The following is a 72,089-nucleotide window of genomic DNA, read 5'->3' as shown; positions in this document are numbered from 1 at the left end:
GTCTCCTTAACGGCGATTTTTAAAAGGTTTGTGTTTATATTTGAAACAACTGTTTGTGCTTTTCCATTGATGGTGTTTATTTATCCCAATGTGAATTTTTTTTTTTTTTGGATAACACATGAACGATGTAAGAAAAATAATATCATTGCAATTCTTTATAACATTCATTATTACATATGGATTTTTATGGCTCTGTCGTTAAGGCTTTGGTCTTGCAACTAAAAGATAAAAGTTCTATTTTCATCTCAAACAGCTCGATATCAAGTGCAGATGTGGAAGAATCCAATAAATAATAAAAAAGATTTATTTTAAATATTATAAATTTATTGTTAATATTTAGAAACTATGTACGTTCCATACTAATTAGAAGATACTTATCTTCTAATGAAAATCATGTTTTTGACAGAGGTCCTGAAGATGAATAGTATATAGTCCCGAAACCTTGACAATAAATAGTAATTTTTAAAATACTTTTTGGCTTTTTTATGACAATCAGACTCCTTGTTCCCAGCTCAAAATACTAAGCTAGATCACAAAATTATTAGACTAATAATAATCTCATCACAAAGTGAATGGACAACCATTGAGTTGTCTCACAATAATTCAAGGGTTCCAACAGTTTATAGTACGCCGAGAACAGTTCTGAATTTTGTAATAGAAAAACAAAACTAGTTGGTATTGGTATTTTGCTTGAGGTGTAAATAATCGACTTAATCAATAAAAAATTAATTAATTTATGAGTGATTCCGAGTAGTATTCCGAGTGGATTTATTACACATAAATGAAAACAAACGAACACGTTAACTAAAGAGTATTTTCTACAAGAAAATGTTCACAAATTTAGGGCAGTGATATTTTAGTATGATCTATAAGACTATGGTATAAACTTCTCCTTCGGGAAGTTAAAAAAAAACTTATCTAATTATTCACCAAAATGTCGCAACCCATATGTTTTTTATCATTTTGTAGTGGTACTTTATTGTAATTCCAAAGGGTCCATATGGGATGCTGATCGAAAGATTCAAAACCACGACCTTGATCATCACACAAAAGCGGTTGCACCAGACTGCATCCTGAATGAAAACCTATCGAGGTATTTCTCATGATCGGAAGAAATGATACCACAAAGATTTTACATCTGCCGACGGAAGGAAGTTGGTGAAGAAAAAGGATGGTGAAACAGATAATTGTATTGGTGAGATAGAGACGGATGTAGGTGGATGGTTTTAGAAGCAATAGGTTGACATGTGCAGTATGCAAGGGATGAGATTTGATTATATTCAAATTTTTGTTCTCACTGAATGTTTTTTTTGTATGTTTACCGCTATAGATTGGACAATGGGAAGGAATCTTACCGTTGTCTTTAATTATTAAAGTTGACAGACTCTATATCTATATGTCTATAGTGTTGGTTCAAACTAAAAATCGTCGACTAAAATTGTTATCCGCACATACATACATACGTACATACATACTACACACACACACACACATACATTTATTTTTTGTAAGGTATGCCAAAATATTCTGAAGACTTTGAAACGTAAAGAATACAAAAATTTCCATTTTCAGTTTTTTTGCGATTTCTATAACTAATCCTAGGGAAACTTAATTATATATTATATTTAATGTACTAAATAGTAAATGTTCCTCCTCAAAAAAACCCAAAATTATTTTTATAACTCTTAACATTAACAACCAAAAATTATTGAGTAAAAATAAAGAGTGCGCGTAAAGTTCACACGCGATTGAAGTAAAACTTTTTTGCTATTGTACGAGATGGCATTTAAGTTAAAAATAAATCATCATATAACAATTTTGAATAATGTTATTAGTAATATGGTAACACTCGTGATGCACACATTTATTTAGTGAACCATTATGCATATTTATATAATAATTAATTATAATTTATATATTTATAATAGCATTAAAAATATTTATAATATTTGTAAGCAATAAAAAAATTAAAGCTATACTTCAAATATGATATGATCGGTTTGTCATTGTAATTAGCATTTAGAACTTGAACCTTCATTAGAGAAATGAAGTAAATGCTCGTTAATAAATTCTATAATATTCGTTTTTCTTCAAAAAACATCTGCATTTATAGGTCATTAAGCTCCACCTATTTTTTACAGATTTTTTGCTAGCACCTCGTATTTTTTAACCAACAGCTGCTTTTAAAATTAGAACAAAGCTAGAATTAATTATTTTTGAAAATTTAATATTCAACATCCTTTTTAATCATGTAATACCACGTGCTAAAATACATTAGGTTTTTTTTTTAAATAAAAAATAAAACGTTAGGGCTGGAAAATCGTTATTGATTAGATTTGATTATAAAATATTATAAATTTGTTAATTCGTTATAAAATATATGAAATGCGTATAATGATAAAGCTCATATTTTTCCGTCTATTTACAAACGTGAAGACAAAACTATTCAAAAGTAATTAATCTTCAGTGTGATTTATATATCATTCAATATAATTTAGCACGCTATACTTGTACCGGACTATAAATCGCGATATTAATGTGAAAACTTAGGTTAAAAATACATAAACATGAGTTATTACTTTCGATAATAACAGCAAAATGTTAGCAGAAGCAGTGGTAGCAAAGTGAGGGTCCGAGGGTAACGGTCTTAAGAACTTTCACAATAAACATAGCCGCATAATCAGAATTACTTTCCAACTGGACAAAAGTAATAATTTTAAGAACTTGTTGACATCAAAGTTTTAAATTTAAAAAATACATGCGAGGAAAATCACAATTAACATTCCCACTAAAAAAACGTAATAATTTCGAGCACTTGATAATGAAGTTAGATTTAAAAACAAGCTGAATGATTATGGTATTTGTAAGTTTGAGAAAATCCTATCCAAATCTTGCACATTTTTTTTCGAGAACTACAAAAACCAAAAGGATTTGGGATTAAAAGACATCTAGATGTTACACTTATTTATTCAAATTTCAAGCTAAAGTTGTATTAAAGCAAACAAACTAAACAAAATACCAGTCAAGGTGTACTAAATGTAAAATTTATTTACTAAAATTGGAAGTGTACCAAATAGTTTCATCTTCAGCGAAAAAATATTTAAATATTTGGATCAACGAGTAAAAAATCTTAAAAATTTGTAATGACTATGTTCGGACGTCTTTTCGTTTTATTATATTGGCCATGAAGGTGACAAACTTCCTGGCATTAAGCTTTATACGGAATGGTTGCTACCCCTGGCAGAGGGGGTAGCGGAGTGTTTTAATTGAACTAGTAGTTGACTTCTAAAAGTAAAGTTCGCTTAACAACATGTAAATAACCAATAAAAATAAATATATCTTCTTTCATTATAACTTAGTAACAAATCAGTGATTGTAATTAGAACTGCAACAAATACATAATACACAAACAAATCAGTGTTTAATACATTCCACAGCTACAAGGGTTAAATTATAACCCAACAACCTGACTTATCGAAGGAGAGTTTTAATAAATTCTATAACTACGTACGAAAAGTACAGACAAGGATTTTTAGATTTCATTGGACATTTAGCCCCTAATCCAAATATCCCTGTACTATGATTACATTTCTGCAATTTGTACCGCTCACAATCCAACAGCAAGACTAATCTTTCATTGCCTTCAAAAGAGCATTCCGAAGAAAATGTTAGACGTCGATGGTATATTGACCTGGCTCTACTCCGGTAACAAGTGTTAGATTACAATCTGCAAGCCTAAAGACCTTTCTAAAACTATTTACAATATAGGGAACTGGAGGATAAAACTTCGGAAATGACATACTTGAAAAGATAATATGGATGAAGTAGAAAAATTTTAAGTCGTTTTTAAATTTATTTGCATTTTTGTATTTGGAACCGAACTAACCGAAACTTAACCGAAAAGTCTAAGCTTAAAAAAATTGGGATGTCGAAAAGAATGTTATTTTTCATTAAGGTGAGGAATTACTAGATTGAAAAAGTTCTTGGACAAAACTGTGAAAATGACTCACTTATAAAAATAATATTCATTAAATTTAGGTTTATTAACTTCCCGAAAGAGAAGTTAATGTTTTCAGCAAAAAATTGGATTTGCTAATTTTATGTTTTCTCGACGTTTCAAGCCATACACACACACTTTTTCAAATTTGGTCTCAGTCGATTCAGAATGGCTAGAAACGTCGAGAAAACATAAATTAGCGAATCGTTTTGTTATATGAAAACATAATCTTCTCCTTAGGGAAGTTAAAAATCAATTTTAATAATTATAATTTACATTATAATTATTATATCGAAGATAATCTAATTATAAGATCCGATTCGAGAGGTATGCGAAAAAGTTCAAAGTAAGAGTTTAAATAGTGTTTATTTCGCTTGTATTGGGATTATATCAAAATATAATTTTCTTAATAGTTTTATTTCTCAATGTGAATTTTTTATTTCCCACACAGCATTTTTTGTTTCAAGAATTCTCAAGTTTTTCGGCTTTTAACAAACAAAGATCCTATTTATTTCTAGTGCGATTGCAGACTCCAGTAGAAAAAATGCAATTTCAAAATGTTCGGACCTGTTTTTTTTTGTTCGATTTTTTTTGTCGGTCCATTCTTTCTAGAATGGCCTGAGATGCAGCTTGAGAAATATAATACTTCACAGACATTTTATTTTTTCGGTACAGGCTGGGAGAAAGAAATCCTGAATAGATGGTGGAAGAAGATATTTAGCAAGTTGAATTTTTGGTTTTGCCATAAAAATAATTTAGTTGCACTGACAAAATATGTGTTTCCCTGTTTAAACTATTTCATCATCAAAAGTACTAGATGTATTAGCAATAGGCAGTGGTCTACATATATAAAAAATCAACTTTTGTCATAAAATTTGAATCAATTCTATGTGTGTATGTGTGTGCGGATACAAATTTTCGTCGACGATTTCGGGAACACGGATCAACCGATTTGAATAATTCAAAAAACATTCGATTCGTATTGATAAGGAAACGTGCCGATTAGTTTTTTGCAAAGGCAGATCTAGCCGTTCCGAAGATACGGGGCAAAAAGTGCCAAAAACGGTAACTCAGTTTTTAAGAGACCGAAGCGTCCGATTTTAATAATTCAAAAAACATTTTACTTGTATTGACAAGATGGAGAACTGATTGAATTTTTGGAAAGGCAGTTCCAGCGGTTATGGACTCTCAATAAAAATAAATTTAAAAAATGTCATTTGGCGGTCAAAAATGTTTATTGGACTTATGCACATCAAATTACCAGATATTTTATAGAGATTTTCATAATGTGTACGCATTTTGTGTAATTTTATTTGGGTTCCGTTCCAACATTTTTAATTGCGGTACGGGAAGTTCCAGCAATATGCCTTAAGGCACGTTGCCATGCACCCCACTAGTTAATATATATTTGAATATTCATTCTCTGGTTGGCATTAAAATTCGTTTCTAGGTTCCACAAGATTTTGATAATTTTTCAGCACCAATAACTGTATAATTATTTTACAATAAAGAAAATTGAATTTCAATAAGTGATTGGAACCTCCTCAATAATAATTATATTTGGACAATCATAAATTTTTAAAATTGGAGTATGCAACTTCTTGTTGGGATTACAATTCGTTTTTGGATTCTGCAGCATCTTGGAAAATACTGTAGTACTTTTGGTTAATTATTATAAGGTAAAACTTGGAAACTTCTTATATAGTGCTTTTATTTGCAAATTTATATTTTTTAAATTTTTAAACAAGCATACTCCTATTGGAATCAATCAAAAGTCGTTTTTTTGTTCTGCATAAACTTGATAATTATTCAAAATTTATGATTTAAAACAAATTGGATTTTTAAGTACATATTTGAATCCTCCTCGCAAAATAATTTTGTTTGCACTTATTCTGAGTTGTCAATATTTCAAACATGCATCCTCTCTTCGACCATGAGACCCCAAAAATCTACCTGCTCCTTAGGGTCCTTAAACCTGCTAATGCGTGTCCTTTGTGCGAGATGTTTTCGAGGGACGAACAAACTCCGACAGTTCTTTTTTCAAAGAATCACATTGTACATTTTTCAATTTTTCGAAGTCTATGATTTTACCGATTTTCGGTGATTTTTGGTGATTTTACACATATGTTGCATAAAGAAGCAAAATATTTACAGAGTTTAATGTTAATTTTCAGGGCGTGTGTATTTGCTTAGAAATTGAAATAAGAATTGTGGACTTGGATATAATAATATGTACATGGAATTGTAATGGGAATAAAGATGTTTGTTGTAAGTTAATCCTGAGTGACAAATATACATATTTATGTCAAAATATTTGCAAGGATGAATAATTAAAACTCACCACAAATAATACTTTTTAATACAAATATATTACATTTTGGCCTAAATTTAATTTGTTGGTAAATCTCCTAAATATATAATAATACTCGTCCTGAAATGTGTCATAATTTATCTGATTACATTATTTTCAATAGCCATCAACAATTAACACTTTCCACTCGCGAATTCCAAGATTTATATGAATTTTGTTGCCGGAGCAGCGCATCCGAGTTGAAAGGTATAAAAGTCCTGTAAACTACTTGACTTTTTATGGATGGCAACCCAAACAGTTGTCCTATCTCTATTATTACAATTTCAAGAATACTGATGATTTTCTTTTACTGATCCAACAATGACGATTAAGGTATATTTTTACTTGACAACATATTGTCACTGCAGCTTGATATCAGACTGTCCAGGTTGAGTATCGAACTTGCAACTCTGATCGCTTCGAAAATATAGTAAACGATTCCCAAAATCCTGATCATCTACAGAGTGTCAATATATATTAATTATTTTCCCAGAATCAATTTCAAATGGTTTTTTTAAGTTGGCAAAGAATTGAATAATCCATCAGAAAAAACATATTTGAACAGACTAAACAAAAATACCTAAAAAATATTAGTTCAAGAGGAATAAACATAAAAACACATTAAAACTGAACGTGATAATTAAAATAAACAAAACGGTTTGCGTGTATTCTAGTGTCAGATCAGTAAATTCTTAACACGATTTTTTAAAAAATTATCACGTTCAAATAGAATGTGTTGATAATGGAAACAAATAGTTTTAATATTTTGCAGCCAAAAATAATCAACGAAAACAAAAGATTCCTTTCTAGTCTTTTACATTTTTGATCGATTTCTGACTCTGATTTCAGACAAAATAAAACACAAACAATAGATCAGAAGATCAAGGTTGTAAAAACTTTGTTTAGAAAACATGTTGCTAATTTGTATTCAGGGCAAATGATCAAGGAATTAATTAAACAACTCTATTGTAAGAATGATCAGGAAACGTGCAGTCGTAAATGTTACTGAATTAAACAGTAATATTATTAATTACTGGTTTTAATCTTAAACAATCTGAGTTTATGGTTGATTTTTATAGCCCAAGAAGCTGGAGACATATTTTTTCGTTTCCTTAGAAAGTAATAAAATACAAAAAAGTAGTAATAGAATTATAGCTGCATAATTATGTTGTCTGAAAAAAAATAGTTTTACAATTTGCCCTTGTAATATATATATTGAATAATGCATATTTATTTTTGAGAACGACAATATATTAAATTTTGCCCCTTAAAACATAATTATTATTCTGAAAGATCAAATTCCCAATTGGATCAAGTATTTATTTGTGAAATCAAGAAGATTCAAGAATAAGCTATGTTATTTCTGATTTTGAAACAAATTAAAGGCTCTAATGGAAAAATAAAAATTTTAAAAATGTACACTCTGAAAAGAACTAGAAATAATTTTTAATATTTTCAAAAATTTATTTAAATTTCTTTTACTAGTTCAAAACGTATCTTACTCTTCAAGTTTGTTCAAATTTTCTTAAAAAGCTGCAGAATTTATTATTTTTATAGGCTAAATCTGAAAATTAGGTATTTATTATCTGATATCAGATATATTGTGGCTTAAAATCCTTATTTTTGTAAACAATAATACATATAATCAAATTGGTTTAATAATAAGTAGTTTATTATAAATTAGTATAGTAAAATACTCTAAAATCACATTTAGAAAATTTTATATAAAGGCCCCATTTAAAAAAAGACTGTAAAGGATGTGAATTTTCAAATAATATTCAAAATCCTCAGTTTGTAGAAAATTTTATATAAAAGCTTTGTTTAAGAAAAGACTGTAAAAGGTGTGAATTTTTAAATATTATTCAAAATACTCGGTTTAATATTTATAATATTTAGAAAATTTCATATAAAAGCCTTTTTTAAGAAAGACTGTAATGGAAGTATATTTTTAAATATCATTCAAAATACTCAGTTTAATCTTTATAATATTTAGAAAATTTTATATAAAGGTCTTGTAAAATTGATGTAAAATATGGAGAATCTGTTATTCTCATATTCATATGTAAATTCTGATAATTATTACATTATATGCTATCAGGATTATATATGATATTTTTATATGCAAAACAGAACTGCAATGTGTAATTTAACATCTATTCATCTTTATTAATTGATTAATTAAAATAATTACTCATGTCGTACTTTGAGTAATAAATTAAAATTACATAATAAAAACAACAGATGCATTATTATAAACGTCCTTAATAAACGCATTTAAATTTTTTTACAAACATAATTTTTTAGTTACATTACATCTAAAAATGTAGGTAAGGCAATAGGTGAATTTTTTTTTTTTTCAAAAATGTTGTTTACCTCTGGGTCAAGAATATAATATTTCAGTACTCGAAGCACGAAATGCTTTGAAAATGAAATGTGTACAAAAAAAGCAAAATGTTAGGTAGGAGATATATAGAAAATGTGAATGAACGTATGTAAGTCGAAGTTAAAATGAATAAAATGAACAAGATGAGATTGTTCGACCGGTTTTGAAGGCATTCATCAGACTTGTCTATATAAAATAATAGAAGAATTAACTTTGGATTAAAAAATTCTAACTAGTAACTTCTACCACAAATCAGTTTCTGAATATATAGGGTTAAGAGTTTTTATTTTGGTACTCGAAATCTTTCAATAATGGATGTATCAAGTATTTACTATTTTACAATCCTGATTAAATGAAAAAATTTCAAATTCATAGTTCACCAAAGACTTCTTGAAAATTTGGGGCAAATGTATTATTGTTTTTGACTGTAAACCTAGAAGTATTATTCACGATTACAGTTCCAAAGTTTAAATGAAAAAAAAATTGTAAAAATAAAAACACAATAACCGAAAACAGTGATAAGTTTACAAAGCTTAGGTTTGCACTTAAAAGCTCATAATTCCTAACAACATAAATTTTTTTTTCTAAATTTGTTCAGGGCGTTTACGGTCAATACTATCACCCCGTTTCGGCTTGATGTTAAGTTCTGGGACACCCTTTATAAGTTCTTACAATTAGTCTTCAACAACTGTGTACATTTGTATATTTTCAACTTGCTAACTCAATATATTGTTTTAAATGCTTCTATTGTTGATTGTCTGGGTTAATTAAAGAGTAGTGTAATTATGCGTTTTAAACCAAACAATTTATTTTTGTACCACTGAACTACCGTCTCGATATGGACCGAAACTTATAGATAAATAAGGCTTTAATTAACAATTTGCATTCATTTTTTTTTTAATTGATGCTATTTTCAGAATCAACAAACTTGGTAAAATATAGTCTACTTCACTAAACTATTATCAATTCCTTGTATAGTGTAAGAATATTTTTAATAAAAATAATTATTATAGCAAATATTATACCGCATTCTTACCTCGAGAAAAGGCCAAGAAGCAAGAACATCAAGAATAAATAATAATAAAAGTAGATTTCGATTATTCGCCCTGAATGCTAATGCGAGCTTAGGTACGTCTATAAAATGCATAATGATTTATATATATATATATAATATATATATATATATATATTTCATATATGTAGTATTAACATTTATCGTGTTTTCTATACAAGAGCGCAGTTTTATATGTCGGGTCCGTCCCCGCCTATAATTCTAATTGTTCTCAATTAACTTAAATCAATGAGAGAAAGAAACAAGACACCTTATTGGTTATTAAATGCACAAGACGTACGTCAGACGATTGCCTCGAATTTAAATCAATTGGTTTCTAAACATTATTGGCCAATGGTTAGAATATTCTAAGAATTATTTGTCAAGGAGAATGTATAATAAACAATTTGATATAGGTGAATTTTAAATTTTTACATATGTTGCCTTTGGAGTTACCATATTCTGCGAGGAGTGAAAAAGTGTTTAAGAACAGTCAAGCAACAAATTCATATATTTTTATATTGGAAAAATTTTTGAAACTTTACGTATGTTGTCCACAAAATTGGCATGATGGTGTCAAATTTTGAGCATGAGTCAATTCCTAAATGAGAGTTTAACGATATTGTAACTAAAAAGACAGATCAAATTATTCTGTTTATGAACTGTCAAGCAACCAAAAGTTCAGCACCAAATTCATATATTATTTTTGTGTATTTTAAGTACTTTTGAATTTTTACGTATGTTGCTCTCGAAATTGGCATGGTGGTGTTAAATCTTGAGTAGGAGTCTATTACTAACATTATGGTAACTAGCAAAAAGGACAATCGACAGGTCAAATTTGTAAGGTCAAATTATCCTACTTAAGTGTAAAAAAGCCAAAAGTATGGTCACAAATTCAAATATTTTTATATTGGAAATAATTTTGAGTAGGAGTCATTTACCAAATGAGTATTTAGCATTATTGTAACCAGCAAAAAAGATAGTCGACACGTCAAATTATCCTATTTAAGAATTGCAAAGCAGCTAGAAATTTAGGCACAAATTCATATATTTTTATATTGTAAATAATTCTGAATTTTTATGAAAGTTGCTCTCGAAATTGGCATGACGATGCCAAATCTAAAATTGAGTAAAGTCAATTTCTAAATGAGAATTTAGCATTATTGTAACTAGCCTCTTTAAGGACTGTGATGTAACCAAACGTTCAGTAATAGAATTAATTGAAAAAATCATATAACAAACAATTTGATGAGAAATATACTTGAATGTTTAAATATGTTGGTCTCAAGGATGATTTCCCGATCAAATGAAAATTTAGCTTTCAGACAAATTATATAGCTCTCTAAAGGCTGTGAACTAGGCACTAGGCAAAAAGCAGAAATCTTAGTCAAAGAATTATTTGCCAAAATAACTGTGAAATCTATAGGATTTTCTCTTATTAGAATATTGTCGGATGGTGCAAGGAGTCGATCAATAACCAAATGGCCAAATAACAATTTAGCATTCAGTCAATTTACCTCTTTAAAGGCTGTAAACTAGCTAGAAACTTATCCAAAGAATTATTTACCCAAATATCTGAGAAATCTTTGAGAAAGAATCAATCGATCACCAAATAAAAATTTATCGTTAATAAAGCAGAATATCAGACCAAAGACTATTCCGAAAGTCGAGAACTATATTTATTTATTAAATTTTCATTTTAATGTAAGAATGAATAAATATATTTTATCATTCAACATGAAACCTTCAATATTCTAAATATAAAGAAAATTAAATGTGGAATTAATTTTTACATATCGTATTCTGCTCCAAGATCAAATACAATTTCGTAAACAAATTAAAAAAATGAATATACACATACTATATAATCTAAATTTGATGAAATTAAATCTGTTATAATCATACCTTGTTATGAAAAAAAAATATTTGAAGAAAATAATTCCCCAATCGATTGAACGTGATAAATACTTGTTGGTGTTATTTAGATCTTCAGATCATTTTCGTAATTTTCAGTTATTTTAAATCACAATAATATATTTTGGATATTTCATACAACTATGAGAAATAAACCAAAGTTTATATTATCATGAACCCAAGCTTACGTATCATTGACTCACACAGAATATATTCATAATATTCAAATAAAAATGTTTATGAATATTTCATTATACAATTATCAATTATCTAGAACTCATAACGCGAATTTTAATTCATCATTAATCTTATGTTTTTGCAAATGGTAAATAATTGGAATAGTATTGAGGTTATGATTTAACTAATCGCAATTTGCATTCATCCTAATTATGGAGATAAAACTTTATCTGGAATGTTCTTGAATGAAGGCGGTTCACACGACAAGGTAAATAGTAAAAGAATTTGTAATTGGTTATAGAAAAATTGAACAAATTTCGACTGGTTAGTAAAACTGATGGTTTTCTATGGTAGATTGGTTTTCCCTTCCTCCACCTCTCTACGAAGCAAATAATAGTATTTCTATTAAATAATAGTACTTATAAATTACACATACGGGTTCAAAGTTATCTTTCCATCGTGTTTGTTAGAAAAGTTTTCGTTAAGTGCGTTTGTAACGGTTAATTGAATTGACACTCAGCCATGTCAAAGTTCGTTTGAGGAAAATATAAGGGGAGATATATCAGAAAGGACACTTATCACGATTTTGGAAATTATTTCTATTCTGGTGAATTTTGATAAAAGATCAAAGAATGGATATTGTAGAAGAAATTATGAGGGTTTTTGATTTTTGATAATGAATTAACAATAAAAGTGGTCAATGAATTTGACACGTTGGTAATAAGAATTTGGGCATCATGTGGTTTTGCCAGTGGGTCAAACCGGTCATATTTACCAATAAAAATAAAGTTAGTAAAATGCACGTGATTTTTTATTTGCATTCGGTATTTCATTAACATCACAGAAACAAAATATTTTTCATGCACATTCTGCAACACATATACACATTTTTCAATTAACAAATTAACTTTTAGAACAAAATTTGAAAAACTATTTTATGCATTTAATGCATCACCTACCTACAAAAGTAGCTAATAAATATTATTTGGTCAAAAAAAATTGACAAAAGGATATTAATTTAAGTATTTTACATTACTAAAAATTATTGTTTTTACTTTCTTATTTAATCATTCCAGATTTTTGGAAAGTTCGTGAAAAATGAAAAAAAACTGTTCGATTATCCGACATATAGAGGGTGTCCCAGAACTCAACATCAATCCGAAACAAGGTGATATTATTAATCAAAAACATCACAGAAAAAGTTGAAAAAAAAAACAATTCTCAAGTAGTTTGAAAACTATGAGGATTTAAGTGCAACCTAGAAAATATGATCATTGGTAAAATTTAGTAAAAATATGATCATTTTAATATTGTGGTTGATTTTTATTATTTTTTTCATTTAAACTTTGGAATCGTAATCGTAAATAACATTTATAAGACCAGCAAAAAATGCAATCTAAAATGTTTTGGCAAATTTTATTAAAAGTTGGCGCATTTAACCAGGATTGTAAAATCACGTGAAAAATATTATTTTTAAGTTTTTATTTTTTTACTCAAATATTTTTATTATGAAAATATCAAGTATTTTACCATTTTACAGTTTTGATTAAATGCCAACTGTCAATCAATCAATGATGAAACTTGCCAATAAACTTTGGTGCATTTTTTTTTTTAAAAGAAGGCCTCCCAAATTTGTAACAGCACTGCTTGACACCATACTGTCCGAGGTGGTTAGCCAACTCGAAATCTCGAATTCTCGAATTCAAAGTCCATAGCTTTAAGCACTAGGGCACAAGAAACCCACAAGTAACAGGATTTTAGGCAACAAAAAGGCAACATTCCGTTGTTAGAGTTTTGTGAAAAATGGAACAACGTATGGAATTGTACCATATCCAGTAAAATTCCACAAACTGTATAAATGTAACTTTTCCCGAACGTATCCTAACCTGAACATAACTGAATATAACAACATAATTGAAAAAAAAAAGTATAAATTATTCTCAAATATTTGATCAATTATCTTTTAAAGGGGTAAAGTGGCGATCTATGGTAGCAGAAATTACTATATTAGGAATGGATTCTAATATTTTTGAATATTATATTCCAACTTGTATTTTTTATCAAAGACAATGATCCTTTACCATGAGTGATATTTTTAGAACCTTTACAAAAAAAATCGTTATGATTTGTTCAAAAGAATGATACATTATGAGCTTAAGAAAATAAGAATAGAAGTTCCATATAGTTCGTTTATAGTTGGTCGCGCTTTGGACACAGTTGGGTGACATAAAACAATTGACCCGACATACCAAAACACTTACAAACAAAATACACACACTCAAAACAGCTGAAGAACACATATGATGGCACATGATGGTTGTGGAGAACATCATATGAGGAATGAAAAATGTTTGAAATATTAAAATCGTTTAAAATCTTACTGATTCACTGGTATTTTACTTGATCATAATGACCGGTGTTATAAAATTTGGTGAAACTTAATAGTAATAGTAATACAAATAATTTCGAATACAAATCCAGACGTCCAATCACTGGATTGGCATTAGATTTAAGACAATTTAACTAACATTCTACTACCAAAAATTAGCTGATGTTCCATAACAGAAGAGATACGTTTTAAAAAAGCCATCAAATATACCAAAATACCAATATAAAATATACCAAACTCTTTACAATTTTACAAACAATAGTTGTAATTCAAAATATATATCATGCGGATTTTTTTGGGAAATTTATACATTGATGTGGTGGAAATTAACTCGTTAAGTGCTGTCAGGTAAAAAATGGTCTAATAGGTATATGGTATACACCAAGATCATTGATTAGCATTATATTGACATCGTACTCAAACCCGGACATTCAATCACTGGGTCGGCGTTCGATTTAGATATTCTAAATACTACCAAATTTTGCTGATATACCAAATGGAATAGATGCAGATAATAACAAAAAAAAATTGGACCAAACGTAAATAACCATAATAATTATGATTATCATCATATCATTATATTTATGTATAACATTTTTTTAATAATTATAAAAATACTTCTTTACATGAATAATTAAATAAATATATAAAATATTTTGTATCAATAGATACTTTTACATATCATCATTAGTACAATCTGTATTGATTATTTTTGTATCTTAGTAACAATTCATTCAATTATTATTAATATTTCTTCTTATAGATAAAAGTTCTATTTCTGAAAATTCCTCACTAGACTTTTCATTATCAATTAATTTCGATTAACTTTAATTATCCGATATCGAAGTGTTGGTACTGAAATTTCCGAACGTGTACATTTCTTATTGACGATTTCAAGTCTAAACAAAAGATAGAATCGCAAATTGTTATCATATATCGTTATCATGTGTAAATTAATTAATAATGCAATATAAAATATTACGCAGTCTTTGAGATATGAATAATCTTATCTTTGGCAAAAATGATACGGTAAGCCAAGATGAGAATGACCACATACCTAAATAAAAGTTGATTGGATTGGGAATGTGGTGTTTTAGAAATATTTTGATAGGATTAGTAAATGATTGAGGTTTGTTTGTTATTTTAGAGCAATTAGAATTATTACATGATTAATAGGCAATCTATTGATTGTTTTTTTTATTATATTGCAGCAATGCCTTGAAGAGATATTTAAGATATTTTAGGATGCACATTGCCATTGCCATCTAAATTTTCAAGTAAAATATACAACTACTGCTTGACATCAGACAGCCCGAGATAGGTATCGAACCTGGACTATTAGTAATTGTAATCTAATTGTAAGTCCTGAACTAAGGGAAACACCGGAAAGCCAAATCAAGTTACATAATTATAGGCAACCAAAAGTATGTTAATGTTCAAATTTTGTAAGAAAACAATATTATGTCAATATCCAGTGATGGAGAACCCAAAAATCTATATAAAACAAAACTAATCATGAACGTAGTTTTGATAACAATGATTAATTCAACGTCTTAAACATCTTTACGTATTTCATTTTTATATAAACTTTGCAACAATATTATAAATTGTTCACAAATAACTTAGTAATTATCCGTTCCTATTTATTCCTTGACAAATATTATTATGTTCCTAGATTTCCTTGACGAATTCGTATTTTATATACATAATTCAATATTTATATTTTACTAATTGTATATGAAGTCCACCTGGAGCTATTCTGTAGATTATATAAGTATAAAAATTTATAAGTATAAAATAAATAAACATTATTTTAGGCAACAGAAAGTATGATATAATTAAAATATTGACAAAAATTTAAATATGTCATCCAGGGATGCAAAACCCACAAAAAGGAGAAGACAAACAGTAGAATTAATTATGTATAAAAAACATAACTAACAAAAAGCTAACTATTTTTGACTATAAAAATTGACGATCTTGAAAGATTAAAAAATCACGTTTAAAATTCAAAAATAGATAATAATTTATATAAAATAAATAATGTCCTGAAAATGTTTTATTTATTTTAATTTATTAATAATTATTTTTAAAATGACTACATATTTCAAGAATGAAATTGAATAATAAATAATAATAGGATTGGTTTTTGAAATTATATTTGATATTGGAGGGTAGAATAATTTTTGTAAAAATTGATTCCATAAATTATCTTTTTTCTAAATTTTCATATAACGGTTATGTTATAGTGTTGATGTTAAAAGATTGTAAAACAAATATGCCAATTTATTATTCTTATGTAAAAATGAGAATTTAATAAATAAAGTAGTTTTCTGACTTGGAGATAGTTCTAAATCAAAGCTAACGCAAAATTTAATTTGATGATTGATTCCTGGTTTATTGTACTCTTAAGAAATATTATCTTTGGCAATAATTCTTTGGCTGTACTTCTGGTTAAATTGCAGTCCAAAGAACCTTATTTGTTCTGATGCTAAATTTCCATTTATAACTATAAAATTAGGTGAATTATATTAATTCATTCTTGGGCAATATTTGGCACCATCATGCCAACTTCGAGGACCAATATGTAAAAACTCAAAATAAAAAAGCATAACAAAAAAACTTTGAACTATTTGTGGAAGAATAAGGTAAGAAAAATAAAAGTTCGTTTAGTTTAAAAATTCGGACAGTTGATAATTAATACAAAATATGTAAGTTCTATATGTGTAGTTTTGATTTGCTAGATTGCATCGAAAATGAAGACCGGATTTAAATAAAGTGTAAATTTTATTATATTATATATATATATATATATATATATTTAAAATCTGAATAACATTATCCATGTGAACATACCTCTTTCCTCAATATCCTTATCACCTGCAGCAATTCCGCATAAAGCAATTGTTAAAGCAACAAAAATCAGCAATTTTAAATCCCACATGGTTGCAGATCCGTCATGAACAAAATCACCAACAAAAACACTTAATAATTATTATAAAAAATCTTATTTAGTCACAAATCAACCTGGAAACACATGATTTTAAATAAGTCCACAAGTTATAAAAAATTGTAAGTGTAAAATTCAGAAGAACCTGTTGCTTGGAATAAAAGTATTTTGATATGACACTATAAAACAAATTTTTAATCCATCCAGGTAAAGTCTATTCTAAATTAAAATCCATTATCATCGTAGTTTGTACGATTTTCACTTGCTTGTACTTTTGTACAATTATTTGCGTCAAAAAACATGATTTTTTCTTTAAAATATATTTTTAATTAATTTTATGTATTAAAAGAAAAAAAAACGTATAAAATGGAAAACTGACGAACACAACCTTCATGCACGATGCATGAATTGCTACTGACCAAATTGCACGTGTGGTCTGAAGAGAAGTGGTTATTGAGTAAAAGTTGATGGTGCAGATGGCGACTGTAAATAAATTTGTGATAACTGTTTGAAATAAATATACAATGGTAAAATAAATACAATAAAATGATTAAGTGATAAAAATTTAACTAGGTGTAACTGGCATTTTGCCTTAAGGCAAGTTGCATCAACTTCCCGGTTTGTTCAATAGTAGACTTGAACTAGTGGTGCAGGGCATCGTGCCTTACGGCAAATTGCTGTTACTTTCCGTACCAAAAAAAATATAAAAAAATGTTTTTCGAGAATTTTTGACAAAATTTGACGTTTTTGAAAAATTGATTTTTCGAAAACGCTGGACCTGCCTTCACAAAAATTTACCAGTTATTCATTACAAGTTATATTTTTTGAATTATTTAAATCTGACGCTCTGTTATCCCAAAAACTGAAATACCATTTTTAGCACTTTTTGGCTCGTATCTCCGAAACGCCTAGACCTGCCTTTGCCAAAATCTAATCAGCGCGTCTCCTTATCATTAGGAATCGACTGTTTTTTGATTTATTCAAATCGGTTTGCGTGTTAGCGAAATTGTCGACGAGAATTTGTATCCGCACACACACACATACATTTTTTCTAAAGTATGCCAAAATGTTCAGAAACCTCTGAAACGTAAAGATATATAAAAATGTTAATTTCGATTTTTTTTGCGATTACTATAACTTGAGATTGAGAATTGAAATTGAGATTTACCTATTTAGATAAAATTTTCAACAGTATCGAATTTTCGAAAATAAAGTTGTTGCTTTCACTATGAACGAATCAATACTATTTTCCATACATATCGTTTAAGGAGATATGCTAAGTCAAAATTCTAAAAAAACGTTTTTTAATTTTTAAAGCTTGGCTATTGAAGTCTTGACCTTAATTCACGACCTTGAATTTGAAGAATATGTGAGCAACAGGATTTTTTAAAATTTATTATTTTCGAAAATACAGCTATCTGACCTGATAATTCTCTTCTGTTTCCTTACTTTTGCAAAACTTTAAACGTGTTTTTCTTAAAACTGTCTTTCTTAATACGATATCCACGATTTCTCGAGTTCTACAGGGCCGACTCACTTGAAATTTTCAAAGAATCTTCTTTATCTCCCAATATTAATTTTCATTATTTTTAAAAACGAAACTCAAAAAAGAGATAAGAAAGAGGTCTTTTTTTTAAACAGTAGCCTTTTGTTCAATTATTTTTTTAATTGAATCCTAGTACATGCCATTGTAACATCATTGTTGATTAATAATCTTTAATTTTGGATTACTAGGAAGGTTGCAATGAGACACGATTATGTACCAATTTTTTGTGATCCCCCACTTCAACAACTGCTCATTTTTTAAATTATTAACATTTTTTATCACAATTTTTCTGCACTTTTGTTAATTAAATTATTAAAAAAAATTCATTGCCTTTGTTTATGGTGATTTAAAAATGACCTAAAATTCTCCTCTTTCTCTACACTGGAAAACTTCCTTATAAAATACATATTTATCTGCTGATTGTATTCGACTTTGAACATGCAGTGTATAGAAAATATCTGCTGATTGTATATAATTGGCTCCGCCGATGGTCGTGGATAAAGAGACCTTATTGAGTTTCTTATGGCATTTTTAATTCTTCCAATTTTTTTTTTTTTTTTAAAAAACGCCCAAAATGTCAAATATTGAGTTACGTACGTACTCAGACAGACATATCTACCATTCTGATCTCAAACGATTCAGAATGACTTGAAACGTCTAAAAAACAACACAAGCAGGAAGAATTTTCTGGCGGAAACAAACTTCTTTGAGAAATTAATAAAAATAATATTAAAACCGCCAGAAAAACTTAGCAATGTTTGGCAGTTCCGGCAAAAAAATATCAAATACGAAATAAAAAATTAGGATATTTTATTTTAAATAAAACACAGGCAGAATTTAATCATAAAATTCAAATAGAATTCACAATAGTCTTAATGAATGGAACACTCAATAAAAACAAATCATTTCCCGTTCCACCTTAACTAGTAAATATGCAATTTGCTGTGCAATAATTAATTGCGTTAAATTAAACATAGCAAAATGAAATGTTATATTCAACTTTATTCATAAATATACTATATGTATATAATAAATTATTTGCGTTTTAAGTATAAAATAAATTCAGGTCTTTGATTGGAAATCATTAATTTCTAACTAAAACTAAATGTTAAGTAAATGAATACAACACTGAGTGCCACAACAAAACTTAAGATCACAAATTAATGTTTTTAACACATAAGTGAATAAAAAGAATACTGCATGTATTTATAGTGAAACAAAAGAACATGATTCTGTATATAAGTACCATATACAAAATTTCTATATTACATTTCATCATTAGACAATTAAACTATATATAATTCATAAAGTAATAACAGTGGATTATTGAAAACTAATTTTAAGTTTAATAAAAACGAGTACTAAAATATATATCGATTGGCATTACTTGTAATTCCTGATCCTCCACTGCAACCGCTCGGAGAGTCGTCTTCGTTATCCGAATCCGATTTGTCTTTACCAAAAAGCAGTGAAGTATTTGTATTACTCGATTTATTAAACAAATTCTCCTCCTCGAAACGCTTATTATCACGCCTTATCAAATCCTGGAGATCCAAAGGTAAATCTTCGAAGTCAATATCGCAATCTTCTGAACAATGTTTCATGTTGAACATGTCTTTGTCCTTATTTTTCAATCCATTATAAATCATAGTTTCTCCCAATCTTATCTTCTTGGGACTGTCAACACCGTTTTGTTTAAGCTCTTGCGCCGAAATACTTTGCGTGCCAATTATTTTATAAAATAATATGTATGGAGTATTGTAAGGGTTCATTTCGTCCAAATCTTTAAACGATGCATTGCTTACCACACTATCATTAAACTTATACCAATGTTTATGTTTATCCATAGCATAAGTGTAATAATGTCCACTGTCCATGTTAACACCATCGTGAACCACTGCAGCAATATAACATATAAAAAACTTTCACAGGCTGTTTGTTTGACATAACAACCAAATGCACTTTTTCATTATGATGTATTTTGTGAGATAACTTCTTCCTTTCATGCTGAACAGCATCATACCTGAAGTGCTTCAGAGTTAAAATCAAATTTTGTGGTGCGCCCAAAATGGTGATAGACCGTTCGGCATCGCACAACGTTTTACATTGTCCACAAGAATATTTATTCGCACCTTGTAATTTTTCCTTCGACAGATAATAATCAAGTAGCCATTGCACCGAGTACGATTTTTCACCAGATGTCGTGTTGTTGTCCGGAAAAGCTAATTGTAAGTCTCTAAATGTATCATGGTTGTTGCTTCGTGAGCGGCAAGCCATGCATTCGTAACAAGTCAGCATTTCTCCGTTGAAGCAAGTTTGAGTGATTGTTTTGCAGTCTGTGTTGAATAAGGGTTTGTCCGGTTTTGAATCCATATCTGAATGAAATAGAAAATTTGAACTGTAAGTGCCAATCGCAAGTTTGTAAGGGTACTACTTATCACTCAATACTGATCATACATCAACATTAAATAGGTACCCTGCATTAAAAAAACATTGTGCACAGGGTTTTTAAAATAGAAGAGATAATATATGCACAAATTCCAAGTTTTGGAATTTAGCATTGTTCGGCAACTTAGCGGCGTACGATGATGATACAACAACTACACATTCAAATTGCAAAATCTGTTTCAAATTGTTGATTTATTGTTCTACAATGTTCTTCAAAACAATAAGACAGTCCAAAACGGTTATAATATGTATGTTTGAGATTTCCCAAGACTATGTTAATGAGAAACGGAAATTTGAACAATTTCATCAGTTGTAAAATGATTTTCCACACACTTTTTTTGCCATGCAAATAAAGAGATACTTCCAAACTAAATTACAAGCATTTGCTATGATAAAAAGTTGCGTTTTGGAATACCCTTGCAAATAAAGAAAAAAATTACGAAAATATTTTCATTTTTAACCATTTTACAACTAAAAATAATAACGTGGCCCACTTGTTTCCACCCGACTATACATTTATATCCATCTTACTAAATAAAACAGCAATGTTTCTTGAGAATGGCGAGCATGGACGAGCCTAACACATAATAGATATATACTGTGTTAAAACAGAGAGAGCTAATAAAGGGTATAACTAAAGCTAAAAGCCTTAATTATTTCATAAGCTTAAAAAAACAAAATCCACAGTGCTGAAACAAATGAATGGCGTTTTCAAAGTATTGTATGTACCTATGGAAATAATTGCCTAAAATATGAGCGATTCAGCACACGATTGTGGTTACGCTATATTGAAAGCACTATTAGAGAACCATTTATAAAAAAAAGCTTATAAGAATTGATAAAACTAATAACTTACCTATTTCAATGTTACTGCTACTGCTCTTAAGAATTATTTATCACTAGAAAATTTATCATCAGTCTCCATATACTCATTACTGTTTTTAGAAGTTCCAGGCAGTTTGCTTTTAGTAAACATCACTATTACTTTGAAAATTTACCATCATCTGCAAAACATAAAAAAAACACTTTTTTTAGAGCAGTTACTTAAGTATGTATATAAATGTTCAAAATATATAAGAATTATTCCTCAATCATATTAATTACAAACTATAAATAAATAAACTTGTCAAAATAAAACTAAGAAACAAAAATAAAATACCATTATTATTTGAAAATCTCATGGAACTCGAGTGATTTAGTTTAGAATAAGGCCAGTTGTTCAACCGAAATCTTCTTTATTTATGTTTTTTTGTGAAAATTTGCCACAAGTATTAACTTTAGTGCATCAACATGAAAAAGAAACATAATATAAATCATGAGGAAAAAAATCATAAATTTTCTAACAGTAAATAAAATGGTATTTGGGTGTGTTTTATAAACTAATAGCTTGATACATTTTTCTTCCAGAGTTAAAGTAAATTGCTTTTGCTGATTCAGATTTTTTTTTGCTTAAATAAAATATTAGATAAAATGCACTATGAATTATACAAATGAATGATGGTAATAACAAATTTAGGCTTATTCTAATTTGATTGAAATTAGAGTATATAAGAATACACTAAAATATTAATGAAAAAAAGAAATATTTACCTGTGTTAGCTACTTTCGCTTCTGTGCCAAGAGTTCTGTTCAACTGTGTTTCTTGCTCATGCAATGTATCTAATAAATATCTGTAAATAATTGAAAAATTAAAAACAAATACATCTACTTTCAAGATAATTAAGTAATGACTAACACAAGAAATTCAGAGCTGTCATGGTATTGGCCTGGCGTAAACCCAGGCGGTCTGGCTATCTGCAATATGTCTTTGGGTGAAATATAAGGACGATTTGAGTAACTTAATAAAGCAAATAAATGAGCCAATTGCTTCATTACAATCCCACGTTTACCACCACTCGATAAGATAACTTGCTTGTAAAATCTAAAAAAAAGATAGCACAATTAATAATTTTTCATATTTATTATACTTTTACAATATACATACTGTCTGGTCATAAATAATGATTGAAGAACACTATTCATGTAACAAGTATTTCCTAAGTTATTCAATCCAACTTTGCTTGAACCGGGTGTGGACATTCTTACAATACTCATAGATGCATTGCATTTTAAGACCCTTCTATAATCAGCGGAAGGGCCAACATTATGTACAAAATTCACCTAAAATCAAATTTTATATTATTGTGCCAAAACATATTCCTGAAGAAGAAGTAATACTTACAACATCCTTATGGCCTTCAATTTCATTTGGAAATACTTAAGGACGATTTGAGTAACTTAATAAAGCAAATAAATGAGCCAATTGCTTCATTACAATCCCACGTTTACCACCACTCGATAAGATAACTTGCTTGTAAAATCTAAAAAAAAGATAGCACAATTAATAATTTTTCATATTATTATACTTTTACAATATACATACTGTCTGGTCATAAATAATGATTGAAGAACACTATTCATGTAACAAGTATTTCCTAAGTTATTCAATCCAACTTTGCTTGAACCGGGTGTGGACATTCTTACAATACTCATAGATGCATTGCATTTTAAGACCCTTCTATAATCAGCGGAAGGGCCAACATTATGTACAAAATTCACCTAAAAATCAAATTTTATATTATTGTGCCAAACATATTCCTGAAGAAGAATACTTACAACATCCTTATGGCCTTCAATTTCATTTGGAAATACTTCTAATAAAGCTGTTATTATATCAATCAATCTTTGCCTGGTCAATTGGCACTAATTGAATCTTCTCGAGATAATTGATTTAACACTACCATTAATCGTGGCAAACCTAAGTTCAACATTATATTAAAACAGCAATTAAATTAAATTTCATCAAAGGATAAAAACTAAATTGTACCTTTTGAAGCAAAAGTGGCGTATGCAAAACAGTTGTGAGCATGTGCTCAACAACTGGTGCTATGGTTGATCTAAACAATGGCATGGCCAGCCCTGCCAATAAATTTTATATAACCAAAACTGCTGGCTGCAAGCATAAATCCCATCTGCCTTCTTCCTGTTACAAACATAAGATATAAGTAAAATATTACCTAATATAAAACAATCTGTAAAGTAACAAATATACCTGCAACCCCTTCATAAATGTAATGGTCCACTCGGTCAAACATGGTGTGTAATTACAATACCGGAGCCACATAAACAATCTGCGTAATATTCTTAATAATGTTTCATCATCCCCAGGATTTTCTCTCAAAAGCCAAGATACAGCTCCAGGCACAATGTTCGGTTCTAAATGTTAAATATTAGACACTGCTGCACATGGTTCGCTAGAATCTAATCAAAAAAAACGGTTTATGAGAATTATGAAGTAATCATATAAGACTAAACAATTAATATATACCTGCTTTTGATAAAACGAGATAAACTTCTTGAGACAAGCTGATACAACTTGTTCTTTTAAAGTATTTGGCAAATTGTCACAGGTTTCTTAAAGAAATCACGAACTAGATTGACATTTTCTAGAAATCTTGATAACCCAGTTTCCCTTGGGTTGTGCACATGAGCTAAGCAGTGTACTATGGTTTCAAATAAGTTGACAAGATTAGATCCAACAAGCAAATGACTTCGGTTTTGTCGGATAAGTTTTATAGTCTGTATTATTTGCTCCAGATCTACAGGCTGCACTTCAGAGCGCTCGTCCACCTCATTAACGTGCTGTTTGACTGCCATACTGTAAAGGATATATTTTATCAACAAATAAGTGATAAAAGATTTAAAAAATAATTATGATACTTGAAACTTAATAAAAGTTTTTTATAATTTTAAACAAACATTTTATATTTTAAGATCTATAGACTACGTCCTTGCCTATATTTTTTAGTATTAGTGATATGCCAAATGAAAATATCACAAAAGCACTTTTCTTGGGAAACTTTTTAAAGAATGTATGAAACAAATCTTCCCAACAAATATTCCTTGAAGATAAATTTTTAATAATCATTTGAATGTCAAACAAAAATAAAAGAAAAACATTGAGTCCGATAGAAGATTTTGACATGCCATGACAATCATAATATTGTTTAAGCTTATACAATTGTATATATAAATATATGTAAAAATACTATAGAATGCATACATAATACTACTATAATATAATTTGTTAAAGATTATCTACTTATTACGTACCTTTTGACAATGACGTCTGTGTTCCAATTTAATGAGTCGACAATATTGCGACTTTGTCTCAATTTTCAACCGCACCTGAGGCCTGACAAAATAACAATTAATCACACCATTTAAAACAAAAGCTTAATTACGATTAGAATCACATCATTTTGAACATTTTTGCACAAATATCAAAATGCCTTCGATAGAATTCCAACCCATACTTTCCTTAGCACATCCATACCAATATGAAAACAAAATTATATTGCCAACGTCCGCGCAATGATTTCGCACAAATCATGATGGAGGCGCGGCAATTGTTTGTTATTCAAATTTCAATGTTTGGGAAATGTTTTGTAAATAAAATAAATAGAATGCATACAAAATATTTACTATGATTTCATTGTCATAATATATTGCGTCGATAATTATTTCAAAAAGATAACAAAAATGCATGGACATATTAGTTCTGATAAACAAAACCTATTACTAGTGGAAAATGCTGGAACTTCCCGTACCGTAATAAAAATCTTGGTGCAGAACCCAAAAAAATTACACAAAATGTGTATACATTATTAAAATCTCTATAAAACATCTGATAATTTGATGTATATATGACCAATAAACATTTTTGAACCGACATTTTTTAACTTATTTTTATTGAGAGTCCATATCCGCTGGATCTGCCTTCCTTCCAAATTGAATCAAAGCTTCATCTTGACAATACAAGTAAAATTGTTTTTTGAATTATTAATATCGGGCGCTCTGTTCTCTTAAAAACTGAGTTACCGATTTTGGCACTTTTTGCCCCGTATCTTCGGAACGGCTAGACCTGCCTTGGCCAAAAATTAATTAGCACGTCTCCTTATCAAAACGAATCGAATGTTTTTTTAATTATTCAAATTGGTTGATCGGTGTTCCTGAAATCTCGTCGTCGAAAATTTGTATCCGCACAAACACACACGCACACACACATACACATGCACATACACACACACATACATTCATTTTTCCTAAGGTATGCCAAAATGTTCAAAAACCTTTGAAATGTAAAGGTATATAAAAATATTCATTTTCCTAAATTTTAAATTTTTTAAAATAAAAAAAAAAATTCCTGAAAGCAATAGCTTCGTCAATACAAGCAAAAAGTTTTTTGAATCAATCGGATGCTTAGTTTTCTCAAAAACTGCTATATTTTGCTCGGTATCTCGCAAAACGGCTGAACCTGCCTTTGCCAAAAACTAATCACCAATTCTACCCGTCATTACGAATTGAATGCTTTTTGGATCATTCAAATCGGATGATCCGTTCTCTCAAAAACTCGATTTTTATTTTCTGCACTCTTTGCTCCGTATCTCCGTAACGGCAGGACCTGCGTTTGCCAAAAACTATATCAGCACATCTCCCTATCAATATAAATCGAATGTTTTTGAACCATTCAAATCGATTGATCCATGCGCCCGAGAACGTAGAACAAAAAATGTATCCATACATACATTCATACACACACGCATCAATTTTTTCTGAAGTATGCCAAAATGTTCAGAAACCTTCAAAACGTGGAGAAATGCTCTGTTCTCTCAAAAACTGAAAGACTATTTTGCCCAGTATTTCTGCAACGGCTAGACCCATATTTGCGCAAAATGAATCAGCACGTCTCCCTATCAATAGGAATCAATTTTTTTTAATGATTCTACTCGATTGATCTGTGCTCTCGAAAACGTCGGCATAAGATTATATCCGCACATACAAACATACATACAAACATATTCTGGGATGCGTAAAGACATTTCCTTTGATATACAAAAAACACACTCACGTACATCTATTTTTTCTAAAGTATGCCAAAATGTTCAGAACCTCTGAAACTTAAAGATATGCAAATGATTTCATTTTTTACTATAATTTACCTTAAGGCAAGTTAATAATAATACATATAAAAAATTATAATAATTTTACTGATATTAAAGTTTTAGAGTGATCCGACTTACTATATTAACGATTAATCAATACCATCCAATAACCTTAAATTTTTCAAATTCGATGTCTAACCTATACATAACAATAGATTTTTTAGTTTTTTATTTCGCATTTTATTGAATTATCTTTTGGATTTGTTGAATTTAATAAACGCATCACATCAAGGTCAGCACCTAACTTTTACCAAATACCACCTGCCTCCGTTAACCACAACACATGGCGTTGAAGTGATTATGTAAATAACAACAAAAATAATAATTTACGAAATAAAAGATTTAAAATAAAAGAAGAGATTTGATCATAAAGGTATGGATTATAATTAATTCTCTAATTTAGGCATCGGCACATGCCAAATTACCCTATTAATTAATACTGTGTAATAAAAATTGCGATAAAAGTTATCATAAACCTTTTAAATATTGAAATAGACAACTGATAATGATGGATTATCTATATAATGACATTCAATTTTTTCGACCCAAACGACATATTTTAGGGAGTAAATTATTTTAATTTACTTCCTAAAATATGTATAAAGAGAAAAAAAACAGCAATACTCACAATGCAAAAATCTGCAGGTGCAACAGGACGCCAAGCAATTAAATTAATAAACTAATTTCTAGAAATTTCACCTAATAGCATTAGGATACTAATACAATTTATGATCGATTATTCACTCTCAATTATTACAATAATCCGATGTCATATGTTTATAACAAAACAATAATCGTAGCATGCCTTGGTGGGACTCTGTATAATAATATTTTTAGGATCCTTAGGAGGCGTAAAGATTTATGCAAAAAAATGCATAGAATTAGAAGAATTCTTTATTCATCACAATTATCTATCCATCAGTTTTTCCAAAATTTTCACAAATTCAAATTCAATATACATTCTCCTTGTCCTTAGGAGGCGTAAAGATTTATGCAAAAAAGGAGGCGTAAAGATTTATGCAAAAAATGCATAGAATTAGAAGAATCTTTATTCATCACAATTATCTATCCATCAGTTTTTTTCCAAAAATTTCACAAATTCAAATTCAAATACATTCTCCTTGCTCCTTGTCGCCAAACTGATTTATTAAATCACTATAGCTGATGCTGACTTTAGTTTTTCTAAAGTTACTTTTGAAAGCACTTTTCAAGAAATTGCCCGTTTTAATTGGTCATTTGTGAAATAGAAATAACAGTAAGTTTTAATTCATTTTTGGTTACAAAAGTCGAGGTTTCTTATAATTGATCTGGCGGTAGCTGCGCCATGGCTACGCCCCTAAACAAAAAGTTCCACTGACTTCCATCAATTTTTTCCAAGAATGACACCAGCCCAAATTGACAAACAAAAATAAATTATTGAAGGCTTTGTAGAAAATTTATTAACTATGTAGAGTCTTCTTTAGACACTTTATGCAAATTAGATTAGTAGATCTCTATTCTACCTTGGGATAAATGCCTTCTCATCGAAGCAAGAGTTTCATTTAATTTTAAAAATTCAAATAATGATAACATGACAAGGTTTTAATAATGGTTTTAAGTCAAATCGTTACTGGTTTTCTAAAACTAAAGTGACCAAACGTCTCGATTTGGCCGGGTCAGTCCGGATTTCCCTTTGGTGTCCTGGGTTTTTCTGAAAGCAATATTTATTCCGGCAATATTTAGATCTTTTGTCCCAGATTGTACCAGGTTTTCCAAAAGTATACGTTTAAATTGAATCACCGCATTTAGTTGATATCATTCAGGTGCTATTCAATATTTTTTTATGAATGACTATTTCTCCAATTCAATACTCATATATTTATTGAATTAAATGAATATTTCTCCAATTATTCGTATGTTTACATGAAACAATAGATTATTAACGAGAAAATTTCCGAATCCAAAATTCTGAAGGCGGGTTAAAATAGCCTCTCACATTAATAATTTCGTACTTTTATTTTCAATTTTACGAAAACAGTGAAAATGATAAAACTGAACTTTTTGGCTAAGTATATTATAATATAATCATAATTGAAAAATGAAGTTGTTACTAAAAGTTAATATTTTGTATTTTAAAAAAGATACATTGGAAAAAACAGTTTATTGTATCCTTAATTTGTTTATTTGTTAACTTCGTCTTCAGAGGTTTCTGAACATTTTGGCATACTTTAGAAAAAAATGATGTATATGTGTGTGTGTTTGGATATAAATTTTTGTCAAGGATTTTGGAAACACGGAAAAACTAACTGGAATAATTTAATAAACATTCGATTCGTATTGATGAAATAATGTGCTGATTAGTTTTTGGCCAAGGCAGGTACAGCCTTCAAAGATACGGGGCGAAAAGTTCCAAAAATTGTAATTCAGTTTTTAAAAGAACAGAGCATCCGATTTGAATGATCATGTATATGCACATTTAAATATCAGGTATTTTATAGAGATTTTAATAATAGGCATATATATTTCGTTAACGTTTCTATGGGTTAACCCATAAAACGGAATTCCGTACAAATCTTTCTCTCCTCTGCAATGTGGCGCTTAAGCGCTTCGATATTTCATCTCTAAAACAGTTATGCAGCGCGATTGCTCTATATATTGAAAAAAGTTAAGAATTTTCAAAAAAATTTTAAGATATAAAGATCAGTTTTTTTCAAAAAACAAATATTGTCAAAAATATCATAACTCTCAAAAATCTATTTCAATGTTTTCAAAAAAATTTAAGGCTTTTTGAAAATTTTAATTTTTGAGTTTCAGGAATTTGCCTTAAGGCACGATTCTATGCACCACTTGCTTTGAATCGTATTTAAAATATTTGGCACAAAACCAAACAACCCCCCCCCCCCAAATGACTAACTCGTGCATAACTAAGAGAGGCCATGGCTACCAGGCTTAATAAAATAAAAAAATATGGTCTCCTTACTAAAACCCAAAATAGCACAGGTGATCATCTGCAATTAGTATTATCCATATTAATAAGCGTAGTACATGTGCTTGTACATGCAATATGGACCATATTGCATGTACAAGCACATGTACTACGCCGGATTTATAAATTTGGCGCCCGGGACACTGACCAAAATGCCGCCCCATCCCTGAAATTTTACGAACTTTCGAACTTTTTTTAAAACAATCGCGCTACTTTAGCTATACAAAATATAGAAGCGCGTAAGCGCCGCGTAAACGTAAACGTAAAAACAGAAACATATGTCTTATGATCACCTTTGTTCGCCAAATGTTTCTTTTTCAAATTTTTTTTATTGGATCATCGAAACCGCTAATTCTGCCCCCCTCAAATTTAAGCAGTTATTTATTCTGTAAATTTTTTTAAATGGTATTGGACGCTTTTTTATCAAAAACTGAATTATCATTTTTGGCATTTTGGCCTGTATCTTCAAAACAGTTGGACCTACCTTGGCCAATAACTAATCAGCACGTCTCCTTATCAATAGGAATGGAATCATTTAAATCGGTTGATTTGTGTTCTCGAAATCGACTTGAATAATTAAAAAATATTAGATTTGTATTGATGGGGAGACGTGCTGATATTTGGTACAGGCAATTACGAAAAATGGTAATTGAGTTTCGATATTTCTTCTCTGAAACAGCTGCGCAGCGCGATTGCTTTGCAAAAACGCTATAAGCTTGGAAGTGCAGCAGAAATTCGTCATATTAAGGGGGCTCGAGAACTGAAGAACATATTTTTCTTAAACTTTCAGCTTGTTTACCGATCTTATATTAGCCAAATTGCCAAATTTAATAACTAGTGAACCAATTTGATAATTTACGTTCGGATAGGGAGGCAAGGCAAAATAATAAATTTTAGTTATCGGTTATTTCAATCCAAATTTTGCATTGCAATCGTATTATGTTTTGATAATTATATTTCTTGAAATAAAAAATGTTTGTTAAAAAAAAGTTAATTATATTGTATAGAATTTTTTTCTCGCTATCCAAATTTTGCCGCCCCCCAAAATTTGCCGCCCTGGGCAGTAGCCCCGATTGCCCCTACTGTAAATCCAGCACTGAATGGTATATTATTGTATTCAATTCTTTCTGGTGCAATTCATATTTGGTTTATGAATGAATATTCCTTTATTATTTGATGAAGAAAATTCAATTACAACTTTTCACCTGCTGTATATATATAAGATAGTAGGTAGTAGGATATATTTTTGTCCTGCTCTTGTATGCGCTCAAACGCTCAAACATTATTTTGTCAGTCATGTCAATTAAATTTAAAATAGTATTGGCACGAAACGAAACACGTCGATGGACATTCGGGAATTTGATTGATAAATCCAAACGTTCGTAAGACCTAGTTATCCTTATGGCGGCAATAGTTCATAATGTCCTTCGTAGATAGTAATCAATTTCGTGTTCGTGTCGAATCCTTCCAAAAGGATGATGATCAAATCGCATTTTCGTCCGGGCAGGGCAGATCAACTGCTCGTTCCAACGGATCAACTGCGCGGAAAGAGCGAGAGGAAAAAAGCGAGGCGTCGGGCATATCGTCCGCATCAGCACGAGTAGTCGTCGCTCCGTCTTTGTCTGTCGCAGCGCGCACGCAGTTCTCTACCTAACCACTTCTCGTTTCCCCTTCTCCCTCTTCCCAACTCGGTCAGCATTAGCTTGCCGCTCTACGTCTACGTGTGTAGAGAATATATTGGTCGGCTTTTAGTAGTTGTGACCAGCGACCCAAATCCCACTGTGGCGTCTTTCCCTCAATCTTTAATTGAATCCTTAAAAAAATCATATCATAATGCCGAATTTCCCTAATTTCGTGTGATCAGTGAAAGTGGAAGTGATGTGATGTGATTCCAAGTACAGTTACTGCTTTATCATGGCATCAGAATATGAGAACGTTTGCCGTTTGTGTTTAGGAGCTGGTGATGGCGATATTGTGCCGATTTTTTGTGCCAATGCCGAACCTATTGAAGGAAGAAACAATCTTGCTAGTGAAATCAAAGCCTGTTTGTCCATACAGGTAATAAATCAACGTTTTACCACCTATAGTTTATAGGTTATTCTTGATGATATTGACCAATACTCCTGTAATCAATGGTGGTCAGCCATTTTTGTTCTCTCTTAATGACATGTTTCAACATCAAAGCAGTGATGTGGAAGATTACTTTTCAATTTCAGTATATTGACACATTCTTGTTTTTATTTATCAATAAAACCATGTATATCTTCTCTAGATTAATGAAGAAGATGCATTTACAAAGCTGATATGCAATGTCTGTCTGGAAAAGGTCAAAAGTTGGACGGTATTTAAAAGTGTTTGTGATGAAGCTCAAAATAAATTAAAGAATTCCCTCATCAGGCAGCAAAATCCAACTGATAATCTAATTGATGTTGTAAGTGATAAACTTTGTGTTGATGTGGTTTTTAAGATAATTTTGGATATTAAATGTGCTCTTCCATTTCAGAGTTTTATTAAAGAGGAACCATTTACTGGCGAAGAGGAAAATTCAAATGCTGAGAAGAACAATTTTGAACCACCAGAGGTAAAATAACATTCTTTTAAATCAGCGGTTTCCAACCTTTTCTTCCTTGCGCCCCCCTGTCGAATGAAAAAAATATTACGCCTCCCCCCCTTCTTATTTTTCTAACAATTTAATTTAAATATACTTAATATAACTGAAATTATGCCAAATAATACACAGTATTATAAAAAATATACATACAAACATAACTATTTATTATAAGAATTTTCTGTTTCACATAAGTAAGATTTCACAAATGGTAATAAAATTTCTAAAGCATTATTTGTCAAAGTAGGAAAATCGTCCTTTACTGGTAACCAAAACTCAACAATATATTTTCGTCCTGAAACATCTGCTTCAATGTGCTATCACTAGATAAATCAATTATAATTTTCTGCTCTGCTGTTGAATGACCAAAATCATCATGTTTCTCAATGACAAATGGATTTCTAATCCATTCGTATTTGGACGTAATTAGATAAAGTAATGCGAAAATTGGTTTCTTAGACTAGTCATATGACTGATATAATAATAAGATCTTTACTTACTTCTATTTCATCAGTAACACAAGTAATTTTAAAAGTGGGAAATATGTTAAAGTTATAAAATTATTTGATACTAGCTATACACAGTTCTATTTTTTTCATAAAAGCCGTAATCTTGTCTTTCTGAACAAAAGCACGAATTTGAGATCCTTGCATTGATTTATTTAAATCGCTAAGTCTTTGAAAAATATCAACTAAATACGCAAATTTTGCGAATAATTTTGTGTCCTAAAACAAGATTGCTCCGTCTCTTTTGTTATCAGCAAGAAATATAGCAATTTATTTTTTGAGCTTAAACATTCTTAGAAGTACTTTAAGTATTTTGCTGATTTGTTTCTGACACTTACTCAGCATTTAAAAATAATATTTTTGAAACAGCTTTGCGCCCCCCAGGAGGGCGCGCCCCACAGGTTGGAAATCACTGTTTTAAATAGATATGAAATATATAAGGGGCCGTTCAAGTATTACGTAAGCACTAAGGGGGGCGGGGGGGTTTTTGATTTGCGTATTTTGGTTGACATGGGGGGCAGGGGAATCTGGATGATGATTACGTCATAGGTAGTATTTTTATTTTTTTACATTAATTGCAAAATGTTTACGTAAGCATGGGGGTAGGGGGTAAGAGCTTTGCTTACTTTTGCTGACAAGGGGGATGGGGGGGTAAATAATTGTAATAAATCTGCTTACGTAATATTTGAAAGATCCCTAATTCATATAAATATTTTTTTGTGATGTATATTTTCAAGTTCATAAATTTATTCTTTAATGTTAATATATTGTTTCCACAATGCATAAGGGGGCGTCCATTAATCACGTGAGCGAGTTTTTAAGTATTTTTGGACCCCCCCTCCCCCTTGGTGATTTTTGGTGATATTCAAAATTACCCCCCCCCCTCCCCAACCAAACATCACGTGTATTTTTAGTTACGTGAAAAAACTGTATAATTTTTAATTTTTTTAAAAATTGTTTGAACTTTTTTATAAAAAATAGTAAAAAAAATAAATGCACGTGATATCTTGCTATACCCCTCCCTCCCCCACGTGATATTTCATGATTTTTTGTCAAACCCCCCTCCCCCTAAAAACCTCACGTGATTAATGGACGCCCCCTAAAAAGAATATGTTCAGAACTTATTGAGCATAGAGTTTGCTATTCTGATATTATTAGACAGAATAAATTGTTCACATATTTTTTGAATGGTATATAAAGCAGAAATTCAATTATTTCTTTTTAAATATTTTGTTGTCTAAAATTCAAAGTATATCAGAATTTCAGGTCATTAATACCATCAAATTTTTTTTATCCAAAATTCACTCTGATATGCGAATGAAGAGTTTTGATCATAATATAAATAATAAAAATTTTTGTGGATTTTTTTTATCACAATATAAATTAATTCATTAAATTTCTTTAGGTATCAGTAAAAAGTGAGCCTCAAGACATAGAATACTCTTCCAGCATTCAAATTGAATCCATTACCAGTAACTATGTAAATTATGATACACCAGAGATATTGGAAGTTGTTCCGGATATTGGAATGGGATTGCCACAAGAAAATGTATCAAACCACTCAAAGCCTCCTGCTATTTTGGCTTCTTTGGGACTTGCACCAAAGGGATTGGTCAAGAATAAGGTGATTGTTAGTTATATTTTTTTCTTACAAAAGTTTATGGATTAAGGAAATTGTGTTACTATTTTGTCATAGATACTATTATTTATCATCAAAGAAATTACACCTATAATCTACAGATTCTACATAATATATTTACAGATAATGAAAAATCCAGTTGTGAATCTGACGCCCTTAGATATTTGTGATATGTACCAAATGAGCCCAGCTGGTAGTACAGATTCTTGTGATGACAATAGCAATTCAGATCCAAAAATATTACGAAGACAATTATTACAAGTAAGTGATTGTACCATTTGTGGTATGAAATTTGTATCTCCTGGTAATGCAAGAAGACATGAAAAAAACGTGCACAATTTCTATGGAAATAAATTACAGCCAAATCCCTTGAATCCAGAAATAATGATGAATCATGCAAAGGCCAAATCTGTTATGGAACCTGAAATTTTAATGGAGGTTGATAATGAAAATATATATCAAAGTATCGGGGATAATACTGATGATGATCGGTCTGAGACACTTTCAATGGATTTCTCAATGGTGAACTATGAAGGGGACTTGACTGAGGACAATTTAGCTTATATTCAAAAATACAAGAATGTTATAGAGAGTGTTCAAGACAAGAGATGTTTCTGCTGTAATAGACCCTATTCCAGAATGAAACTACTCCTTGCACATTTGCGAAAGAGAACTGATATTCCACCATACCAATGCTTCAACTGCTTGATTTCTTGTGAAAATAGAAGTGACTATGTGCAACATATGAAAATGGGCCAATGCAGAAATGTTTATGCGCTGTATAAACAAAAGGTAGCCTTAGGTGAAATTAATCCCGTTGAAAATATTGAAAATGATTATGCTGAATTAAGCCAGGAACAAATTGCTCCTAAAGCTGACAAAGTACCATTGAAATATGCTTTGATGTACCGGGTGTTTTCATGTAATTTCTGTGATTTCTCAAATCGGATTAAAGCTGTGACCAAGAAACATTTGAATGCAACACATTTGACGGATAAGAATCCCTTGGAAAATCCAGTACAATGCCAATATTGTCAAAAAATATTTGAAGATTCAGAGTCTAGAAGAAGGCATACTCAGAACTGCGATTGTACTACTCATGTTATATGTGAATTATGTGGAGAAAAATTTGATAGTTTGCAACCATTCAATGAACATGCAACACTTGTACATGCAAATAATACCAATGATAGGAAAGCAAATGAATCTGTTGATAGTACTACTGGTCAAAAAGTTGCACAGAAATTCACTAAGTGTAAATTTTGCCCAAAGGTTTATTCTACTTACCACAATATGGTACGGCATGTTTCAAAACATCATAATTCCAATAATCCATACAAATGTGAAAATTGTAACGAAACTTTTAGTAGTCAAACCAAGTTAACCGATCATTATACAAGTTGTTTAACGTCACAAGCAGCAGGCGAAGAGTTGCAATATAATTTCTCATGCAAAGACTGTGGAGTTCTTTTTGCCACACTAGAAGGCTGGACAAAACACCAGGAAATACACCAAGCATGCCAACAGTGTGGACAAACCTTCCAAAATCAGCAAGAACTCGACTTACACAAAAAGGAGCATTTGAAAGTTAAATATTACTCTTGTAATATTTGCGGTAATTCTTATTCTCAAGCAAAACAATTATCTGATCATATGGTGGAACACGGAGTATCAGAAAATGATGTTGAACATGTTTGTGACATCTGCCAAGAGACTTTCAGGGGAGTGCAGGAGTATGCAGCTCATATGGAAATGCATGAGGGTAAAATACCTATGTTTGATGGGTTCAGTGATACAAATGTGACACAATCAGTATTAACAGAAAAATCTGCTAATTCAAAAGAAAAGAATTACTTTCGATGCAATGTTTGTAATAAACATGTTGAAACCAAACAAGGATTGCAGAAGCACATGCTATTTAGACATAAGAAGCCGTTACCTGATATGAGTAAACACATTTATCGCTGTGATTTATGTCCAAAGCGTTACATGAATGCCAGAGGTGTAATAAGGCATAAAAGAACATCACATCCGAATGCCAGGCAAAGCCATGTGGTGATTAAGGAAAAGAGGGAAGAAGAAGTAGTACCAGAAAATGACAGGATTTCTGAATCTGATAAATTCTGTAGTCAATGCGGACTATCAGGTTTCAGGACACAAAATGACCTAAACAAACACAGATTGACAGCACACTTTTCCAAACATGCCAGAGTTTGTTCAATTTGCAATTTCATTGCAAAGGATGCCAAAAAAATGTGGTACCATAAGAAGAAATATCATGCTATACCAGGAAGTTCCAATCAATGCAATGTTTGCAGAAAACTATTTGTTACGAAACCACAATTATTTGCACACATTAAAACCATGCATCTGAATTTACCAATGGAAATTGAAGTAACAGCTGCAACAGTACCAAAAGTAGTTTATAAAAGCCCTCCACCTCCGCTTCCACCTCTTCATGAATTATCTGATAAACACAGTGAACAGGAGGGACCTTGGAATTGTGATTTATGTCCGAAACAATTTAATACTGTGAATGCTCTGAAATCCCATAGGGGATGGCACTTGAGAACACCCGATGGAAAATCTCCCGGCTCAGGAAAATCAACAAATGCCTGGACTCCCAATCAATTATCGCCTTCTAGACAAGTTGTTAAGAAAATAAAATACCCAGTAGCAGGTGCTTCTCAGGACAACAATAAATTTTTCATGTCAAAATTCAAAGTAGTTCCCAAGTTACCAACTGGTGCTCACTGTAAAATCTGTAATAAAACCTTCAGCAAAATTGCTGTCTATAAACGCCATGTAATGGAGTACCATAGAACAAAATCAAAATCAAGAGAAGTGGAAATTAGCCAACAAGACTATGAATGTATTCAAAGGTTGGCCTGCAATCAATGCAATGAAACATTCCAATTGAAATCTGAGTGGATAGAGCACAAAGTTCATCATATTAATAATTTTGTGAAGGAGCAAAAGTTACGGCAATGGCCTTGTATCTGTGGAAAATTTTTTGGACGAAAGGACAATTTAAAATCACACATGCGAACACATATGCATGGAGTAGTCGAAAATCCAGAACAGAGTACTGGAAACGCTGCAAATGTTATTTCTAATAATGCTGTTAGTTACAATACTGTGCAGAATGCCACCCAAGCTGGTGCTCAAATTGTGTCTCCACATATGAATATACCTAATCTAGTTCCAGTAATGAAACCAGTAAAGCCTCCAGCTCCTGCAAATAAATTTTATACATGCAATCCTTGCCGGGTATCATTCAAAACAGAAAAAGAGTTAAAAGCACATGTTGATTCTCACAATTTGAATGGACATGGGGTAGCTCCAAGAATATGGAAATGTGATTTTTGTGGTTTTATGACAGAAGACATAAAACTGTACCAAGAATGTCGAAGAGCTCATCATGTACCAACTAAATTCAAATGTGAAGGATGCCAAATCTTTTTCTCGAGTTATAATATTTTAGTAAAGCATCATGAGGATAGTCATAAAAATGACGACTTAGAATTACCTAATGTCTCCAATAGTTTTGAATGCAACCAATGTGGGAAGAGTTATTCAATGAAACATCATTTGAAACGACACATAGAATCTGCACATTAATAATGTGATTTTTTGTTTTGTATATTTTCATTATAATTTTAGTCATTATGTAAGTACATATGTTCCACTTAATATTAATTTAATATAAGCAATGTTATATTATTAAGTCGTTTGGAAAGACATTTACTATAACTTTTAATATTTTGAAGATATGTTTTCCAAAAGAAAGTTTAAAAAAAATAATTTAATACTTAATACTAGCTTTAATCATTTTAGATTTGAATTTAAGGGTTGCTGAGAAATTGCAATTTTACTAGCATGCATTCTTTGATTTTGATTTGACGTGTACAATAAGAAATTGTAAATTTATTTGTAAAATAGATATACCAGACCAAATCATTATTTTATATTTATAACAAAGTAATATGTAATATTGAACTGTTTTATAGCTAATAAATGGATTCACAAATTTATTTGATGCTTTCTTTTAATTATAAGAAATGTTATTTATCATCCACACATGTAATATGACATCTGGGCTGTCAAATATAAAAATTTTATATTTTATAGTTAAAAATTAGTTAATTTCACTTACCTCAGAAGCTTTTTCACAGTAAATAACACTAAAATTCAAATGCAGTTAATGATTCTGTAATTATTTGCAATAAACACTCAAATTTGATTCATAAGCAATGTTTTCTAAAAGTGTCAAAATTTTTATTTAAAACACTTGCACTGATAAATCAACGGTCGCGACATTTTGTTTATTGGGAAACGAATGTGAAGTAGATTTCGATTAATTTAGAAACTTTTGATGTATTTAAATCTGATTTTTTTATGTAATTTTATAAGTTAATGACGTTGTGAAATTTTGTTTAATAGTATTTTTAAAACTAGTAATAATCTATACATTTGGTACGTGAACTCCAAGTCGTTTATTGAATTTGGTAAATTGAACACAGTTTAAATTTCTTCATTAATTTCATTAATTTTATGTCGATATCACCAACATTTCACTATCTTTCACTTTTAACAACTGATTTGCATTCATCTTTGATTTTAATTCAAATCATAGGCCGGTCCGACATCTTGTTTTTTATTGTTCCTTAAATTTGATATTGATCAATCTTTACATTGATAAATTGTTTATACATTCAATAAATGTTCATAATAATAATATTACATTATCTGTTTTGCCTATTTAACTCACTATTCGTATATATATTCATATATATATTATCACTATTCGTATTTAATATTTTATTAACACATATTTTTGCACAAATGCAAAAACACAAATGAATTAACACAAATTTCGACAGTCGTCCAACCTGAACTTCTCTCAATAAGATAGTGCAAAAGAATGCAGTGCGGTCATAAATAAAAAACTATATTTGTTTCACTCTTACTATTTACCCTCTCACTCACACACAAATACAAACACATATATACACCTATTCCAAGTTTTGCATGGTACTCGTTTTACGCGTTTTCGATCTTGCACGGTTTTTGAAAATATTTTTGTTTTGAAATTTAAACATCCCGTAGATTTCCATTTTGGAATACCTAAGAAAAAATGGAGGTGTGTTTGTGTGCAAGTGTGTATGTATGCATGGATACACTTTTTTGTCGACATTTTCGGAACCATCGCTCAACCGATTTGAATTATCCAAAAAGCATTCGATTTCTATTGATGAGGAGCCGTGCTAATTAGTCTTTGGCAAAAGTTGGTCCAGCCATTTCAGAGATACGTAGCAAAGAGTGCAGAAATTGGAAAATCAGTTTTTGAGAGAATGGAGCATCCGATTTGAATGATTCAAGAAACCTTACACTTGTCTTGACGTAATAGTCCAGTAATTATAATAAGTTTACCTCGGAATTCGAGATACCCAGCTGTAAGTCTGTAAATACCTGTATATTGACACCCTAAAAGTTGTCTCAAAACTTACATATGGTAGGGTGTACACAACATATGTAGGTTTTGAGACAACTTTTAGGGTGTCGATATACAATATTTACAGACTTACAGCTGGGTATCTCGAATTGCGAAATTCTTACCTAATTTAAGCTTAATAAATCACTGGACTATAATGAAGAAATGATAAAGTTTTTGCAAAGGTAGGTCTAGCGGTTTTGGAGATCCAGAAAAAAGGTTAAAGAAATGCGATTGGGCGGTCTAAAAACAGAATTTTAAACTTAAAAAAAAAACAGTATTTTGAAAAAGGCATTTTTTTCAATATTCAAAATTTTCAAATGCTTTTCAAATTTTCAAAAATGTTCAAAAGAATTCATTATTTTTTCTGAAAACTTAATTTTTCTTTTCTGAGCTTTTAAAAATTTAAAATTATGGCATGGTAAGTTCCGGCAATTTGCATTAAGGCACAATCCCATAAACTACTATTTTTTTAAATTTGAATCTATAAAGAAAATGCAATTTTTAGGATTTTTTATATTTGTGCAGAAATGATTAACCCAAGCGAATATATCGAGGATTACTTGAACGTTTGAAATTTCGACCATACATTACTAGTGATTTTATACGCGTTTTTTGATTTTTGTACATTTACAAAATATTATTTACTTTTATAACCATGGGTCCAAAGAAAAGGTCCATGACTCTTGAATTAAAGGGTGAATTTATTGAAAAATATGAGGATAGCGATGAGAGTTATTGTACTGTGTTTAAACATAAGGAGTTAATCAAGGGTACAAATCCTGCAAAAGGCCTTACAATAATTTATAAGCCATTTTAATGAGTTCTAACTCATTTTCGCAATATCATGAATGGATAGTGCACCACAATAATTAAATTAATAAATATTAAATTTATATTTAATATTCAAAAAACTTAACAAAAACCATAGTGCTGAAACGAATTCATGGCATATCAATATACTTATATGGAAAAAATTGCTTCGAGATACGGACGTGATTACAGAACAAATTAAACTCATATGTTAGGGTAGCAAGATTTTCCAGCAAAATTATTTATTAACATGTCGCAAGTCGCATCAAAGCAAGGTGCTTGAACTTTCCTATATCTGACAATAAATCAGATGATAGCCAAGTATTGTTATCTTTTTCAATGATATTGGCCCTTTTTACTAAAAGCGCATATGAATGGCGACAATCTTTACCCAAACGACATAAACGCAGAATAAATATATTTATACACTTTATTATAGTTTTAAAACATTTATTAAAATTATCTACGTAATACCTTTAAATATGACAAGAATGGTCTTCCTTCAGCTTAAATGGTACTTCTTTATATTATATCTATAAATATTAAAAATTGCTATACAATACAAATAAATGATATTTTTATAAAAATCATGAGCCATTTTGCATTGCACAATTTTTTCGTCAGATTTGAACATTCTTATTAAACACTTTGTACTTAAACAATATAATTCTACATTACTATAATATTATAACTAATTTTTATTTGTCTCTGGACTGTGGCTAACCATAAATCATCCCAAATACTTATACATAAACATGTTAAATTTGCAAATCACAGTTTGCAAAATTATCATTTATTAAATGTTCTCATATTATTGATTGTCCCAACTTCATCTAATCATTTTGTGAGCTATATACAATGTACTAAAATTTCTATATATCACAAAGACACTTCATTATCACTTTCTGAACGTACAACGCAGGCATATATAAATAATATGAATATTAAAATTATACTTATGATTTATAATCTAATTTTGTTTTATACATCCTTAGATTTATTTATTTTTAGGCACATATTCGGAGAGATTCAATATAAACATTTACGATTTTGTCCAAGGAAAAAATATTCAACAAGCCCTAGATAATTCAAATAATTTTCGTTTAATTTGATTTTAATTGAGTTTCGCGTATAAAGTTTTCCAAAAATTATGTATAATATTTTAGAGCTTATTTACATCAAACCTGATAAGTTATTTTAAAAGTTTTTTATTTCCCGTAATTATATCATTCATCGCATTTGGACGGATATTTATAAACAAATACTCTAGAAAGTATTTAATAAAATTTTCAACATTTAACATGATTTTAATTTCATTTTTAATATTTCTAATTAATATTATGACACTTCAAAGTAGATATTTTATCCATGATTTAATAAAAATTTGCCTATAAAACATTAATAACACATGCAGTTCACAACAGCATTAACGCAGTTGCCGAATAAGATTTTCATGTGATTTTAAACAATATTGATCAAAATCACTAGCCAATATGGCATTGAATTTGGTATCTGATTTGTATAATTTATCAGTAAAGTATTTAATTGATGATATAAACACTTATAGTGAATGTAAGGTTATAGTCATGATCTTCATACTTTCGCTTAAAAGTTATTAACATCAGAAAATATTTTCTTTCATTGTCTGACCAAAAATATTGCCTATGAATCTCAGCATTGGTACTAAAATTGTATTAAATTACATTACCTCAATCCGTGTTTTATACATAAACTTCACCAGATTTCGGAGTTTTCTGAGAAACCGCACTGGTCTTCCTACTTCTCTCACCTTCTTGCAAACTCAATGCATTATTCTGAGATCCCGTCTCAGAAGCATTGTCATTACCATTCCCGCTATCATCAGAATTAGAACTTGTAATTTCCGTGATAGTCATAGGAGTTTTACTAGGGACAGTATCCACAATCGGAGCACTGGTCGTGGTGACCAAACCTAAAGAGCCTAGTTGGGCTATGGACACTGGCAGAGCCATCGGAGAAACGGCTACTGAAACTGGCATTGTCACTGGGATCGTGGATAGGCCTGCTGATTGAAGAGTCGGTTGTAAAACGGCTTGGGCTAAGGCAGCAGTGCTTGGAGAATTGGGCAACAGGGTGCTATTGTGAGAGCCTCCTTCGAGTTCTTGGATTGGAGATAAAACCAGAGCACCGACCACGGAAACTTCGTTCGTGGTCTGGAATTGGGTTTGGCTGGCGTTATAGTTCGGCGGTGTTGCTCCGGAAAGCTAGGAAAAGAACAGAACATTATTAAAGTTATATAAACAAGATGAAACATCAGAAACAGACTAAGTATTCGTCCTTTTTGAACATTGCTGCAACATCCAATCACATGTTAACTATTAGACGTAAGAGCTAATATCAAAAATATCCCACACATAACAGAATGGTAAATCGATGGATTGCCTCTCATGAAATAAGTAGTCATAAGTCTTATCCAATAGTTTATAGAACATATAAGATATATGATTGCTGTTCAAACAATTACAATTACAAAGTTACTTCAGAAACAGACATGTGTACTAACAGCAAAAAACGCATTGCCTCTTACTTTGTATATCATATCTTTCCATTGTTGGCCCTTTTCATTGAATAGTTATGATCAAAAACTTGCGTACTAGTACACAATTTTCATAAAAATTCTAGGAGTATTTCATTGTTCTTTTACCTGATGAGCCATCAAAGTAACACCTTGAGCATGGTTCTGCAAAGCACTCTGGAGAAGCTTTTGCTCACGATCGACAACTTCTTTGGTGACGTCTGGAGTTGGAATTCTAGGTCGATTTTTGACCGTGACTGGTACACCAGAACCGTTCAACTTAGAAGCTGGAAATAGAAAGATTATATACTTATTTGGACGAACCACAATGTAATAATGTAATAGCTAGGCTAGACATTCTAGTTATTATTGAAGTTTCTGTGTAGTATGTATATAATCAATTATATAATAATCAAGTTATTTTTCTGGATGCATTTAGAGTTACTTTGAGGAGTTTATGCAGAACATACTTCACAATAAACGAGACACGAGATGTAATAACAAGTCAGATAGCACAGAAATTGATTCATCTCATATCATTATTTTTAAAAGATTTAAAATTGCAAAACAATTTTATAAAACTAAGACTTATCTAAAGCTTATTATATTTTATAAATTTATATCCTCACAGTGTCTAGCAAATTGCTTATTATTCCTCTGCGATTTCTGCCTTCCAACCAGTCTGTCATACAAAGACATCTTATGCAAGTTTTGTCCACTGCCAGCAAGTGCAGTAACTTGATTATGCTGCAGTTGATTTTGATTCAAATTCGGTCCTGTCTGGTCCGGCCCGTTGCTGTAGACGCTGTTGACCCTCGGCCTGGCGAAAAGTCCGGGTCCGCCGGAGGAATAGGCCGTAGACGCGGACCGGACACTGCCCATGCGGGTTATCTGGCGAGCGAACCAGTTTTTGCGACGCTCGACCAGCGGAGTGTCGACGCTTTCCTAAATATTAAAGGAAAATTAGAAAAAAATTAGAAAGAAGAAAGTTAATTAATTGTAATATTCATAATTTAATCTCTTTAAATCTCTTTTTCAAATTTTGAAAAACTAGAGTTTTTTCGAAAAAACGAAGAATAATGCATGTATATTCATAAATATGGTATGAACCATGTTATGTTTATTTGTCTATAGCAGGACTTCTTGAACTATGGGTTGCGAAAGATTTTATTATCAAATATTTAGATCATTTTATAACATCATGTGTGGCAAGCATAGCTTACTTAATAGCGTGTTCGATTCACACGACAGGGATCTTTGGATCGAATCCTGTCAATGAATTTATGAAAAAAATATGTGTAGGTGATTTGAAATTAAATAAAATTGTATTTTTCAAGTAGACTAGAGAATAAAATTAAGAAAAATAGGAATTATAAAATTCGAATAGCTGAATTGTATTAAAAGTAAAAAGAAGAAAAAAATTAGAATTTGCTGATATTAAAAGAAGAATGAAAAAAAAAGAAATGGAATGAAGATAGAAGTTGAATAGAATTAGAAATTTGATATGAAAAAGCAAGAATTGAAGAAAATAAGAGGAAGAAAAATTAAGAAAAATATAGAAGAGGATATATGTAGGATACACAATAGGATATATAATAGGATATAGATGGAATATGATTGAATTGAATATGATTAATTTAATTTTTTATATGTGTGGGGTCATCAAGAAACTCGCAATCGTAAATGGGTTCGCGAAGGACAAAAGTTTAAGAAGCCCTGGTCTATAGTATAAACTTCCATTCATTATTCAAACCGTAGATTCGAATATATGAATGGTAAACATTCCACTTAATTTTTGAAAGAATTTTCCTTCAATGATATTACAGATTATATTGATTCGAATTCATTTATTTTCATCCTATAAAGATAAACCTAAGTATGATACATTACCTGTAAATTATTAAAGCCAAATTGTAAGATGTTCTTTTCTTAATTGTTTCAAATAACACTATTTTTTAAATTAATTATTATTATACGTGAATCGATAAAAATTTCGACTCCGCAGATAAAATTTGTTAGATAATCAATGAAATTTGATAATGAAGAATATCACATTTAATTATGCGTTTTGCATTTTATTTAAAAATATAGCAAATATAGTAGGTATAGATTATTCTTACATATTATAAACAAATTAGACGAGAGCACGATATAATGTTTATTATTGATCACGACTCGTCATGAGTAAATTAATCAATAAATAAATATTTAAATAAACATATAAACATCAATAACGAGTTCTTAAAAATAATTTATATTCCAGATTTTGTACAAGACCGTAGTTTTTTTGGGTGTCTGAATTTTAAAATTATTTTAAAATTTTCTTTATTTGCATCGATAACGATAACTATATACATACACACACACACACGCATATATATATATATATATATATATATATATATATCAATTGTTTCTTCGACGTTGAAACATATTTATAATAGTTTGCAGTTCTGTCGTCGAATTAAAAAATGTTAATAAAAAACAATTTTTTATTAATCTTACGTTTTGACACTTGATGTGTATCATCAATTAATCCATCCAATCGATTTAGAACAAAAACACAAACTGAAAATACTAGTAAGAATTAAAAAAAACTTTGTTAATGGATATAGCTTCCATATATAGTTTTCGATTTAAATTAGTAGTTACGTGTTGTTTATTTATTGAAGTTTAATTTTTTTAAATTATTATTAGTGTTTGAAGTTTTTATTTTTGTTCTAGTTCGAATACTGAATGATGACACACATCAAGTGTCGAAACGTATAATTGATAAAGAATTGTTTTTTTAATCTGACGAAAGAACTGCAAATTATTTCAAATATATACGAGTGCATATATAGTTTGGATAGTGCTTTTGTTTACAAACTACCATATATTTTTAATTGTATATTTAGTTAATTTTTTTGCAAGGATTTCTTAGAATTTGTCCTTTTGTCAATTATTTTCTTTTTATCGCAACAGAAACATGTTCGAATCAATTCGAAGAAATTATCAACACCAGTTTTGTATTTCTGCTTACTGCCATAAATCTGGAGTCTGACGCAATTTGTAAATGCGACATGCGTGTCTTTATGTTCTATTTAGTTGTAAAATGATTATAAAATGATATTTGATATTGATAATAGTTCAAGGTAAAGTATTGAAGACAAAGTACGAATTTTTGAGTTTGTGTACAACCAGTAAAATAAAATTGTAAACGGTCGTAACAACCAATATAAGGCTGAAAGAGCATAAAATGGTTTTATAAAAGTATGTTATTATTACGCCAGCACTGATAAATTTATAAATACTCTATATGCAATTGATAACTTGTATTTCCCATGTAAGAAGTTTAGTTAAACTATTTTTTGCCGTAGGGTTGAGTCTATTTATAGAACGACACATTAATAGAGACTCGGAGCAAGTCCGGTAGTAATCTTCATTAGCCGTGGAACAGAGGCAAATTAGAAGTAAATAAGTTTATAATTTAATATATAAAATTTTCTACAAAATTAATATGAAATATAAATTAAATTTAAAATAAATAAATTAAAAGGATTTGGAAGAAGAAGAATGCAGATGATTGATGACTTAAGAGAGAAGAGAAAATATAGGGAACTGAACCTGAACAAGCATGAAACAGAAATTTGTGAAAAAATGAATATTGGTAATAAAATGGTAATATTAACTATAAACAAGTGAGGTAAAGGTATTGTTGATTCATGGTACCCACACACCATAGACCTGCCTTCAGACAGACTACCATTTATTATTATTAAGAATTAAATTGTCTGTTACTCATAAAATAAAATCAGTAAGTAAACGTTTAAATAGTATATATAATAATATGTAAATTTAACTTATTAACATATATTTAACACTATAAATTCAATATCTTTTAAAAATTCAGATATAACTTAATTTTGATAAGAAAAATTGTGTAATCACTTGAAAAAATATGAATAATTAAAAAAATTTGGTAAAAATATTTTTCAAATCAATTTTTAGAACAGTGATGATTCCGCACAAATACGAATATTGAAAAATAATATATTTAATTAATTTAAAATTTCGAACGCTTCTTCTGAAACCTTTTTTTTTTCAAAAATCAAACGTTTATTAAAATGATTACAATTAAATGATAATAAATTACAAATTGTGTGATCAATGAGTCACTGAAAAAAAATAATTTTTCAATTTTTGAAACATTATATATCACAATAAGATAAAAAAATATTAAATTTTTAATATTTAAGTAATTCATTTAGATTTCTTTTAAAAGCTTAATTTTTTAAAACATCAAACGATAACATTTTTTTATTTTTTTGTAAAATTAGCACGCGATATATAATGAATGCTTAATAAAAAATATGTCATTAATTAGTCATTTGAATAAAAGGAAAAATCTTCAAGTTATTGCTCAAAACAGTGGAGATTCCAAACAAATAAAATTATCGAAAAATAAAATGCACAAATAATTCATTCCGAGCTATTCCAAAAGCATCCTTTTTCAAAAAAATCCAACGTCCAGTATTAAATGGTAATAAACTATAAAATTCTAGTGAATTTTGCATGTGATATATCAATAATTGCAATTTTGTGGTAAATTGTAGCAAAACATTGGAAAATCCAATTTACATGTAAAAAATTGCAAAAAATAAAAAATGATCAACGGTTTGTGTATCTGTGTAGAGAATTGATGACTAATTATAATATATTGATTAGAAAATATCGAAATATATATATATATATATATCAATCAAACAAAAAATAAATCAAATCATTATTTCTGATCATCAAATAATTTGTAAATAATAAAATTTGCTAAAAAATTTTTTTTTATAATTTTTTTCCGTATAGTGCATCTCTGCAAGAAATTAGTTGCTGGCGCCAGCGGACAAGTCGATTTACGTGAAGAATCTCGTCTGGAGATTTAATAGATTTGCTTTCCAGTAATTATTGAACAATGTCGATATACTATGTCAAGAATGTTTATTTACCTTAAGAAAGAACGGGCAAAGTACAAACTAAAAATAGAACTTCAATAATATTTGTTATTAAAATATCCATTACCAAATTATTTCTATAAGGGTACCATCTAAGGAGGAATCTGGATGATCAAAAAGTTACGCGAAGAAAATATTACAGGGAATTGAGAAGTAAATTTAGTAAAATTAATAATAACACATATATGTTGATGCCACTTACCAATAATAATTGATAACACCTAATAAATTGCGCAAGCAGTCAAATTAAGAAAAACAAATTATTTTTTAATATCTTGTGAATATAAGTTATATTTTAATAATTGCATAAAGAACAAAGCACTACTTTAAAAATATTACTGATCGATTTCATCAATCAACAATTAAAAATTTGCAATATTTGATATGATTTATGTATTCATTATCTATTTATCTACTTACATAATCAGCATAAACATCATCGTGTTTCCTAACAGGAGGCATGAGGTTGGCATACATCGAATCAGCATTGCTGACCTTATATCTGTCAGCAGATCCAGGTGGTTCATGCCTCCTATAATGTTCAGATGCCACCGTATAAGGAAGATCCCTTGGAACCACTTCTTCCCAATATTGATCCCTTAACAACTCTGGATGCTCTTCGTGCATTTCGTCGACTATCATATAAGCAGCCTGAGGAAAATAGAAGAATGTATGTGGGAAGAAATAAAGTTTTTAGAATGATTACCAATAATAATCTATTATTTATTATTATTACGAAAATAATCTTCGATGTGTTTTATTGGAAATGTTAATTAACAGTAATACGTTGCCAATATGTCTATTATTCCACCTTCTATTTCGACATTTCAATTGAAGCAACTTTCATAACTTTATGGCAGCTATCATTCATGTCAAGGTGCGACATTTTAAATGATCTTCCTCTATGATTTAGTAAAAGGGATAAATTAACTAAATAATTGATTAAATTTTATAATAATTTTTTTACATGCTGGCATGAGGTATATACTCAAATCGACAGAACTGAGAAAAAAACAATTTGGTACAACTTATATATTTTTTATAATTTAATATAGTTCCAAAAAATTACATATCTAAATTTGATTTAATACTCTTATTGTTATATATTTTTTTCTTCATGAAATCATTACCTTTATATGTCGATCGATCAACCAATTCAATTCAATATCGTCATCGTCTTCACCAAATGGATTTATTAGGACTTCTGCAACTTTCAGCCAACCAACGTAGAAACCAAACTGCAAAATATTAATAAATAGAAGTTTTGAATTAATAAGTTAATTATATGTTTTATGAATTGAATATAAAAATATTTTTGTAATAGTGAATATAATAAATAAAAATAATTTTATAATAGGCTACCGACTTCCAAAAATGTTGTCACCAATCTATATTACATTTGGCTACATTTGTCATTTTATTTTTTTTATAGAGGTATTGATAATTTGAAAACCGATATTTTGCACAAAAAACGATTTTTGAATCCCATAATTTTCTCCTATAAACCGATTTTTTCAATACCGACTTCCCTAGTTTATATATTATTTTTTTATGCGAACTGTTAGTAAAAGAAGCAAGTATAGAATAAATCTTTTCTCGAATAAGAAAGCTCTCTTATATCAGAAGCTTAAGATAAAAAAAAACTAGTGGTGAATGGCATTGTGCCTCAAGACAAATTGCTGGAATTTCCCGTACAGTAACATTTTTTCCCAAAAGCAATCATTTCGTCAACACAAGCAGAAAGTTTTTCGAATCATTCAAATCGGATCCTTATTTCTCTCATAAACTGCCATTTTTTGCACATTTAGCTCGATATCTCCGAAACGGCTGGACCAGCCTTTGCCAAAAACTGATCAGCACATCTTACTATCAATAGGAATAGAATGATTTTTTAACCATTCAAACCGGTTGATTCGTGCGCCCGAAAACGTGGACGAAAAATTGTATCCATACATACATACATACACACACACATTCATTTTTCCTGAGGTATGCCAAAATGTTCAGAAACCTTCAAAACGTGAAGAAATGTAAAAATTTTCAATTTCGATTTTTGGACGATTACAATAACTTACCATACGAGAAGTTAAATATTGAGCAGGCCGTAATGTTTAAAAAAACTATCTCGGCCAGCTCGATATCAAGGAGTATGATATCAAAACTCCACTTAAGATTATAAATATCAAATATGATCATATGTAAAGATCGCCTTTTATGAAGAATACATATCTAATTTACAGTCCATACATAAAAAACGAAGAGTGTTGGTCCAAAAAAATTGCAGGTTAGAATGTACGATAGCAAAACACAGCTCATAAACATGTACCTAGTTCCAATAGTTGTTAAAAAAATTACAAGTGTATTGACTTCTTTCATTTTTTTCTAACTATTTACCATTTTTGTTATTTTCTACCGTAACCTTCAGACGAACTCGAGTCTGTCAAATAATTATCAGATAAACAAACTAAAAAGGCTATTGCTTATTATATAATTCAAATAAACAATCGAACGTGAGCGGAATCGATTCCGATTACGTAATTTTCAATGATTAAAAAGTTTATTGTCGTAACTGAAATAAGGATGCGGGCAGATTTCGTCCACATTCAACTCTTTTTGCATATCAGGCCACGGTTAGACGAGCGCGTGTCGAATTGATACGCTCGAAAGAATACGGAGAGAATTATAAAATGGTACTATTGATTTTTTTCAATTGTTTTGCCAGAGGATTCGTTTGCGATTAGTTTTGGTTTAAGGTTACGCGAACTTGGGATGAATGCAGCTATCATGATGACCTCTAGAGAAAAAATCAGTAATGACATAGCCAAAAGTCACAAGGAAAAAGGACAAAACTGGATATTACTAACGAGCAAAGTGGGAGTTGATTTAGAGCAAGAAAATCACAAATAAGTATGAATAATAATATAGAACGAACGTTGAACGAATAATATAGAAGAGAATGGTTTAGTATTTCGACTCAAGGACCTGGATCATAGATGTGGATTTTAAGGAAGGTGAACTTGGGACAAATGCAGCTATCATGCTTACCTCCAGGAAAAAATTACTAATGACATAGCCAGAAGTCACCAAGAAAAAGAACAGAACAGAATATTACTAACCAGCGAAATGGGAGTTGATTTAGTGCCAGAAAATAATAAAAAAGCTATATTTAGAAACTGGTTCAGTATCGGGACCCTCAAAACATGGATCAGAGATGAAGGACTCCAAGAAACTTGGTGAACTTGGGACAAATGCAGTTATCTTGATCAACTCCAGAGCAAAAATCACTAATGACATAGCCAAACATACCATGAAAAGGGATAGAAAAAGATATTACTAATAACAAGCAAAGTGGGAGTTAATTTCGTGCAAAAAATAATAAGTGAGCTCATTTAAGGAATGGATCTGTATCGGGACTCTAAGAAAATGGATCAGATATGTGGACTCTAAGGAAGGTGAACTTAGCGCAAATGCAGCTACCATCATGACCTCCAGGAAAAAAAACTAATAACAATGCCAAAAATCGCCAGAATAGGACATCATTAACGAGGAAAATGGGTGTTGATATAGTGCAAAAATATAATAAATAAGTAATATTTAGAGAATGGATCTGTATTGCCATTCTAAGAGATGGTTACCATGAATGTGAACTCTGACGAAACAGGATAACTATTTGGATACTTTCAATGGAGAGATGGAGGTAAAATGGAGGTGATAAAATCCTCAAACTAGGCAAAAAAACTAGAGAAAATTGATACGGGAATGTAATATATAGGATATATCTAGAGAATGGATCGGATGGAAATGTATTGCGACTCTAAGAGCATGGATCAAAGATGTGAACTCTAATAAAGAGATAGAAGTAAAACGGAGATGATAAAATTCTTAAGTGAGGCGAAAAAGTATAGAAAATTGATACTAGAGTTTACTATTACTATTGCTATTACTAGTAATAATATGCCTATGTTACGCACTGTTAAGAAATAAATTTAAGGAACTAATCGAACTTTCATTCTTCATATGTTATGATTATCAGTATTTTTTTGTATAAATGGTACAGTTGATTTTTCACAACTGTTTTGTCTGAGATTTTCATATTATGATGTTAGAAAATATTTAATGGCAAATGCCAATAAGTACCCGACCAAAAAGGATCACTTGAAAAAGACAAAAACTACTGGAATAAAATCTGGTTACATGACATACATTAGAATTTATATTTATACATTATAAATGATCAAATAAATAATTGCAACTGAGTCATGATTTTACTAATATTAATAATAATTTCGATATGCTGATTACTCACCAACAATTTATGAGACTTTATAAAATATGCCAGCAGTAAAATAAAAAAAAATTGTTATTTTTGATATATTTCATATTTGGACAAAATATCCAAATCATAATTAGCTAAAAAGTAAAATTTCTATAAACGTCTTATTTTATCCTGTCACAAAGTATAATTGGTGTAGGCAGTCAAAAAGTTCATAAAATATTTTTTTTAAATCTATTTGTATTTTTTCCTGTCACTTTATAAATTCAATATCAATAAACAAGTAAAAGCTAAAAGAATAAAAATCTGTCGCCTCTTTTCACTTGACACGCTCGTGCAATCATGAGTACGAAGTGTGAATTGAATAATTTTATACGATTGACTAAAATTGTGTCAATGAAAATTTTTGTATTGATTCAGAATCGGTAATTTAACTTCTGAGGATATATCTAATTTCTAATACATATAAATAATTTAAATATTCAAAGAAAAAATTCAAAATAAAAATATTCTAAGAACAGAAAAACTTCTACATGGGAACTTCTGTATCAATATTGAATTCAAGAGCGCAAATAGGATAAAATTGAATTATTTTTGATTACAACTATAAAATTTAAATAATTTTACCTGTAGAGCAGTGAAAAGTGGAAAATAAAAATCAGGTTCCTCTTTCCCGGTGTTTTCAAGATTATCCGTTGGCAACATTTGGCGACCCATCAAGGCTGCTATGAAATATGTATATAATGCTAATGTCACCACCTGAAAATGATAAAAATATTAAAAATAATTGTATATATTAACTAAAATCCACAGAATAAAAAAATATGTCAAACCATTTTATATATTGGAAAATTATCTGCTCCATATCATTTATGACTTATATTTCTTTTTGCCCCATATATTTATTTTAGTACTTAAACCAAAGTGCTTTTATCGTATTACATTACATTGACTTCTAAAGTATTCGTATAATTTCTTTTCTTCTTTTGTAGGACGTATCCTGTTAGCTGTTATATTGAATATATTTGAAATAAAAAAAATTATATAAAAAACAATACCAAATCGTCTTTAATTTTCTACAAAAGCAATTACTTATTCAATTGTCTGTCAGTCTGTCTGTCTATTCGAAATCAAGTTCTTTCGTCGATGATATAAATAAAACGTATTGATTTTAGAAAGTGAGAACTATCGCGAAATAGTGAAAAAAATTGCACACATACAAATATATACCGACAGAATATAAACTGTTTAAGAAACGCAAATAAAACAAGTGAAGCCTAGCAAAGTCGTTGTAATAATACCATTTTGCCCATTGTTGGTAGTAGATAAATGAAATCTTATGGACATATATATTAGGAAACTTAACCATGTTTTGATATATCAGGTTGGCAACTAAGAAAGTGCGTATTTCACTAATATATGGTTTCAATTGACTTTTTAGGTTTCCTGATGTAGTCCAAATGTAAAATACCTTTACCTAGTGGATAGTGAGTAATTTAGATGTCTATCAATACAAAAGATTTTTTTGGTCGATTATATAGTAGAGTAGATTTTGTTTGGCGTTTGCTGAAGTATGGACAATGAAAATTTTTTGTCAGGTTTTGCTTTTCAATTTCTGCCAAGGTAAAAAGACATCTTAAGCTCAGGAAAAGGTATGCGCGGTTTATGGTGACAAAGCCTTAAAAAACGGCAGTGCCAAAATTGCATAGCCAAATTTCGTTCTGGTTATTTTTCAATCAACTATGAAAAATGCTCTGTTCGTCCAGTTGAAGTTGATTAAAAAGGTTCTTTGAATTGGTATGACCAGCCAAATTAATATTTCTGATGTCTACATTAAATAGCTAAGTTAAACTTTGGCTGATCAAAACAGTGATTTATTCCATTATTGACATCACATTTATTTTGGCCACTCGAAAAAAAATATTGGATCTTGTTTGGGATGTCTCACCATATCTACCATAAGTCCTGACATTACACCATCTAAGTACGTTTTGTTTCAATTTTTGCATAACTCCTTGAAAGGTCAAATTGAACCTGATTCAGTTTTTTGCTAAGAAAAATAAGAAGTTTGATAAAATTAGAATAATGATGCTGCTTGAAAGAGTACAAAAAATCAGTGATTAGAATGGACAATGAATTTTAAAATAAAGTTATTTAGTTTCATAATAAAATATACTAGATTTTCTAACAATTGGAACTAAGAACTGCATTAAGTGGTACACCGCTTTACAAAATACAAAAATGTATACTAGATTTTTGTACTTATTAGTGAACTAAAAGAAGATCACTCATTTTTTAAAGTAAAGCTTCTTTAGGCGCGACTAGGGAGTAAATCTGTAAACATGCAACGGAAGTTGCTCTTTTTTACACTAAATTTCTTCATTTTTGCAATATAATAGATATTTTTATATTTTGGATAAATTGCCATCACTATTAGCTCGTTTTTTACATTAAAATAAAAAAATTACTTTTTTTTATTTTTGTAGGATTTTATATCAGGGATATGTTCGGCCCTCGTATTATGTTGCCATGTATATTATAATATGAATAGAAGAAGAAAGTGACCTAATTCTAAGATAAATTGATGCTATATTCATTAATTGACTGAACAATTTATATATTGTTTAAAATAAACACAAAATTTAATTGATCAGTTCCTGAAACTTCTGAATTTTTTACCATTACTTTAATAAAATTAAATTGATCAGTTCCTAATATTTCTAGCTTTAAAATGATTCTTTTTAAATTTTTTAACATTACTTGATGTATTCCTGTTTACTAAATCAATGTTAAATTAGTAAACTTTGGTATGTAGGCAATTAAAAACTAATAAAATTAATAATAAAAAATATAAATTTCTTGATTTTTCATATTTGAATATGAGATAATATGTAGTAGTAAATAAAGTAAGTTATCAATTAAGTGGATATATAAAAGTTTAATTAAATTATTAAATAAATATATAAAATAACTAAGGTAAAATTTTTTAGTTGATATTTATATATTTATCTAAATATCTATATCCAATGTTTGTTTCATTTATAGATGAATATTGCAAAAACAGTTTTAGAACACGGTTTTCCCCAATTTGAAATTATAAAACAAGTTACCTATTACATTTCATAATAATTAAATATAATATATCGTAATTTTAATTATAAACATTGTTTTTTCTATCAACTATCAATAACAGGTTCAGAAAACGCAAAAAGTCTACGTAAAAAATACCGAAGAATCAAACGTGATCGTATCGCAATTTGCACTAATGGTCTTTCATAATAGCTCAATAAAATTTATCATTTCGATGATTTATCTTTTAAATTATATACATCATGTAATAATAGTAAATTGTTCATGTTTTTCATTGATTCTGATGGATGGATCAAATATTGAATGTTGGCAAATGATGAAAATACAAATTGTACTCTGATTTAGTGAAATCATAAAAAGAAAAGAAAAATAAATAATTAAAATTTTTTTACTAAAACCCAATATTTAGGGGGAAGCCCCGTAACGTCGGACGGCACCAAGCACCGGACACTCTATTTAACACGTTTAAAGTTAGAGTTTTATTTAAGCTTGTAGAAGCTTTTCATTTCAAAATACAAGTGAAAAGGGCGTGGGGGCACACAATTAAGGGACTTTTCCCTATCTTAGAAAAGGCTAAAACATAAGAAAAAAATGAAATGTTGTAAGTGATGCCAATAAAATTAAAAAATATAAAACAATTTTTTTTATTTAGCTTTCTTGGTATCAACTGCTAAATGAATTTTGATAATTATTCATTTGTTAATTCAAATCTGATAAATAAAATATGAAATTAACAAAATTTAAATATTATTAAAACATATTATTTAAATGTGTTTAGAAACATTTAAATTATATTAGTTTTTAGAAAATGATGACAAATACATGATTATTCATTTTCATTACGGCGAATTAATGCAATTTGAAATTATAATTAAAATCATAAAATATAAAATGAACTGGATCAATTTTTACAACTAAGGACACGTCGACTTGTTAGCATTTAAAATTCTTAGTATAATATATATATATATATATATATATATATATAATATTTATAATCATAGCAAATGGGTCAATGTTAATTAATCACTTCTGATGCGAATTCGTATATGATTTCCTGTCTTAAACATATCCATAAAGTTTTAACGATCTTTCGAGCCGGATTTAGAATAATTCAAAAGCTAAATATAGATAGAAAATATTATTTATAAGTTTATACACATATATAACCAAATATGATAATAATTTCTCTTTGGAATCAATAAGAAATTATTTTAATTGATAGATGTTAAATGTTTGTTTATTATGGTTTAAATTCTGGGGCATATTTGCGTTTTTCATTTAATAATATTTATGTAACAAATTCTATCCAAATAATCCAAATAAATTGAAATTCATTCTGAATATTGCATTTATTTCTAAAACAAGAAGATCTAAAAATTTGTCTATCCCCACACTGAAAATTTTATTTCTATTTGTGTTCTAATATAATATATGTGCCAATACATTTCTATAATTTTTATAGGATTTTGAAAATGATTTTTCACTTTTTCGTCAATAATTAAATTATGTGTCGACAAATGTCTATTTTTAACACAATTGTGTTTTGTCTTAAAAGAACAAACGACACGAAATGAATGCTGAAAAACATGTCAACAAAACAAATGCAGTTTTGTTGTCAATAAGATCGATATTGTTTATTGGAATTTCTTGTTTTTGAGTAATTACACACCATGTGAAGTATCTTTGTTTAGAAATTTGATATTTTTCTTGCTCTATGTGAGATAGAAGTAGGTAATATTTTTAGTATTTTATGGACATTGATACAAAATCCCAAAAAATAAAATTTATATAAATGAATAGACAATATTAATATTTTATATTACTTATAATTATGTATAATTTTCTAATATTTTTCTTGATTTTTTATTTTTAATATTTCATTTTAAAATAATCATGTTAAATTTTGAATACTGAAACAAAACAGACTTGTTGCAAAATTATAATAATAAACTTATAATATTTTTTTTAATATTAACCGAACAACATTTATTCAATTGTGTGCAATTTTATGTTTAATTTTGAATATTTAAAAATCATAATCTGTTCTAAAATGAATGATCTACGTTTATATTATTTATAATTCATTCATTCATTCATTATTTATGATTCAAGTAATAGTTCTAAATTAATTCTAAAAGATTTTATAGAGCAATTGGGTTTCTTAATCAAATATTGAATGTTGGCAAATGATGAAATTCCAAATTGTACTCTGATTTTGTAAAATCTTGAGAAAAAGTATAAAATTATATTTAATATCATTAATAGCCATTCAGTTTGAATCAAAAATGATTTAAAAAACTTCAAAATTAATAAAACTTTTGTATGACATAATATACAAGAGAAAGAATCAGAGCTTTATGATTATTGGTATATGAGCTTTATATTTATTGGTATAAGAGCTTTGTCAAAACAATAACCAGAAAATAAAAATATTAATTGAAAGTTAAATTGAAAGCTTGAGATGCAAATACGCTTTAAATTTAAGATGTTTAACCAAATTATTATAGTAATTTTCTAAAGTTAAATTGGACATTGTTTATTTTAAATTATGCTATTTTTCTAAATAATTCAATAAAAATTTATTGTGTTCAATTCTTGAAAATCATAACTGGCTTACATCTATATCTACATTAAATCTACAATTTTAATATTTGTTACAGATTACAGATATTATAGATATTAATGAGCCAGAAGAATTATATTCTTTATAAATATGTTTTTTAGATAAATATACTTTTCAGAGCTAATTTTTTTCTATGGATATTTTTTCTACAAAACATTATATTTATATCTTGTACAGAATATTATATATTTAACCATTCATTTTTAGAACACAATTTTATGCTTGTTTGGTAAATTAAAGTTATTTTTATAGATTTATAAGCAATTTTCATTCGAAATCTTAAGTTTGTGACGTTTTAAGATTTTCTGTAGAAAATCTAAATAATGAATTTGCAAAAAATTGCAGCTTAAATACGTTAAAATTTATAATTTCATTTCAAAGATCAATTAAAGATTATATATTTTTTTCAATTAGAAACAAGAGTAAAATAGAATTTGTTTTTATCAAAAATCTGTCGATAATGATATGGATTAGGCTCTAAATTAAAAAATAAATCTCAAATGCACTTTGATTTTTGATAATAACATATCTTCATCAAAACAGTCAGATTTTAACAACTGACAACATGAGTAGGTATTTTTTTATATTGTATTCAAATAAGTTTCCTCTTAGTAGCAAGGTAAGTTGGTCAATTATTTTTCTTGTAATTATTCGAAGATGACCAGTACTATAATTAAACTTGAAAATAAGCCATTATTGGAAATATCTTGTAAACATGTCGAAAGGTTAATCCTATGCTAATAATATATATGATTAATTCGATTAATTAGAGGTAAAATAAGTTGATGACGATGTAAGGATATATAAAAAATATTAGTCATAATAAATATTTTATGTTAAAGAAATCATTTTTAACTGACTGAAGCATGTGTATATTAAATATTCAATTTCAAAATCCAAAAAATTTTTAAGTATCTTTCGAATTTTTAAGTTTTTTATTATTTCTATACAATATTATTATTAAATAGTCTTCCTTTGCGTACCCAGATTATCTATTAAATAAAAAAAAATTACAAATATTCAAAAGCCATGTATCAAATTAATATATAAGGATTTTTTTAGATATATGTAATTCTAACATGAGATAGTGGAGAGAAATCTCTGCTCTAAAATCAGAAAAGTTTAAAAAATCATTCACAAAAAAATTATTCTCGGCTTTACAAAATTATCTATTAAATACAAAAAATTACAAATTCTCAAAGGCCATTTATGAAATAATATTCAAAGATTTTTTGAAATATATGTAATTCTAACATGAGATAGTAGAGAAATCTCTGCTCTAAATTCAATCAGTATTATCAAATTAAAATCAGTATCTTCATCCTTCAGTAATATTAAAAGGTATAAGAACAGTCATAATTTATATACTATATCAAAATTTTTTGGCATCGATAATTTTTCAATAATTAAACATAATTCTGATAAATTTTATTGAAACCCGATGATTGTTTTTATTATTTTTTACCTTTTGTAGATATCGACTGTGCCATTCGACTAATGTAACAACAAAAGGAACAATTAAAATTTTAAATTTGATATATGACTTCTCATTAATTCAAAACGTGTTCAGTACGCCATTATTTTGGAAGATAAAAGAGAACTGGAGGCCTTGAAAATTATTTTATCAATACCATATATTCGAAAACAATGCACATGGAAGCAATAAATATAAAAATATATGAATGCATTTGCAAAAAAGTACCGAGTCGGTTTTGAGGTTTTATAAAAGAAAAATAACTTTTTATGGACTATTATTTTCTTGGTCGGTGAAGAATTTTTTTTTGTTACAAAATTGATATAGTAAATTAAATAAGAGATGGAAATGGAACAACATATATTGCCTTTAGTAATTTTATAACTATACCCATATTTAACATACCTAATTTTGAGGGCTTCTGATCATTTTGGCATACCTTAAAGAAAAGGGCAGAATTGTGTGTATGTGCGAATAATACATACAATAATTCCTATAAAGCATGGATTTTATAAATTAAATTTTATGGAGATAAAGATAAATTTATTAATTCAACAAAAAATGTATTTATTATCTTCAGTCGTCTGAAGTCTCAAGGACCATTTTTTGACAATCATTTAAAATTTTTTCTCACGCCAAAATCATATTCATAATTTACAGCATCTAACACAAATCAAAATATAAAAAAAACATTTTCACATCTACGACGTAGATTAATTAAATTATTTAATGATCAATTGTTAAGCAAAAAGTTTGTTTATTTTTCTCTATCAGACAGTTTTATGCAAGACGGATGTTATATAAGACAGAACAGATACAGGATAATTGTGAGTTTTGTAAAGAATAAACGGGAAATACTACTAAATACTAATACGAGATTTGTAATTACGTTTTACGATGGTTGTGGATAGTTTAAAGACATCTAATGAAAGATAAATTGGAGGTATTTTGATACACGTCATACTGTAATGGGAAAATTTATGGGTCTGTTATTTTAACTATTTAAGCTCATATTACTGAATCGATTTTAAAAAATCAAAAACTGTTAGAAAGATATTAGTTGGGAATGATACTGATCAGTCTTAGGCGAAAATCTACCGTTTTCTTGTAATTAACCGTCGAAAAAAAAAATTAAGCCGATTATCATGGTCTTATAGAACTTACTGAAATATTACGGCCTTACAACAAGTGAGTTTTTTTTGACGTTTGTTAAAATTACAATTAGACGATTTACTTGGTTTAACAATAGAGTACTTGGTCTTAATGAACATACTAAACCATTAAAGTCCTACGAGAACTGGTTCAATTATAAAAATTGTTCATTTTTGAAAATTTGCTTTTAGAAAATACTCCAAGTTGATGCGTTCGTTTGTTTTCAATTATGTGTAATAAATCCACTCAGAATACTTTTAATCACTCATAAAAAAATTTATTTTTTATTGATTAAGTGTATTATTTACACATATCGGGAAGTTCAAGTAACTTGCCTCAAGGCAAAATACCCATACCAACTAGTTTTAAATTTATTTATAGACAAGCCAATTTATGGAAAATATTTTCCTATTATAATATGATTAAAAATAATTTTATTATTATTATTATTATTACCTGGGTGTACACCAAAGGTACGCAGACAGTGTCGTATCCATGAAGAGAAGCCAACCTCCTCCTCATGTCTGCCAATTCTATCAGCATCACCTCACACCAGATGGTCACTGGCAATCATTCGTTCTTTTCTAGCCCTGTTGATGATATTGGTAGCCCAGACCAAGGGCATCCAATATTTGGACATCGTACTTTTGGTGTCCATTATTTCAAAATTTTCCGTTCGCTGTCCATCATTAGACCTGGAAAAAAGAATATTTTGCGATTAGGTTAAAGGAGATGATGGATAATAAATAGTTAGATGTAATATATTCAAAATTTGTCAAAATTAATTATATATTACTGGTTAACATTTGTTTGTGAACTAAACGTAAATTTATTGATTAGAACTTATTTCTATATTATTCGTAGTTTCTATAAATCTTTGACGTTATTAAAATAAAAAATATTTTTTTAGGCAAGACAGATATTACAGCTGTTCAAAGAATGAGATTATATCGCCAGCGAAAAAGTAAATAAATACAAACAGTCAATGAATGTACGTTAATTTTAATTATTTGAAGTTCTTTAAACACAATTATACATGATGAGTGAAGTTGCGAAAACAATATTTGTTTAGGCGTTGTTCAACATAATCCACTGTGTGAACAAATATTATAGAATTTATTAATCAGCAATTACTTCATTTCTCTAATGAAGGTTCATTTCTAAATGCTAATTACAATGACAAACCGATCATGTCGTATTTAAAGTATGACTTTAATCACATTATTGTTTTTAAATATTATACATTATCATTATATAAATGTGTATAATGGTTGACACTAATAAATGTGTGCATCACGAGTGTTACCATATTACTAATAAACATTATTCAAAATTGCAATATAATGTATTTATTTTTACTTAAATGCCATCTTGTACAGTATCAAATAAGTTTTCGCGTGCAAACCTTTTTTTTAATTTTATAAAAGACTACCAACTATACCTACAATATATTAATGATGTTTTCAACAAATTAAGTAAATTATCTATATATATATGAACTTAAAAATTTGAATTAAAATACGAATTTTGTAAGTCATATCTGGAACACAAAAAAAAAGAGTCAAGAAGAGAAGAAAATTAATTAAAATATAAACTCTCGAAATACAAAACAGTTATTTCAGAAGTTATGTGATATATCTTTGGTTTTTGCACTTTCTAGTTTTAATTTTCTGGAGTCACTTAGAATTTTCTGGAGTCACTCAGAATTTTCTGGAGACACTCAGAATTTTCTGGAGTCACTCAGAATTTTCTGGAGTCACTCAGAATTTTCTGGAGTCACTCAAAAATTTCTGGAGTCACTCAGAATTGAAAAAAAAAACCAGAATTTTCTGGAGTCACGCAGAATTTTTTAAAAAGTCACCAGAATTTTCTGAAGTCACCAAGATTTTTTTTTAAAATTTGCCAGAACTTTCTGAAGTCACCAAGAAATGTTTAAAAATTCGACAGAATTTTCTGGAGTCACCAAGAAATTTTTAAAAAGTCACCAGAATTTTCAGAAATCACCAACAAATTTTTAAAAAGTCGCAGGAATTTTCTGAAGTCACCAAGTATTTTTTTTAAATTTGAAGTCAACAAAAAAATTTAAAAAGACGCCAGAATTTTCTGGAGTTATCAAAAAGGTTTTAAAAATTTGATGTGACCAATGAGTTTCACAGATTGTTAATACAAATCGAATATTTTTATATCATTAAAATCGGTTAATCAAAGCATTTTTGAAAACTCGCAGAAAACATCTAAGGACTTGCATAAAATAGCCTTTTGCAAGTGCAAAAAATTGACGAAATTGTTATTTTGGTATTTTACAAGTCTACATCTGGTTACATACGTCTAAAATATTCGTAATTTGAAATTTGATTTATTTATTGATTTTTATTTAGGTTTATTATATTTTACAAATTTTAGTTTTTTTTTTTTTAAAATATTATTACAACTAAATGAAGCTCTTGGTAAAATTTTTAATCATTTATATCCTGAAAAAAACTTACTAAATACATTTATGGCGTAACCTACCATAAATAGCTTATTTTCTCATATAGCTTAATTAAATCGAATATTAGTTAATAATTTAAATCACATAAATTGTGACTCCATTAACCACGTATAAATAAATTTTTCACATCCCGTCTGCAAAATGTATGTTAATTTACCTGTATTTATCTAATCTGTTACTAAATATCAAATAATTCACGGTGCATTAAGAAAACGCGTTATGAGCAACTTTACAGAAATATATTTAAATAAATTACGAATCGCATCATATCTAAGTAAATAAATACATATGTGTAATTGATGACAATATTTAATAATATATTGTAAATACAAATTATATATTATTAAAATTATTCTGAGAAGCACTTAGCTTCATATTTGCGGATTGAAGTTATGTTATATCCGCTTTGTATAGAAAATTGAATAACACAATGTTAATACGAGGTTACGTGTTTTTTTTTAATAATTAAAGAGACATTAAATAGTGCTTAGAGATATGGAATTTCATTAAGAAGTCGCAGGTTCGATACCCGTCTTGGACAGTCTGATATCAAGCAGAAGTCACATCGGTTTTTACTTGGAAATACAGATAGCAATATGTTTCCAAGAGAAAATAGTTCTACCAAGTATATCTGCATCAATAATAAAGTCATCAGTAGGGGAGACTGGGTACTGTTGTGCCACTTTTTCTTCTGATCAGCAATAGTTTTAGTCCAGTCATTTAAGCTTAAATTAGGTAAGATTCTCGGAATTTGAGATACCCAGTTGTAAGTCTTTAAATACTTGTATTTTGACACCCTAAAATTGTCTCAAAACCTACATATGGTATTGACACCCTACCCTATATGCAGCCTTTGAGTTTTAATTTGAAGAAAACAAAATTAAACTTTAAATTACCCATTTTACAATCACAATTAGGAATTAATTATCAATTACCATAAATCATATAATTATTAATAATTACAACGCGGTCTTCAGATCATGTTAACGAAGGGCGCTGATTTAGTGCACTAATCGAAACTTATTCGAACAAACATACTTCATCTTTCTCCCTTTAGACCCTGTCTTAAAATCGATATAGTTTAGATGCTACAAAAAATTTTTAATAAGTTTATAACATAGAGATAGGAAAATTGTTTGAGTTGCTATTAGTAAAGCCACGTGGTTAAAGAAGCCACCAGTTCATATGTTTCATAGATACTAAAAAACAATTTAAAGACGAATTTTAAACTCTTAATTACCCATTATAAAACAAACACAATTAAGAATTAATTATCAATTACCATAAATCATTTAATTATTTATAATCACAGGCGCGTGTAAAATTTTTAATACGACAAATTCAAAATGCGTATAAGTTTCCTTTGCGGAACTGAATCGACCTTGCCTCGATAACATCTTAATATCTTCCACATTGTTAAGTGGCAGAATATAAGCGAATAATAGCAAAAAAAATTACATCGCATGCCAATTTCATATTCATGGACGATAAATCATATATAGTTATATAAAATATATAAATTCAACGGCGGTGTAATAAAAATTAGCATAGAATGGATATAAGTTGTTTTTCTCGCGATATTCATAAGTGATACAATGAATTAGATTTTAATATTATTATTTAGTAATTATATCGTATCGTGTTTTTATCATTTTTTGCACCTATTGATTGTAATTATGTGGATAAATTAAATTCCTAAGCGGGAAATAACACGCATTTGTAGAAGCAAACACAGGATCCATAAAAATAGTGCGTAAAAAACATTTAGGGTAGAGCGGGGCTTAAAGGTCCATGGGTAAAAAGGTTCACCACCGATATCTCAAAAATAAGTGAAGTTAGGAATTTTTTAACGACAATATTTGAAAGTAGAAGGAAAATATGAAAAATAAGCCATCACCTTGATTCTTACGTTTGAAAATCCAAACAAAAGTATTTTCTTTCGATGCTAGTTTTTTGACTATGAGCACTGTTATTTAGTTTACAAAACCTTAATATAAGTTTTATATGTAAGTTATTTAATTGTTTTATAAGTTGTGTGTTACTTTTTAATTAGATTCAACCGTTTTTTTTATATAACCTCTTCAAAAACTTATATGTGGCTGAAGTAAAAAGACCAACTAAACCTTTATCCTGGCAAAGGTATAAATAATAAAATAAATATCAAATAAAAAGTCAATTAAGTTAAAACAGTAGATAAAATAATTGAATAGTTATTCGAACTTTGTTGATAAATATTTCTGACGAAATACCAGATCAAGGTTATATACAGTGTTATATTTGTAAAAAATGTACCCATGAAATTTATATTTTGCATTGGTTGAATAATGTAGCTATTAGTTCGTAAAATCCCTTTAAAATTAAAAACTAGTGGGGTGCATGGCATCGTGCTTTAAGGCAAATTGCTGGAACTTCCCGTACCGTAATTAAAAATCTTGGTAACGAACCCAAACAAATTACACAAAATGTGTACACATTATGAAAATCTTTATAAAATATCTGATAATTTGATGTGCATATGTCTAATGATCATTTTTGACTGCCAAAAGGTATCTTTTTATTTTATTTTTATTGATTGTCCATAACCGCTAGATCTGCTTTCCCAAAAATTTAATCAGTTTTTTATCTTGTCAATATAATTAAATGTTTTTTAAATTGTTAAAATCGGACGCTCCGTTGTCTTGGAAACTGAGTTACCATTTTTGGCACTTTTTGCCCCGTATCTTCGGAACGGCTAAACTTGCCTTTGCCAAAAACTAATCAGCTCGTCTCCTTATTGATACGAATCGAATGTTTCTTGAATTACACAAATCGGTTGATACGTGTTCCCAAAATCGTCGACGAAAATTTGTATCCGTCCATACACATACATCCATTTTCTCTAAGGTATGCCAAAATGTTCAGGAACTTTTGAAACGTCAAGATATATAAAAAAAAATTATTTTCGATTTTTTGTGATTAATATAACTTTTTTAACATTTATTGGGTTAAAAGGGACAAATGAAAATTCCAGTAAAATAGTTAAAAAAACACATTTCTATATTTAGAAGTTAATTGCGAATTTTCCTGAACATAGTTTGATTGTTGTTTGTTTGATATGTGTAATGTGTTGTGACTTGTTTAGACTAGTTTGGTTTAGACTTGAAGTCAAATTAGATCTTTGTGCCCTGCCCTACCCTATATCAAAAATGTAAGTTTTAAAATTTCTGAATCAATAAATTGCTGCTTTATCAGAGATGTATAGAGTTGAAAGCGATTCAAGTATTATAAATTGATCTTCTGAAAACTTGCCTAATTTATATAATTATAAGACAAAAAATTCTTTGTTTGCTCACAAAAAATTGTCGAAACATCCATTATATATATTTTTTTTTAATTTGATCTGTCAAAGATACGTCTTTGCTAGTTTATCCAAGATCCAGTTGAGATCAACAAAAACATTTTAAATTGATTTTTATTTAACAAATATGCCTCTGTTGTTTTAAAAAGCGTCACGTTTCGTTGTTGATAATATTTTTATGATCAATAAAATTTGCTAAACAACTACGCAGTTCAAATTTTCTTGAAGCAATACTTTCCTGAGACAATATAATAAAGTCAAACTTCTGGGATTTAACCATTTTTTTATTCCTATTGTTTGAGGAATATAATCTTAGATCTATTATTATTATCAAGATAATATTTAAATAAATATTTGTTTGTTACAAATTTATTTTTAACACGAGCAGCTAACGATCCAATTAAAGCACTTAAAGTGCAATTAAGTATTTTATATATAAAATTTGCATGTATTAGCAATAATGCGATTCTACAACCATGACGCATAATTATATAACTACACTTAATAAATCAGAAAAACACCGATTGAAAAAGTTATATAATAGATTGAGATGCGGAAAATTGAAAATTAATACCCAGAACAAGATAAAAGTCAAAGAGTAAATTATAATTATGTTGACAGAACTAATTACTGTCGGGTTTAAATTTAATACGCTTGATGAAGGTTTTGAAATTTGATTGAAATAATTATAAATAGATGTGTGTAGGGGAGCTGGGGGTTATTGTAAGAAGAGTATGTAGTATCAGACGTTTTTCAATAGGATCTTGAATAATAATAAATTATTAATTTGCATCATTATTATCGACTTATTTGAAATATCTTAATTTATTTGCTTCAAATTTATCAACTTTTGATAATATGTAATATTTTTTAAGATTCCTAAATTGTTTATATAGTTATCTTGATTAATGAAAAAAAAACACATCTGGGATTAGTTAAAATAAATCCTTAAGACTCCTTGTAACGTACAAGAATTATACACAAATTCGAGTAAAGATTATTGGGTGGAATATATATTTTGTAAGAAATAGGCTCATGTAAATTTGGCTACTGAAGACACTACATTTTTTGTAAAAGTGTTACAATAAGCTCCTACCTCCCCTATGTAATTTATAAGTTTGTAGTTTCAATATTTTAGCCTGCATGTAATTAAATAGAAATCTATGACGACAAAGAACCCGCATTAAAATATATTTGAGAATAGTAAAATGTAATCTTTTTTATGACTACCTGTATATTATTAATTACTGATTTTTTTTGAATACCTTGGACACTCGGTTCAAATAATAAAGTAAACCTTAAAATTATATAAAGATTTTTTTGTTTTTGGTATGTTAACAAACATGTCTAGAATATAGAGGAAGAGTTTTAAGTACATAGCATACTTAATTTGTGCTTGACAGATAAAAATATAGAAATTGGTCAGCAACTACGTAATTCATGATCAATTTTGCTTTGGATGAATATATAGTCCCAATTTTGAAAAAAAATTGATTTAAAAAAAAATCACCAGAAAAGTGTCTGAAGATGTTGCGATCAGCAGACTTATGTTAAATTAAAAATTAGCATGAAAATGATCCTGATTTGCTGAGAAATGGTGACAGATCATTGGTTTGATAATGACGTCAATCCAAATGCTCCAATTTTTATTAAATGTCTGAGATTTGGTTCAGAATGACCGTGAATTGCCCAAAACTGGTGACAAATCACATGACGTCAAATCCAAATCCCAAAACCTCAATTTTTTAGTCAATGTCAATGATGATGTTGTGATCAGCAGACTTGTGATTTTGAATCAGACTGAGCCTGATTTGCTCCAAACTTGTCCAGAAACTCCAGATCATGAATTTAGTCATGAAGTCAAACCAAATACCAAACCGCAATTTTTCAGTCAGTTGCTATCAGCAGACTTGTAATGCGATCAAAATGATGCTGATTTTCTCTAAACTGTTAACAGATCATGGGTTTGGATATGACATCGAATACAAATCCCAAAACTTCAACTTTTCAGTCTGCGATCAGCAGAGTTGTGATAATTTGGAGATTTGGATCAGAATGATTCCGATTTGCTCAGAACTGGTTACAGATTATTGCTTTGCTAGTTACGTCAAAACCAAATCTCAAATTCTCAATTTTTCAATCAATGTCGATGAAATTTTGCAATTAACAGACTTGTGGTAATTTGGAGTTTTAGATCAGAATGATTCGTAAATGCCCACAACTGGTGTCAGATCATGGGTTCGGCCATAACGTCAAAACCAAGTTCCAAATACTTAATTTTTTAATCAATGCCAATGAATTTGTTTCGATCAGCAGACTTGTGATAATTTGGAAATTTCGAACAGAATGATTCTGATTTGCTCAGAACTGGTGACAAATTATAAATCCTCAATTATTTAATCAATTATTGACCCAGGTGAAAGACAACAAATCAACAATAAAATGTAAGTTAATCGACAAAACTTCGAAAAGCTTCACAATAATATCAAAAAATTATTTCATAATATTTATAAAAATATCTATTAATTTATCATACCACTATCCACCAAATGTTGCCATGTAGGAAATCTCCTTTGACCCGCAAAGAGACCCTTTGCAATGTGATAACATATGATAAAACTGCATATCTGACTATGTTACGACGCATTAGTCTACCCTTTCTTCCTGAAAATAAAATAAGGACAAAATTACTACTATTTAAAAAAATAATAATTAAAAATCAAATTCATTGAAGCCAAAATGCAAAATTTCCAACGCCAAGAAAAATTGAAAAATAAATTGAATTTAAAAATGAACAATGAATAAGATTATAAATTTTATGATTGATAAAACTTAGTAAGTTATTAATAATATTGAAAATTTATTATAAAAAAAAATTTAACATTTAAAAATAAAAATTTAACGTAGTGGATGAAGTTACATTAAAGGGTTACCTTTAGCCTTTTAATTCGTTATATATATTTTGCAAAGTACTGCAAAAGTAAGTACGTAGGTACTGATATTTTTAAAAAAACATTGGTCAGTATTTAATTTATCTATATTAATTATATTCGAATTATGAATAAACTAAATTAAATAAAATTATATACAGATATTAAACACCGAATATTATATTAATCAATCAACACTTATTTACTCATGTCTTTAAATTTACTGAATTTTTTCTAAGTAATGAATATTGATATAATAATAAATATCTTATCAGCTTATTAAAAAAATAGTAAAGGAATTTTTACAATTTCAGTATCAATTATTCAGTAAACATGGGCTTGTACGTGGCTCAAATAGTAAAAGCAGTAGTGATATCAGTTTTCACTTAAAAATGCATATCTAAATTCCAATTTCATGTACAAATAGACTACCTAATAATTATATCATCACAAAGAGAATAATCTACCACTGGGTTGCCTCACAGCTCATAAACACCTAAGAATGGCTCTGATTGCTGTTTTTCAAATTACGAAACATTTACAACAATATATAAACGATCTATTCCGATAATAGATATTTATTATGATCTAATCTGTCATAAATCGAACGTCGATTTGCAAAATGATTGATTTTATTTCCAAGTAATTCTGATCGACAATGGCGTTGGTGAAATTCCGGTGTATTATCAGTAGACGACCGTGGTTCTCAGAAGAACAGGCCATTATAGAAAGTATATATGCAGAACAGGGTTTGTCAACATTTAATGGATTGAAATTGATTTGTACTTGGACTTCCCTGAGGTAAAGGATAATTGAATTATCTAATATTTTTAGGTAAACTTTAATATTCTGCAAATGGAGCTATATTTCTAAATCTAGGTGATGCCTCGATTGTTTTGGGATGTTTCTCCAAAAATCTAATATTTATCTGAAAATTATCCTAGCAATAGTTTGCAAGGCATCATGCCATTCTCCAACACTAGTCAACTTATTATATTTATTAAATTATTAAAATTGCATTCCCTGGAAGGTATTGCACCTTTCACTTGGATATAATATTCAAGTTGGTCATTTGTCGACATTTGCCAGAAGTGATGAATGCGCTTCAGCACGGACTTACGGAGAATTCGTAATAAAACAGAAACATGACCGGAATTTATCTATCTACCGGAGAATATTTACTAGAAATGAATTTAAAATTAAATGTGGAATTTATTCTGCAGAGGCTATAATAGATGGAATGAATATTTGGGAAAAGAAGCAGCACATACATACTGCATTGTCTTGAAAAAAAAAAGATAAAACAAAATTATTGTGTAATTTGACAAGTTGCATTTATTTATGTATTTGGAAGTAAAAAGACGAATTGGCAAAATAGATAACACTATTTTGGAAAATGTGATTTCCATTTAGAAATTAGATTTCCGATATGTCATGATACAATATTTTTTATAATTTATATAAATATTACATTTGAGGAGTAATAAATAATCTAAGATTCAAGAATATCAATGTAAAAATGATACTAAATATGATTTACTTACAAAATAAACAAATCAAAACTAAGCTAATGCACCATATGAATAATTTGAAATATGCCTGTTTTTTTCTTATTTTAAATAGAAAAGCTGATGCTGACGAATGAAGAAGAAAGCTTCTGAAAATTGGATAAGGGCATAAATAAAGGCAATGACAATTTATAATTTAAATAATATTTCAAACAGAATTTGCAAACTTTTTCAAATTAATAATAAATGTCAAAAGAGCATTTTCAGAAGAGCTTTTACAAATTTGTGCTTAAGGTTCTATGTTTTCTACAATAAAAAATTACATCATTTATAACTCACTGGTTGGATAAAATTTACTGTTTACAAATATACTGATTTTTTCATATAAATTT

At 29.0% G+C, this 72,089-nt stretch overlaps 2 protein-coding genes and 1 pseudogene across 2 annotated transcripts; 1 reads left to right on the top strand and 2 right to left on the bottom strand.

The window, feature by feature from the left end:
- Positions 1-19,896: 19,896 nt before the first annotated feature.
- Positions 19,897-24,901, bottom strand: LOC113380444 (ubiquitin carboxyl-terminal hydrolase 38-like). Its single transcript, XM_026619686.1, is given in 12 exon segments — positions 19,897-20,661; positions 20,663-21,132; positions 22,430-22,480; positions 22,796-22,875; positions 22,941-23,126; positions 23,190-23,365; positions 23,427-23,565; positions 23,628-23,803; positions 23,861-23,947; positions 24,186-24,227; positions 24,297-24,460; positions 24,673-24,901. Coding segments are annotated over 12 exon segments (2,343 nt in total). The 3' UTR covers positions 19,897-20,118.
- A 7,174-nt stretch (positions 24,902-32,075) lies between these two features.
- On the top strand, positions 32,076-38,588 carry LOC113380433 (zinc finger protein 808-like). The gene is made up of 5 exons (XM_026619677.1): positions 32,076-32,272; positions 32,487-32,645; positions 32,718-32,795; positions 34,734-34,952; positions 35,091-38,588. Exons 1-5 carry the CDS (start codon positions 32,129-32,131, stop codon positions 38,586-38,588), a joined length of 4,098 nt encoding a protein of 1,365 aa, XP_026475462.1. The 5' UTR covers positions 32,076-32,128.
- Positions 38,589-42,777: 4,189 nt separating this feature from the next.
- LOC113380421 lies at positions 42,778-70,399 on the bottom strand (annotated as a pseudogene).
- Positions 70,400-72,089: the final 1,690 nt, after the last annotated feature.

This window comes from Ctenocephalides felis, unplaced genomic scaffold (genome assembly GCF_003426905.1).
Source record: "Ctenocephalides felis isolate EL2017-DRISC unplaced genomic scaffold, ASM342690v1 CF-g0.4_SCAFFOLD_00845, whole genome shotgun sequence".
In the NCBI taxonomy this organism is placed as follows: Eukaryota; Metazoa; Arthropoda; class Insecta; order Siphonaptera; family Pulicidae; genus Ctenocephalides; species Ctenocephalides felis.
This window is presented reverse-complemented; position numbering and strand designations above follow the sequence as displayed.

Excerpts from the sequence above, each read along its gene's own strand:
- LOC113380433 (XM_026619677.1), top strand. The coding sequence starts at position 32,129 with ATGGCATCAGAATATGAGAACGTTTGCCGTTTGTGTTTAGGAGCTGGT. Across the intron at positions 32,273-32,486 it reads AAGCCTGTTTGTCCATACAG|ATTAATGAAGAAGATGCATT; the intron begins GTAATAAATCAA and ends TATCTTCTCTAG. Across the intron at positions 32,796-34,733 it reads ACAATTTTGAACCACCAGAG|GTATCAGTAAAAAGTGAGCC; the intron begins GTAAAATAACAT and ends AAATTTCTTTAG.